Source organism: Nicotiana sylvestris, chromosome 8, assembly GCF_000393655.2.
Source record: "Nicotiana sylvestris chromosome 8, ASM39365v2, whole genome shotgun sequence".
Lineage (NCBI taxonomy): Eukaryota > Viridiplantae > Streptophyta > Magnoliopsida > Solanales > Solanaceae > Nicotiana > Nicotiana sylvestris.
In genome coordinates this window covers 69,588,037-69,659,835 of record NC_091064.1, presented here as the reverse complement: position 1 = coordinate 69,659,835, position 71,799 = coordinate 69,588,037, and the positions used below count along the sequence as shown (strand labels likewise).

Here is a 71,799-nt window from a genome sequence, read left to right as displayed (position 1 = left end):
CCAGAAGTGAATAATTGAGGGAATCCCGGCTCCTCCATAACTTGTTTTAAACAAGGCCACTCAACATAATCATAAGCCTTTTGAAGATCAATCTTAATCATGCATCTGGGAGAGGTATGTTTCCTGGAATATGCTTTGACCAATTCATGTGCAAGGAAGACATTGTCTGCAATCTTTCTTCCTGGGATAAATCCAGCTTGTGAGCCACTTATAACAGTGGAGATAAGAGCTTGGAGTCTTGAAGCTAGAATCTTGGAGATGAGCTTATAAAGGACTGTGCAACATGTAATTGGCCTGAACTCTTTTACTAACTTAGGCTTGGAGGTCTTGGGCACTAGAGTGATGGCTGTAGAGTTGATAGCTTTGTATATGCTCCCTGTGGCAAAAAAATCTGTAACAGCTTCAGTAACTTCATTTTTGATGATACTCCATGTTTTTTTTGAAAAAATATGCATTAAATCCATCAACACCAGGGGCTTTGTCATCACCAATAGAGCATAAGCCCTGATAGATTTCTTGCTCACTGACATCCCTACACAATAAGATTCTCTGTTGTTGTGACAGAGTGGGACCTTTTGCCATTTTCTTGTCAATTGTTGGTAGTCTATGAGCAGTTGTTCCCATTAATCCCTTGTAGAAGCTTACAATTTCCTCTTTGATGCCTACAGGATCAGTGAGTTTATCTCCTGTCAGAGAAGTCAGTTCAACTATTTGATTTTTATGTTGTCTTTCCTTGATCACTGCTGTGAAATACTTGGAATTAGAATCACCTAGTTTGATCCATTTTGCTCTGGCCTTCTGCTTTAAAGCACCTTCCTCCGGTAGATCCCATTTCTCCAGGTTTTGCATAAGGCTCCTCTCCTCTATTAGAAGATCATCTATGCACTGTGTACATATTCTTTCTTGTACATTAATAAGGTCTACTCTGTCTCTTTCAATCTTCTGCTTGATATACTTGAACTCTTGAACATTCACCTTTCTGAGTAGAGGTCCAAGAGCTTTCAATTTGAGCCAGATGTTGTTCATTTTCCTGTAGCTCAATGTTTGCTTCCCATGTTGTTGCACAATGTTCAGGAATTCTTCATGCTCTGCCCACACATTGAAAAACTTAAAAGGAGCTTTCCCACTTCTCTGTTGTAGAGCTAGCTTTAGAGTCATGGTAGAATGATCAGAGATGCAAGGCATGCCATACACAGTATTGATATGTCCCATGTCATCATCCATTCATAGTTTCCAAAAATTCTATCTATTCTACTCCATATCCTATCTGAACCAGGTTGCCTATTAGACCATGTGTAGTATTCCCATTCCCATGTTAACTCAGTTAGCCCCAGTGTTTGTATACAATTGGCATAGTCCCTAATCTCTGCTAACTATACATCCATGTAGTCTATCTTGTGTGTGCAGCATTGAGTTAAAATCACCATCAATCAGCCATGGTTTAGTGATTCCTTGTGCAAACTCTTTCAGGTTATCCTAGCAAAGTTAATAAATTTAATAACGTGATTATTTACTTTTCTAAAATAACTTTTATGTAATTCCACAGTTCAATTCTATTCAAATCTTTTAATTTGCAACACCTTAAACAACAAATAGATAGGATCGAAAGGACACAAAGAATATCCTTTGTATAAACCTTTGTACTTTCGCATCGGTTGTAATTCGTTGCGCGAAGAAATACCGTTGATAATTCGGCAAACTATAATTACGCGGCTCTAAACTGTAGTGCTTTACGAAAATTCTCTTTAAACCAAAAGAACATTTAAAAACTTTACGAGATATACTAAAGAATTGTTCTTTTTACATGTTAGTGGCTTCAATTTATTCTCCTGTAGATGTAAAAGCTTCAGTAAATTGAAAGAAATTTATTCATGATGTTAACAGTTTATAGATCAAAAGGTCTTACACACAACAAAAAACAGTCCAAAAAACATCATAAGCACCACTATAAAACAGAATTTCAAACCTTTCTGAAGTCCAAATAAAAACTCACAGAACCAAACTTAATTTGTCTATATATTTCCCCTATTTTAAGCAAGCTTGACATCAATGGTCTTAGGTTTCTTTCGCTCGGGCGGTGGCAATTTCTCAACAGTGACTTTAAGAACCCCATCTTGACAAACAGCAGTAATTGAATCAATATTTGCATTCTCAGGCAAAACAAATTTCCTCATAAATTTCCCAACCCTCCTCTCCATTCTCAAATACTTCACCGATTCTTTCTCGTCCTTCTTCTCCTTGTCCCTCTTCCTCTCTCCGCTCACCACCAAAACATTGTCATCTTCCACTTGAACCTTGATTTCATTTGCTTTGGTTCCCGGCATGTCAACGATGAATATGTAGCAATTGGGATACTCTTTCACGTCCGCAGGTGTGGCTGCCATGGCTTTTGCATCTCGAACGTACGCTCTTGTGGGGTTGTTCTGTGTTGGCTTCTCGTGATCGTCTGCAAAATATAGCATGTCTTGAAGAGTAGAGAGAAGCCTAGAGTCGATGCCGAAGTTGGTGAAATCCATGGTGATTGCTCAGGTTGTTTGAAGACTCTTGTATAGAATGTGTTTGATAAAATGCTTTAATTGAAAATTCTTGCTTGTGCTTCAATTTTAATTGGTTATGTATTTATAGCAGGTATTAACGAGGATGCCATGATTCGAGAATGTTGCTAGAGATTTCTAGCTAACTTTAGGGGAAAGTTTGAGTGTTATATAGCAGGAAGGTACGAGATCTGACATGATTTTTTCTGAATCCTCTCGAATAATTAAGAGTCAAGGTCAAACACAGATAATTTTGGGCTGGCCTATGTCTACGTTGTAAAAATTGCACGGGCCTTCTATTTGGTCGCCACCATTTAATCTATATCTATTTTACTTTTTAAGAGAAAATTACCCTCTATAGCCCCTTAAAATTTTAATAGCCCATGTTTTGTACCACTTACAAAAAATGGTCATTCGGCCCAAACATATTGGATATAGTAGCCGAAAGGAATAAGCATGACAACACAAGTGCCTATAGCTCAGTGAATAGGGCGTGTATTTCCTAAGATGAAGGTTGTAGGCGCAATAGAGCAACCTTTTTTGCCTTTTTAAATTGTATTTTGTACTTCTGGGTCTAATAATATTAGCTAAAAATTGAATTACAGTCTATTTTGTATATTTTTTGTATAATAACAGTCTATTTTGTATAGTGACAGTCTATTTTGTATATGTTTTTGTATAGTAATAGTCTATTTTGTATATTTTTTGTATAGTAATAGTCTATTTTATATATTTTTGTATAATGACTATCTATTTTGTATATCTTTTGTATAGTAACAGTCTATTTTGTATATTTTTGTATAGTGACTATCTATTTTGTATATTGATAGTTTATTTTGTATATTTTCTGTATAATGACAGTCTATTTTTGTATATCTATTGTATATAAATTGTATAATGATAGTCTATACTATTAATCGTTGTTGTTGTTGTCATCTCTTCTATTACAGATAAAACTACATATATTCATCTCCTGAACACTCGACCTGAAAACAAATCCTAACTCGTTATTTTTCTCAATTCAGGAATATAACACTTGAGGCATGTATGCACATAGCGCCAGCATATGCTTTTGAAAGTGACAGTCTAACACTTCTGTTTGAATCGTGTAACACTTCTGTTTTCTTCTCATTCAGATCCCCAAACTTGTTATATATTTGGATAACTTCATCATCTGATGGCAAAGAAAAATCAGCTGCGAATGTCACCACCAGAATCACGGGTGAAGATTCCGTACCAGCTTCCTCGTCTTCTGTTCCCTGGCTAGACTATTTTCTCTTCTTTCATGTTTTCACTTTGTGATATTGCTTGTAGTTTGATCCGTCTAGATAGACTGAGTTCCTAAAGGTGGAGATGAAACCTCTGGTCTTCTCAAGAGATCTATTCTTCAAGAAAAGAGGGTTGACAACAGTAGACTGAACCTCAGAGAGTACCTCATCGATCGATGAATCGATACCCATGGTGTCAAAAGTCATGTCAAACTGTTCAGCCTAGATGAAGTTTACATCGATACTTTTGAAATAACAACGAGAGAAACCAAAGAGGCTTTTTAAAGAGAGAGAGAGAAAGAGAAAAGTGTCCATGGAACCACAGCCATGGGTTGCTGGCGTGAGAGAGAAGAAGAAGAAGAAGAAGAAAGATAGTAAGGAAGAAAGATAGGGATGGGAGGCGACGGCTACCAGTTGTTATTGTTTTTAGGTTATGAATTGTATGGGTCAATTTGTGGCTATCAGATGATATATTTTTGGCCCGATGGGCTATAAATGATATTTGCTCATTTTTTAAAAGGAATTTTTATATTCCTATACCATATAGGAAACCTTATTACCCTCAATGTTTAAAGTTTGATATAATTATATTTTAGTATACCAAATTACCAATTTTATACCATAGTGTATTTTAAGGGTACAATTAATGCAGCGTATATCCCTCCTTAATTCAAGGTACCGTATATCCCACCCCTCCCACGTTTTAAGCTTCGAGGTTAATAATTAGTGGAGAACAAAAGTTCAAAAACATGCAAAACAGCTGCACTGCGACATCAATAGCCTACAATTTCGAGATTTCTTTCGCTATCAATGGCTTCCCTCTTTAGCTCAACAAATACGTGAAACGTCATCATCTATGGAACATCTTATGTCCTCTTCTTCTGTCTATCACAGTAACACTGAAGTAATATTGGAGAATTCTACTTTTCTTCAAACTGGGATTAATGGATCGACTAATATCACATGTCTAATAAACCAGACTCCAAACGTTGCCCAAGTTACGTCACTAATAGATGATAATGGAATTGAGGTTCGATTGTAGCTTGTAGCTTAATTGGTATTTTCGACATTGGTACAATTTCTCGTTCAATTGTAGCTTAATTGGTATTTTCGACATAATTGCGTTTTTTGCAGAAGATAAGTTTTAGTCGTTTTTGATTTGTGAAAACAGAAAACAAAGCATCTACAATCAGAATACAAATAATCTACAATTTATCTACAAAATATCTACAAACTGAGTACATTGAATTTTAATATCCCAATTCCCATTCAATTGTAGCTTAATTGGTATTTTCGACATAATTGCATTTTTTGTAGAAGATTTTGTAGAAGTTTTAGTTGTTTTGGATTTGTGAAAACAGAAAACAATGCATCTACAATCAGAATACAAATAATCTACAATTCATCTATAAAATATTTACAAATTGGGTTTATTGAATTTTAATATCCCAATTCTCATTCGATTGTAGCTTAATTGGGATTTTCGACATAATTGCGTTTTTTGCAGAAGAATTGTAGAAGTTTTAGTCGTTTTTTATTTGTGAAAACAGAAAACAAAGCATCTACAATCAGAATACAAATAATCTACAATTTATCTACAAAATATCTACAAACTAAGTACATTGAATTTTTATATCCCAATTCCCATTCAATTGTAGCATAATTGTGATTTTTGACATAATTGTGTTTTTTCAGAATATTTGTAGAAGTTTTAGCCGTTTTTTATTTGTGAAAACAGAAAATAAAGTATCTACAAATAGAATAAAAATAATCTACAATTTATCTACAATTTCTGCAATATGTCTTCTTCTTCGAGTTTCAATCTGAAATTCAGTCAAAACCAAGTCTAATCTTCACCAAAACCCCTCAAAATTGAGATATAAACTCCAAACCATATTCCCAATTATTTTCAACAACACCCAATCCAAACAAATAATGATTTTTGAAAACCCAAATTTGAATTCAAAGTTTTCAAGCTTTTTAATGGCTGTCAATGGTGGAAAATATCTGGAAGAATATTTACTTCCATAATTATAGCGCGCCTAAATAGGAATATCTAGAAGAATATTTAGTTCCAAATTTGTAGCGCGCCTAATTAGGAAGGAATCAGCTCCTAATAATTGGTATTTAATTAATGGTATATATTTTGCAGAATAACTGTGAACATGGCGGGTAAATATGAAACTATGCACATTTTTGGTAATAAAGTTTCATATATGGTATAAGAAGGAAAAAGTTTCTTTTTAAAAACTTTTAATTTGTACCCACTTTTTAAACAACTTCAGTCATCTTTCTCCTCCTCCTTCTCCTCCTCAAAGTTTTATCTTTTCTTTTTCCAGAAGTAAGGTTCATCCCTATCTGATTCTTCTTATTTCTCCGGTGAGTCCTATAAATTTTCACGCCAACCTATACATCTGAAACAACCAATTTGCTTTCTTCGTCACTTCCTATCACGTGACATGCATATATATATATATATATATATATATATATATATATATATATATATATATATATATATATATATTCTTCTTAGCCTAACCGTCTATTCGTGGAAGTAAATTATCCAAAAAGTCTCCTTACTAGACCTAACATCCGGTCATTGCTTTCAGATACAAGGAAGTTGAACTAGTTATTAGACCAACTATCTCACGCTCTCTCTCTCAAACCCAGCCAAAGGAGCACATCTAGTTGAAAGACTCTCATTCTTATTTAGAATAGGAAGATCTTTCAGTTCGTAAAAGCTTAAGCTTAAGAATATAATTTGCTTTCTTCGTCACTTCTTATCACGTGACATGCATATATACACAACTGACTTGGTGATTTGTTTGATTAATTACTACTCGTAATTACCTAATCTGGTAAGTAGCAGCAGTAAAAGTCATGAAACTACTCAGGCAAATAATCGTACAGTTCTGTATAAGGACCAAAAAGTGAATGAATGAATGAATTGAATCTGCCTCTCTAATTTCTCTGAGGATATTTATAGTGTTTCGTGTATCCTATGCAAAGTAAAGATAACACGGTTTGCAAGTTTGTGGTGCAGTGTTCTCCTGCTGTCTCTAATTAATTTTCTTTCAGTTTGGTCAAAATGGTGTGGCAAATGAAATTATAAACAAACAAAAACTTCAACTCTATAGCTGAAGTTCCCTAGTTACAAAGACAAAAACTTCAGCTCTAGAGCTGAAGCTTACAAACAAAAACTTCAGCTCTAAAGCTGAAGTTCGACAGTTACAAAACAAAAACTTCAGATCTAGAGCTGAAGCTTACAAACAAAAACTTGCCAGTTACAAACAAAAACTTCATCTCTAGAGCTAAAGTTCGATAGTTACAAAACAAAAATTTCAGCTCTAGAGCTGAAACTTACAAACAAAAACTTCAGCTCTAGAGCTGAATTTCGCCAGTTACAAACAAAAACTTCAGCTCTAGAGCTGAAGTCCGACAGTTACAAAACAAAAACTTCAACTCTAAAGCTGAACTTCAGGCACGGCTACTAGAATGCTGAAGTTTTGCGTGATTGTCTTTGCTACTTCAGGCCCGGCTACTAAAATGTTGAAGTTTTGCGTGATTGTCTTTGCTACTTCAGCCCTGTATGCTGAAGTTATGCAAAAAAGCGGGTACGCTTGCAAATATTTTTACAAAGCGGGCACAAATAAAAACATGACACAAAAAACGGGTATATATGCAAATGCCCCGTCTACATTATCAAGCTTTTGGGCCTTTTCTCTCTTTAAGAGATAACTATGACATGCTAGCTTCAATATTCCCCCACACAAAAATGGAGTACCAATTAATCAGGCAAGGTCCAACATTTGTAACTTAACACTACATCCTCAACCTAAAAGAAGGAAAAAAGAACGCTTTAAACAGTTGCAAGATCACCACTTGCAAAATTAGTTCAAACTTCAAAATAGGGATAATATTGTCACCCCCTAACAAAAAAATGATACAAAACTCTTGGTGAATATTACATAGGCTTAAGTTCTATACACTGAAAACTCAACATTTTTATACCATCAGACCTGTTACATAGACTTATTTATTGTTAAATTTAACATGATAGTGTAATTTTTTTGGGTATACAAACTATTGCAATAAAATTATACTCCACTCACACTACCACAGTCACCATTAACATTCACAAAAAGCATAACCATACAGATACATATATGTATTTAAACGTTTTTTTTAATACATATATAGACTTCTTAATTAATTAACACATTTACATATTTTCTTCAACGTCTAGGGAACTAGGAACTTCAAGAGACAGTTCTTAACAGCAAAAGAAACTAAGCAAAAAACCAACACTGCCTGATTATTTAGATAGAACAAACATCTTAGTCAGTTTTAACTTCACTGGGAACTCCATCTTGGACTTGTTGACCCCCTCCTTCAGTTGCTTGGACACCACCACCGCCGGTAGTACTACTCTCTCCTCCTCCCAACTTAACTTCAATCACTTTTGGCTTCTTGGGTTCCGGCGGTGGCCTTTTCTCCACCGTCACCACCAGCACGCCGTCCTGAAACGCCGCCGATATGGCGTCTGTGTTAGCATTTTCCGGCAGCACAAACTTTTTCAACAACTTCCCGAATCTCCTTTCCATTCTCAGATACTTTATCCCCTCTTTCTCTTCCTTCTCTTTCTCTCTCTTCCTTTCTCCGCTCACAACTAGCACATTTTCATCCTCCAAATGGACTTTGACTTGGTCAGGTTTCAACCCTGGCATGTCCACTAAAAACTGGTAGACGTTAGGGTATTCTATTACATCTGCTGGTGTTGCTTTCATGGCTTTCGTGTCTCGTATGTAAGTCCTAGATGGATGTTGAGGTTTTTGCTCTGTTGTTTCGTCCATAAAATCAAACATGTCGTGAAGTGCAACTATCATCGATGGATCAAAACCCAAATCTCTAAGAGCTAAATCCATGGTGGAATTTTTCTACACTAAACAGAGTTGAGGTTATTTGTAATTTATTATGGGAAGAGATGCGGAGTGAAAGGGAGAGTGACAACACATTTATATACAGGCTGACTTGAAGTGGATGCATTTTTTTGATCATAATCCTTAACAATTTATTGGATAAACACAACAGATGTCATGTAGTAGAACGAACACGAGGAAGTTCGCGTTTCCAAACACATGCAAACGTAAAAGACAAAAACTAACATCATTTGTTTAGTTATGTTTACGTGGAATATATTGCTTTCTCATTTAAATTTATGATTCAGAAAGTAAAATTTTTAAATTTTTATTTAGAAAATGTTCATACATTTGTAATTACCTAAAAGTCGTGAGACTTGTGCTCATAAAATATTATCATTTGGGTAGTCATAAAAACTTCTAATTAAAAATTAAATATGAAATTTAAGTTAACTCGTTTTAAATTTTGATAAAGTTTATTTTTTTGCAACGGTCGAAAAAATTAGGTCACATAAACTAGAATATAATATATTTAAAAGTTGGCTTTCGTGCTTCATAGAGTGCAAGGTTTTCTAATCCTATTAATACTATTTCTGTTCTCATGTAGTATCTGATTATTCAATTTCCTTAATCAGAGTTCTAAACAGGACGTTAACTTATTATTAGTGGAATCTTATGTCCAGATAATGTAAGTTTTCTCTCAGATTAATGGAAATTACCTACTTTAAATTGTAGATGGTAGCATATTATCCATTTAGAGATGAGACGTGGCAGAGTAGAGATGCCTTTGGTGGCCACGTAGGCAGGATAGTCGTATGTTCTTGCCAGATCAGTTTTGCACTTGCTGTCCGACGACGTGGGCTCACTCATTTTATCTTTACGTAATAAAGAAAGAGTAAATGGACTTCTCCATAACAATTTTTTTTATAAAAACACTCTATTACGACGATTAAGTTTTCTTAAACCCAATATTTTATGATATGTTGTATATATTTTTTTTATAATAATATTTTATTATAATAATTTGATGGTGTCTGCCAGACCCATCGCATCAAGATGAATTTCAGCATCAAGCACCCAAGACATGTAGCTTTTGCCCGATATATCCAGGGCTACAAATTCAAGTTTAGAAAGATTTGACATTATTTAGGAAAAGAAAGTTCTTACCTCTAATACTTTCAAAGTATTTGCTCGAGATGTCAGAGTCTCGTGCTGATAACGTGTTATAAAATAAAGACTGTAAAGTAAAGACAAGTATAGAGAGAAACTGTTATATTATTCGAATTCAAACTGATGTACATAATGAACTGAAATCTCTTCTATTTATAGAAGAAAGGAAGCTGTTGTGTAAGCTGCTACTATACCAGATATGGATAATCTTCTACTGAGAGCAATGTTTATCCATAACGGAGTACTGAAAGGATAAGCTTATTATACCCGATATGGATAATCTTCTACCGGGGGTAATGTTTATCCATAACTGGGTACTGAAAGGATAAGCTTATTATACCCGGTATGGATAATCTTCTACCGGGGGTAATGTTTATCCATAACTGGGTACTGAAAGGATAAGCTTATTATACCCGGTATGGATAATCTTCTACCGGGGATAATATTTATCCATAACTGGGTACTGAAAGGATAAGCTTATTATACCCGGTATGGATAATCTTCTACCGGGGGTAATGTTTATCCATAACTGGGTACTGAAAGGATAAGCTTATTATACCCGGTATGGATAATCTTCTACCGGGGATAATATTTATCCATAACTGGGTACTGAAAGGATAAGCTTATTATACCCGGTATGGATAATCTTCTACCGGGGGTAATGTTTATCCATAACTGGGTACTGAAAGGATAAGCTTATTATACCCGGTATGGATAATCTTCTACCGGGGATAATATTTATCCATAACTGGGTACTGAAAGGATAAGCTTATTATACCCGGTATGGATAATCTTCTACCGGGGGTAATGTTTATCCATAACTGGGTACTGAAAGGATAAGCTTATTATACCCGGTATGGATAATCTTCTACCGGGGATAATATTTATCCATAACTGGGTACTGAAAGGATAAGCTTATTATACCCGGTATGGATAATCTTCTACCGGGGGTAATGTTTATCCATAACTGGGTACTGAAAGGATAAGCTTATTATACCCGGTATGGATAATCTTCTACCGGGGATAATATTTATCCATAACTGGGTACTGAAAGGATAAGCTTATTATACCCGGTATGGATAATCTTCTACCGGGGGTAATGTTTATCCATAACTGGGTACTGAAAGGATAAGCTTATTATACCCGGTATGGATAATCTTCTACCGGGGATAATATTTATCCATAACTGGGTACTGAAAGGATAAGCTTATTATACCCGGTATGGATAATCTTCTACCGGGGGTAATGTTTATCCATAACTGGGTACTGAAAGGATAAGCTTATTATACCCGGTATGGATAATCTTCTACCGGGGATAATATTTATCCATAACTGGGTACTGAAAGGATAAGCTTATTATACCCGGTATGGATAATCTTCTACCGGGGGTAATGTTTATCCATAACTGGGTACTGAAAGGATAAGCTTATTATACCCGGTATGGATACAGAGTAAAATAAATATTTTAATGATATATGATGTTAACTGATGTTCTAAATGGACATACCGCGTAGATTATCCCTGTTCTTTTCTGGCCCAAACATTAAAGTTGGCTGTACCAATATATGCTTTTTGATGGGAGATTTTGATAATTAACAAATTTAAAATCGAACATTACAAAGTTTAGCACAACCAAACTTAAAATATCACACGTTGGGAAAAGAAATCTCACATTTTTATAGCAAAAATCATCTTACATTTTATTGAAATATCAGAAACAGACAAGGATTTTGATGTTTTACACTTTAATACCACACAAGAGGGGGTGATTTGTGTGGGACCCAATTTTCGTTTAACTTGATTATAGAAGGACATGGTTCTTCTATGTGTTCCAACTACTACTATTTGCGGAATAATAAATAAATAAAAAAGAAAGAACACAGATATTTTACGTGGAAAACGCCTGGCTCAAAAGGCGAAAAAATCACGACCTACTTTCCAGTAGAATTTTCTCAAACTCTCCACTAAAATCACTGAACCAAAAACTGCATTTACAAAAACTCTTTTGTAAACCTAGGATTAACTCTAATCCCGTTGTGGCACACAGCCTCAACTGTTGCGACAACTTCAAGTTAACTCTAACTTGAAAACTCTAAGTACCTAATACAATTGCTTCTATAAAAGCTGAAAGGTACAATGTAAAATCACCTACTACAATTGAACTAAAATAAAAGATAGACACTTGGAACTGGTTCTTCTATCTGGTTCAAGTAGCTTCAGGATTGCACACTTGAATCACACATAAATTGCTTGCAAAATTACCTTGCTATTTTGCTCTCAATTCACGTTTAACTTCTGCTTATGTGCATTACCTGTAAAAGAGAACAACACTGATATTTAAGGGGTTAGTAATTAGAGATTGACTGGGATACAGATGCTACTCTTCTATGGTAGAAGAGTTCTAGTTGATCTCATACTCTAATTCTATCCTTTTTCCTAAACTGTGTTCTCTTCGTGTAAGGAGTCTTTCTCTCCTTATCCAATATGCAACCTTTTCGATCAGATCGGGAGATATTACTTTTGATAAGTTAGATTTATCTTCTTCACGTGCATCTCACATGTTTGGGTTGATCACGACTGTGTTTCACAAGATGGACCTGGTCCATGTCTGAGTTCTTTTGTCAGTCTTCAAAACTTCACATTTACTTGGGCCAACAAATTTTCCCTTTTTGATAATGACAAACTCTGTGCTTTTTACTCATTTAGACCCTGTAAGAACTCAGCTTAATCATCAATACAAAGTTTAGAAAAATTTACTTATCATCAAGGACCAGGTTAATTAGGTTATAAACATCACTTACTCAGAATATGTAAAGCACAATATCTCTTCCCCCTTTTGGCATCATCGGAAATTTGCATAAACAAAGTGTGAATTCCAAATTTTAATAAGTACTCATGGCCACTGGGGCAATTGCAAGTGCAATCATGGATTAATCATCAGTAATCAAGCAAACATATTTAAACTATCAAGGAAATATTAACATTCAACAAGAGCAAAAACAGTAGATATCATTGATAGAAGATATGTTGCTACCACAATCCACAACCAAAAAGCAAAAATATTCAAAACATGAGCAAAAAAAAAAGAAAAATCCCTAATCCGGGTCACTGAAGGTACCAGACAGGTTCAGAAGATAAATGCTAGAATTCCTAAGGCTTGGGGGAGCTAGAGGGTTGGTTTTGGTCTTGGAGAAGATTCAATATATTGTGAAGAATGATAACTAGAGATTATGATGTATTTTACACTCTTTCTTACTTAAGTTTTGATTAGAAATGTGTACAAAATAGTCCCAAAGGCTCACATGTTGTACTTGATTGCACGGTTTGGTCAACAAAGTGACAATTCGTCGAAACCAGCTCAAAAAAAAGTGAAACATGCACAAGTACCAAGAACAAGTCCAAGCTCAGTATAACAGGGTCACTGCTGCACTCCATTCTGTGTGGTCCGCAAGGAGGAGGTTCAGAGAGTGCTCATTTCAGGCAGCCAAGCAATGTGGCCGCAAAGCATTTCATGCGGACCACATTGACTTCATTGCGGTCGCACTCAACTTTATGCGATCCGCAAAGCCCAAGTTCAGAGAGTTGCCAAGTTGGAGGAATATTTTCAATGCGGTCCGCAGTCCATTTTGTGCGGACCGCAATAGAAGCCATCGCGGCCGCATTACATTTTTGTGCGGCCTGCGGTGGCCAAGTTCAGAGAGCAGATATTTCAGCCAAGAGCCTTAGTGCGGCCCCGCTCGATTTGTGCGGTCCGCACTAGTCCCGCGGGGGTATTTTTGTCCAGAATTTTTGGCCTAGTATAAATAGTTTCTTTTCCCATTTTTAGGTCATGATTTGTATTCTAGACAGTAGTTGCACTCGTGAATAGTGCTCTTTTATCATTTTGAGTAATTTTACATTAGTTTCATCATTGATCTTCAAGTTTTATCTAGTAATTAAATATTATGGGTTTTTCTTCATCTATTTCTTTGTTTTCTTCTAAAATTATGAGTAGCTAGACCCATTAGCTAGGGTTGTGGCTCAACCCTAGTGTGGGTATTAGATGGGTCTTGTGTTTTAAGGCTTGAATGTCTATGGGTGTTTGATATTTGGACTAATTTATGGTTTAAATGTTGAATTAGTGGTTGCAAATACTAGTTTATGCCTAGTTGACTTTGGCTCTTCTTGATAAAGAGAGTCTAAGTCTATGAAATCGGTCCAACAAGGAATTGGGGTGTATTCAAGAGATTGATAGCCCCAATTAAAGGGTTAAACCTAGATATAGTAATACCCGACTTGAACCTCTATTGTTTGCACAAATTGTCATACCCAATTGGTCTTGAAAAAGTCAATAGGGCAAAATCACTCGAACTACCGAGAGGTGTAGAGTGAGTAGTATCGTGCAATGGTTATATCGTAATCCCCAAATATGACAAGCTAGCCTTAGACTCGAGAATCCGTCAATTACCCACCTAGGACAAAGTCACTTCCCTAGTGCCTTTTAACTATTTAGACAACCTTCAATAGTTTACTCTTAGCTTAACTTAGCCTAATTTAGCATCTTGGTAGTATAAAATTAGAAGTAATATAAAAACCAACTATGTTTAGAAGTGCATTTAGGAACAACCACGCAACTCCAATTTAGATAGAAACTCAACTCTAATCTTTAGCTCTCTGTGGAAATCGATCCCGACCTTCTCGGGTAAAAGCTGCTTCGACCACTTTTTAGCGCCGTTGCAGGGGAGCTAATGGTTTTGGCTATCTATCTAAATAGTTTTGTGTATTGTTCTTTTTTCCTTCTGCATTACTAATTTGTGTGTGTCACAACTTCAGGTACAAAATGGCAGCAAACAACAATGACCCTCTTGGAAATGTGATTGCGAGGTAGGAGGTAGATGATGTTGGAGATGATGAGGTGCCTCTTGTACCTCAAGAACAACGTAGAGGCCGCTAGGCCAATGCCAATGACAATATTCCAGACCCTCATCTGCCACCTCTAAGAGTGGCTCCTCGAGTGCTTCCAAACCAAGGCTATGCAAGTGCAATTGTCCCACTCCGGATCCAGGCAGGCAATTTTGAAATTACCAATGTGATGCTGACATTGCTGGAGCAGCGTGGGTATTTTACGGGCGCTGCCAATCAAAATGCTTACAAACATCTCAAGGGTTTCTTGGATACCTGTTGGGGGAGCAAGCAAACTAATGTGTCCGAAGATACACTTTGGTTGAGACTCTTCCCATTTTCTCTCAGAGGGAAGGCATTGGATTGGCTTGGGCGACTTCTCATCCATTCCGTCACTACTTGGGATCACTACAACATTTTAGGCTTTTAACCACTCACGAAAAGTGTGGCCTAAACTATCAAAAAGTGTGACATTTGATCAAAGGCCACACTTTTCAGCTTTAGGCAACGCCTTTTTGGAGTAGCCTAAACTAGCGTAACCTTTTCCCTAAGACCACGCTTTTCAAGTGTTACAACAACACTTCCAAAGTGTTGCCTTTGGTACATTATAAGCCACACTTTATGTGTGCGGCTTTTGCAGCAAATCGTGTAATATATTCTTTTCCTGTAATTTTTTTAATATATCCAATAATCTCATATTTTTTGAGATCATTGCTACAATATGAAGAGCTTAAGCACTACATCAACTAAAAAATAACCAAACAAAATTCAAATACGCACACTTGCTATGAACTTCCAGAAAAAATATATTATGTACTATATTAACTAATAAAGCAAATCTCTTAAAGGCGTGTCCTAAAAATGAACAAATATAAAAAATTGGATGTATGTATCATGACAAAACTTTACACACACTAAACAACTAAAGCTAGTATCTATTAGAAACCCCATTTGCTATCCCCTTAGCTACATGTTTCTTTTCTGATACGTGGCTGATTTAACATACTTCATCCCATAATTTGGTAGCTGATCCATTTGTTGTAAGCTTGGCCTCCCCATCAATCTAAGTGGCATGTAAGCTTTCCTTGTTCAAACCAAAAAAAAAAACTTCCAAAGGTTTCAAGGCCTTAAGTTCTCCATTTATATTCTCTTTGTTCTCTTTAGTAGCTTTGCCTTCCTGCAATTGAAACAAACAAAGATGCACCGTTTATTATAGCATGCTAATAATACGAAAAAATATATCTCTATATCATATGAGTACTACAAAGCTGGAGGAGTTCAAATATGTGAAGCATTAATTGTGGGGGCATATATTTAAGGGGGAAAATATGCTTAATAACAAATTGGCATTTTTGAAGGACTACTTACATAACCACATATCTCAAAGCATGATAATTCCTAACCACTATCAGTGTCCAAGCAAACTTACTCTTCCACATAGAAAGAAAAGAACAGACATTTGATAAATGTTAATTTATTGTAACACAAAACAAATTAATCTCGAAAGCAACACTATGAAGACATCTCAGAATACTATGTAATAAAATGCAGGGTGATGCAGAAACCAAGTCAGTCCCATGTGCATAATATACAGTAATAATACTTATCGTAAGATATAAAATAATTCATGCTTAGTCCCATATAGGCACTCGCCTACTGCTCATACAGGCTTCTATCATTATCAGTGTGGTTTTATTTGTGCTCCTCTATTTTTCTCTTTGTATAGTGGCCTGCTGAATGAAATGCTAAAAAACAGTACTCCTTAACCACAAGTCATTGTTCACCCTTTCTAATTCAAACATAAATCTAATTCTTTCCAAACGACATATAATTTATAATGGTACAGGTGATGTCAAATTATGACAAACACCAAAAGTTATGATTCTGACTCAAGTAATCTATTGGACTAGATTGCCACATGTTTAAATAAAGAAGAAACTTTCTTCTTTATTTCTCTGTCTTTTTCTTTACAAAGATAAGCAATTATCTCGTAGATACTTACCTTTGCTCTCAAGTTTCATCAAAGAAAACACTACTGTAATAGGATGAAATAGAGAAAGATGCAGATAGATAGTGAAATCTATATACTTAAGATTACATCCTTTACAACAAACAAAAACATGATACCCTCTAGACATTGCAACTTGAACAAAATGTGATAAGAAAAACACAACAAAGTCACTTCTGCTGCAGTTTATGAGAGTGTGCTCACTCAGATTCAAATCCAAAAATAAAAAATCTAAGTTAACTAAATCTTTTCACTCCAACAATGCAATAGTGACTGGGTCTGGTTAATTTTCTTAAGACTGTTACCCTTACTCCAGAACAACAACTTCACCTAAAACTCGTAAAGAAATTAGTACTCTTGGTGGATGAACTTGATTTCTCTCCTGGTAGTAAATTTTTCTGTTGCGACACTACATGGTTAGATGTGTCATAGCGAAATGCAATACAGAGCAAAAGGCAAAGAAGATGAAACGGTTTGGCAAATTCCAACACAGAATGCCCCAAGAGTTAATACAAAAAATGATACCAAAAGAAATCCGAACTTAATATCTGGCCAAAAGTATAAAGCTGGTTATGCCGAATCCTTTCTATATCATGTCACAATATCAAGATCACATTTTGGCTTCTATATGCTGGCTTCTTCAATTAAACACCACTAAAAATCTGCCTGTTAGACCCAATTAGGACTGAAGTCTGAATAGATTTTTCTATCGATCATTAAAGTAAGAACTTCAACAACAAACTTCTCCAAGATCATACTATATTCCTTCTATTAGTGTTTCACAGGTGTTAACGTGGAAGTAGCTTTAATGTACCAAGCAACAACCACCTAAAGATATGGAGTATGCACTAGGTCACTAGGGTAAGTGAAGTGATGAAAACGATGGGAAACTAAAATTCAAATACCTGTCTATTTCTCCGAAAATAGAGTTATTTGACACTTGTACTAGTGAAAGATAGCAAGTACTTGATAGACAGTATTTGCAAACTAGCTCGGACCAGCTATTATATAAGAAACAAAAGTCCCAAGGCATAATGCTTGAAAAGGCTTACCCTGCTTTAGTTTTATGGTGACTCCACCAATGAGCAGTATTAAATACCAGAATATCAGCCCCTCCATCTTAATGAACTTTTGTCAATCGTATCAATACGCATCGTTTGCACTCGTTTGCTGCCTATTTTTGCCTTGCCCTCATGAACCAAAAATGAGTTACATAGTACTCAACTGTACATTGGTAGTCTTGCAACAATAATAACACCAAAATAATTTGAAGCTAGCAAAACAAGATCTTTTGCATATTCAGTTATTCATAAGTGAAAAGATGGAAATTAAAAAAGAAGTTTGAATCGATTGCCACAAATTTGATACAATAATTCCCCTTCTCTTTGGTTATTCTCCGACCACGAGTCTCATATACCTTTCTTGGGTCCTTGATAGCTCCCATTAATAAGCACAACATTGACTCCCATTTAATTGTTGTATACTGATGGACAAATTAGATTAGTGGACTTCTTTTTTAAAAGGAAATTTAACTTTAGCACATAGCATATAGTCAATCAGCTCACTTTTAATTAAGCTAGGAATAACCAAATACAAACACCTTACCCAAGCCAACGATGTTGCTAGCTAGAATTTGGTATTTTCAGTCTGCTATCCGATTAATAGCAAAGATAATCATATAGATCTCTATTCACATAAAAGTTGAGCTAAACAAAGGACAGTGAGGGCATTTAAAATATTTTGTGTAATTGAAAGTGAGTAAAAAAGATATACTTATCGGAAAGTGAATTAGTCACTTGACGTCCTCTTTCACTTTATAATTTTTGGGGTTACCAGGAAAAAACTCATTTGAAAATATCTGAACAAATAGGAAGAAAAGTAACTCATTGATAGCTCACCAAGGTTTATTCTTATTCTTCCCTGTGCATTAGCTTCCGATTCAGTAAATAGAAACTTCTTTCTTGATGCTCTAAGAGACCTGGGCTTTGATCGGAAATGGATCAATTAGAAAAAAAGAATGCACCTCGATTCCTTCTTTCTCGGTTATTTCCAATGGCTCGCCCTTCGGCGTCCTTGCACAGCTCGTTCTTCGAGCCCTGCTTCCCCTCCCCCCTCTCCTTGTTCCTACGGACTGAAACTTGGATCATTTTTACTGATCATAAAAACCAGCAGATACTAATAATTCAAAGAATAAGAAAAGTGTTATCAGTAAAAGACTTAACAAAGAAACTAAGCATGCCATAGCAAGAAAAGAAAAACCGATTAATGTGATTACCTTGCAAAGTTCAAGAAAGCACCTCAATCTTGCTTCTTCATTTTATGTTAAAGCCTTGGATATGGAAAATTAAGAGAGATAAGAAGGCACAAGGAAGTCTAACCTTATTCATATCACATATAAACAAGCTTGTTGTCATTACAAAGATGCAATAAATAGTTAAATTATCTATGTATTCACGAAAGGAAGTTGCTAATAAAATTTAAAGACGGTAAGGAATACCATTTATTGAAGTTCGATTCTATATCAAGCAAAATAAAATAGGAGATAGCTCCAATCTAAACCAAACTAGTATGTGCTCACATACATTATCTTTGAAAAGAAAAATAATCTTCTCATTGCAAGATTACTAGGTAGCAATAAAAATCGCTTTCTTGACAATAAGCATGTCGCTCAAGAACAAACACCAAATGAGGAAAGAATATCAGAAAATATTAGGATATAAGAGAGATATCAATTGTAATTAGTGCACCCCATTAACTTTAGCTCAATGATCTTGTCATATTACCTAAAACAAAGCTTCTAAAGTCACTTTTACATGGATATTATGCATTTCTTCAAAGTAAATATGATCGACTAATAGATCAGTATCTTGTTCATTCGTTCTATTTGTACAAGTATACAAATGCATGACGTTAATAAAAGAAATGCAGCTCTGAGACTTTGTGAATGCAAGTAATATAGGAATTCAAAACTGGACATCACTACTTATATAGGTAGAGTTTTTGTTTTACCAGGATTTAAAAGCAGCCACAAAACAGAAAGTCTTGATAGCCCCTCTAGCATTCGAATATTTCCTTGAAGCCTAAATATGCAATGCAAAGATATTTACAATTTTTTAGAAAAACCCCCAGACCAGATGTTTAGAATCAAACAAGTATCAACAGTCTGCTTTCTCTGCTTCTGCTGGGGAATCATTCGGCGGGTTATATCAACAGAACAGAAGAAAAGAAGAGATTTCGAGTTTTTTGTTGATCAGGCGACACCCGGATTTGAACTGGGGAAAAAAGGATTTGCAGTCCTCTGCCTTACCACTCGGCCATGTCGCCAAAATGCTACAAATCCATCCTTGCCCCCTCACGTCAATCCCACGAGCCTCTTATCCATTCTCATTGAACGACGGCGGGGGAGCAAATCCAACTAGAAAAACTCACATTGGGCTTAGGGATAATCAGGCTCGAACTGATGACTTCCACCACGTCAAGGTGACACTCTACCGCTGAGTTATATCCCTTCCCCGCCCCATCGAGAAATAGAACTGACTAATCCTAAGTCAAAGGGTCGAGAAACTCAACGCCACTATTTTTGAACAACTTGGATATTATGCATTTCTTCAAAGTAAATATGATCGACTAATAGATCAGTATCTTGTTCATTCGTTCTATTTGTACAAGTATACAAATGCATGACGTTAATAAAAGAAATGCAGCTCTGAGACTTTGTGAATGCAAGTAATATAGGAATTCAAAACTGGACATCACTACTTATATAGGTAGAGTTTTTGTTTTACCAGGATTTAAAAGCAGCCACAAAACAGAAAGAAGTTGAAGTATCTTGTGCCTCTTGGAATCACCGAGCAACCACTGCCTTCTTATTCACCTTCGCAATCCTATGAACCAAATTTGAGACTTAGTGCAGACAAAATGTTAAATGAAAGACTAACATAAACAAATCCCGAAGCGTTTGGTCGAAGAATAACAACATTGTACGAAGCAGCAAACCCACAACAATAGTAACAAAAATTACCATAGATATGAGTAGCTATGACTAAACGATATATCAAAAAATAAGAAATACAATGTAGTATGAGATAACAAGCAACACCTTACCAGCAACAAATCATGACGGATGAGGAAGTCGCGGCGACTAGCACTGAACAAGTTAACCAAAATTACATTCTAGACACAAGCAGCAAACCAATGAACAAAATTAGTGATTAGAAAATGTCGGCGTGGTAAACTTTTATGCTCTTAATAGAAACAATAAGTGACGAGGAAACAAACCTACAAGTTTTAGCTCGATTTCACCAAACGAGTTCGACGGAGAAAGAGATGGAGCGGAGCAAGTTATCTAGTTGAGGGCATTATTTGAAATTAGGGCAAACCAACCCCTAAAAAGGATCTATATTTGGAGTTGATACAGTCCATTAGAGGAAATTGGGTCGCGGTAGTGGTGAAATAGCATTGAAGCAACAGAGGGAATTTTGGAAAGGGTAAAATATTTTAGTGGTGGGGAATTTGGAATTAGGCAAAGTATTTCAGCGGGTATCTCTTTTGCCTTTTCAGAATTGGGGGGAAGGGAATATTTTGGGGAAATTTTGATTGTAATTTTTGGAGTACACTTTATAAGTGTTGCTTTTTGGATAAAAAAAATAACACCCTCCAAAAGTGTTGTATTATAGGTCAAAAAGCGTTACCAAATATTTCACGTTTTGGCAACGCTTAAAAATCGTAGCCTTTATATTGAAAGAGGACGCTTTCCGTAGCCAAAAGGTCTCAGCAAAGACCACCCCTCAAAAAGCGTTGCCACAAATACTTTTGGTAACATTTCTCAAGCGTTGGCTAAAATTGGTGTGGCCTTAGGCCAAATTTGTCGTAGTGGATGAGTTGGCGGATAAGTTCATTGCAAAGTTTTTCTCACCGGGGCATATGGCAAGATTGAGAGATGAGATCTTGGCCTTCAAGCAGGAGCCCACCGAACCATTATATGAGATTTGGGAGCGCTATAGAACAATGGTAAAGGAATGCCTCAACAATGATATGACTGAGGCGATGATCTAACAGACTTTCTATCGGGGCATTAACATAACAAACCAGTGCATAGTGAACCAACTTACTAGGGAAAACTTCATGAAACTGACTTATGATGAGGCTTGTGACATTCTTGATGAGATGGCTGACACTTCCTCCGCTTGGCAAAGTAGAGCCAATATGCCCCAGGGTGATCCCACAGTCACTCAATTGCACAAAGAGTTACATGACCATGGACAGGCTATAGCTGAGCTGACAACTACAATGAACTAACTAGCAAAGGCACAATTGCAACAAGTCCAAAATCCTCGCCAAGTGAATGTCATGGAGGGTGTCAACATGCTAGTGAATAAAAGAAGACAGAGAGGTCAACAGAACCAAGGGAATTCGGAGCAATTTGACAATGATTGTGGTGGATTCCAAGATGATGGTTATGATGGGCAGAATGAAGAGGTGCAATACGTGAACAACTATCAAGGCCAAAGGGTCAATTCTTCCAACCAATAACAATGGAGATACAAAGGCAATTGGGGCAATCAACAACAACAAGGCAATGGTAATTGGGAGAACAACAACCAAAATTTCAATTGGGGCAATTAGAACAATCAGGCTAATTGGAATGGCAACAACAATTGGGGTGGTAACAACAATCAGGGAGGTTGGAACAATGGCAATCAAGGAAATCGGGGGCAAGGCTTCCAAAGGCCCCCAATGTACCAACAACCGAACAATTCACCCTCATTTCCATCCCAAGGTCCTAGTTCTTCCAACAATGATATGGGGAGAGTTGTAATGATGTTTGAACAGATGATGAAAAAGAATGCGGGCTCTGATGCTCAGTTGTCTTCCCACAATACTTCAATTAGAAATTTGGAGGTTCAATTAGGCCAAATCTCACAATCCTTGAATACTCGCCCTAAGGGAGCTCTACCAAGTGATACGGTAGTAAACCCGAAGGGTGGGAACAATCATGTTATGGCAGTAACTACAAGGAGTGGACGAGACGGTGATGTGAATGCCGCCAAACAAAAGCAAATTTTGAGTGATGAAGTTGAATTGCAAAAAGATGAAATTCCTTTGGTGGTTGAAAATGTGATTGATGAGAATGTGAATGAAGAAGTGAGGATTAATATTCAAGATGCCGAGGTGGAAACTCAAAATGACGTGAACCCATCTAGGGAACACGTAATAGACATGTCGGAGCCGGTTGTGCCTAAAGCCAAGGCTCCTTTTCCAAGGCCACCTCCACCTTATCCTTAAAGGCTCGTGAAGCAGAAAAATGAGAATTAGTTTAAAAAGTTTATTGATATGATGAAGATCTTATCCATTAATGTGCCTTTGGCGGAGGCTCTTAAACAAATATCGGGCTATGCTAAATTCATGAAGGACTTGGTGACAAAGAAACGATCCATGGATTGTGAAACTATAAAGATGACCCACCAAGTTAGTGCAATAGTGCATTCAATGGCCCCGAAGCTTGAAGATCCCGGTTCTTTCACCATCCGTGCACCATTGGGAGTGCGGACTTTGCTAAGGCTCTATGTGATTTGGGGGCAAGTATCAACTTGATGTCCTACTCAGTTTTCAAAACTTTGGGTATTGGGAAACTGATGCCGACTTCCATGAGATTGCAAATGGCGGATACAACGATGAAGAGACCAATGGGTATTGTTGATGATGTGTTTGTCCGGATGGACAAATTTATCTTACCAGCTGATTTTGTGATCTTGGATTGAGAGGTGGATTATGAAGTTCCAATCATATTGGGGAGACCTTTCCTTGCTACTGGGAAGGCCTTAGTTGATGTGGAAGCAGGGGATCTCACCTTCCGGGTGGGTGATGAAAAAGTGGTCTTTTACGTGTGCAAGTCAATGAAACAGCCCAACAATTCCGAGGTGTGCTCTTTTGTGGACCTTGTCACGGCAGTGATAGTTGATGATACAAGTGCAATGATCAATGTGGAGGACCCTTTAGAGGCCGTATTGTTGAATCTTGATGTCAATGATGATGAAGGCCGAGTGGAGTGTGTGAACTTTACATAGGATGGGCTCTTACTCTTATGAGCCTAGGAAACTATCTTTGGACCTTAAGAATAGGAAGACTCCACCAACAAAACCTTAATTGAGGAACCTCCGGTGTTGGAGTTGAAGTTGTTGCCTCCACACCTCAGATATGAGTTCTTAGGCCCTAGTTCTACTTTACCAGTTATTCTTTCCTCTTGTCTCACTAACATGCAGGTTGATGCCACATTGGCGGTGCTCCAAAAGCGGAAGAAGGCAATTGGATGGACTTTAGCTGATATTCGGGGGATAAACCCCGCATACTATATGCACAAAATTATTCTGGAAGATGATGCAAAGCCCTCTTTGGAACATCAAAGGAGGTTGAATGAGGCAATGCAAGAAGTTGTGAAAAAGGAGGCGATCAAGTGGTTGGATGTCAGGGTTGTGTACCCCATCTCTGATAGCTCTTGGACTTCACTGGTACAATGTGTACCGAAGAAGGGTGGGATGACAGTGGTTGGAAATTTGCAAAATGAGTTGATTCCTACCAGGATCATGACCGGTTGGAGGGTATGCATGGACTACCACAAGTTGAATAAAGTGACCTGCAAGGATCACTTTTCATTGCCTTTTCTTGATCAGATGTTAAACCGACTTGCTGGGCATGCCTTCTACTGTTTCTTGGATGAGTATTTTGGATACAACCAAATCTTGATTGCTCCGGAAGATCAGGAGAAGACCATATTCACTTGTCCATATGACACCTTTGCCTTTTCTAGGATGCCTTTTGGGTTGTGTAATGCACCGACTACATTTCAGCGGTGTATGATGGCCATTTTCACCAATATGGTGGAAGATATTTTGGAGGTGTTCATGGACGACTTTAGTGTTGTGGGTGATTCAGTTAATGAGTGTTTGAAAAATCTTGATAGAGTGTTGGCCCGTTGTGAAGAAACCACTCTTGTTCTTAATTGGGAGAAATGCCACTTCATGGTGGAAGAGGGCATAGTTCTTGGGCATAAAATTTCAAAGCATGGTATCGAGGTGGACAAAGCAAAATTTGATGTGATTTCAAGGCTCCCTCCCCCACCTTTGTCAAGGGAGTTAGAAGTTTTCTTGGGCATGTGGGGTTCTACCGGATATTCATCAAAGACTTTTCAAAGTTAGTGAACCTCTTATGCAAGCTAATGGAAAAATATGCCAAGTTTGTGTTCGATGAGAGATTTATGAAAGCCTTTGAACTTCTCAAGCACAAGTTGACCACCACTCCTACCATTACCGCACCTAATTGGAGCTTACCCTTTGAGCTCATATGTGATGTGAGCGATGTTGCGGTTAGGGCGGTTTTGGGTCAAAGAGTGAACAAAATGTTTCGCCCGGTGTACTATGCGAGCAAGACAACGAATGATGCTCAAGTGAACTACACGATGACCGAGAAAGAACTTTTGGCTATTGTGTTCGCAATGGAGAAATTTCGGCCATATCTTATGGGTGCCAAGGTCATAGTCCATACCGATCATACCGTACTCCGGTACTTGATGATGAAGAAGGATTCCAAAGCTAGACTGATGCAATGGGTCTTGTTACTTCAAGAGTTTGATTTGGAGATTGTGGACCGGAAGGGTAGTAAAAACCAAGTGGCGGACCACTTGTCCCACTTGGAGGAGGAGGGGAGGCCTCGTGATGGCCTAGAGATCAATGATTCATTTCCCGATGAACAACTCCTTTCGGTATCGGTGAATGGTATGTTATGGTTTGCGGATGTTGCTAATTCCTTGTGACTGGTATAATCCCGTGTGAGCTCTCTTCTAACCAAAGGAAGAAGCTCAAACATAATAGTTTGGATTTCTATTGGGATGAGCCATACTTGTTAAAGATTTGCATGGATGGTATGATCCGAAGGTGTGTCCCGGAGGAAGAGCAATTGAGTATCTTGGAGGCTTATCATTCCTCTCCCTATGGTGGCCATCATGGCGGGGCGAGGATGGCTTCCAAAGTTCTTAGTTGTGGGTTTTGTTGGCCAACTTTGTACAAAGATGCAAGTGAACTTGTGAAGAGGTGTGATGAATGTCAAAGAGCGGGGGAAATTTCAAAGAAAAATGAGATGTCTCTCAATATCGTTCTTGAAGTTGATATTTTTGATGTATGGGGCATTGATTTTATGGGCACGTTTGTTAGCTCGTGTGGGAACACATACATTCTTATGGCGGTTGACTATGTTTCAAAGTGGGTTGAAGCCATGGTTTTACCCAACAATGAGGCCCGAAGTGTTGTTGCGTTTCTCAAGAAGAGCATTTTTACAAGGTTTGGCACTCCTCGTGCAATCATAAGTGATAGGGGGACTCATTTTTGTAATAAAGCTTTTGACATTTTTCTTGCAAAGTATGGTGTCAACCACAAAGTTTCTACTCCTTATCATCCTCAAGCGAGTGGCCAAGTTGAAGTCTCAAACAAGGAAATCAAGAGTACATTGTCAAAGACGGTCAATGCAATTAGGACCAATTGGTCAAAGAAGTTGGATGCTGCTCTATGGGATTATAAGACTACTTACAAGACTCTAATTGGTATGTCTTCGTATCGGTTGGTATTTGGGAAAGCGTGCCATCTACTGATCGAGTTAGAGCACAAGGCCATATGGGCTTTGAGAAAACTGAATCTTGAATGGGATGTAGCAGCAAATCTTCGTGTGGAGCAGCTTAATGAACTTGATGAATTTCGATTACATGCCTACTCCAGTTCATCCTTGTACAAGGACAAGATGAAGTACCTTCATGATAAATATGCTCGAAGCAAGGAGTTCAAAGTGGGTGATTTGGTTCTCTTGTTCAACTCTCGGTTACGTCTGTTTCCGAGAAAGCTTAAGTCAAAATAGAGTGGACCTTTTGAAGTGGTGTTTGTGACTCCGTTTGGTGCACTTGATATGAAGAACAAAAATGGTGAGGTTTTCAGAGTGAATAGGCACAGGGTCAAACACTACCTGGGCAAGATTGATGACAACCACGTGGTGGCACTTCTTCATCTAAAGTGATTTGATGGTAACCTGAGTCGCGCCGCGATGTTAAATCAGACGCTTCTTGGGAGGCAACCCATGTGTATTTATTTTTGTTTTTTTCTTTGATTTTCTTTGTAGTGTAGGATTTATTTTTGGATTGACTGGTTGTGAGATGCTGTAGGATTATGTTGATGCAGTGCGGGAACAAGTTGAAAAAAGATCACTCTCTGAAGTTTGCAGTGCGGACCGCACTCATTTTGTGCGACCGCAAAGGCCTTTGTGTGGGGGCAAGAAATCAATGCGGACCGCAAAAGTGATTTGACAAAAGTAGGGAGTCTCTGAAGTTTTCTACCACGACCGCATTGCATTCTGTGCGGTCCGCGGTGGTCCATTGCGGCCGCACTAGATTTCTTGATGTCCGCAGTGGCCAATCTCTTATTGCTTCATGTTTCTGAGCATTGCGGACTGCAGTACCATTTTGTGTGGTCCACGGCGGGTAGGTGAGCTGGGGCCTAGGACCTTTTCTATAAATAGGACCTGCGGCCCTCCATTTGAACTTTTCGATCTTTTTACTCTCAGAAGCATAAAAATTACTGTTCATCTCTCTAAACTGCACGCAATTAACTGCTAAGGCTCATTAATCATCACTGCATCTCATTTCTGGTAACTTTAATTCCTTCTCATTTGTTTAATTTTGTTATTTTTCTTTAATTTTTTGTTTTTCTTAGTTCCTTCTTCCTTCCCTTCCTGTTTTTCTTTTAATCTTATAGCATAGGTTAGTTAAATACTGTTTTAATTAGGACTAATTAGTTAAAACACTGAGGCAACACCTAGGGTATCATCAATAGGTAAAAATTTGGACTAAAAAATGAATAAAACTTGAACCCTAGGTTGGTGCTGATGTTGGGCACTCTGTGTGGACCGCGGTGGAATTTGTGTAGTCTGCGGTACCCCTGTGGGGTCCGCAATGCCATTTTATGAGGACCGCAGTGGACTAGATTCTGAATACTGATATTTGAGGATCGCAACCGCAATGGATTTTGTGCAGACCGCGGTGCCTCAATGCGGACCACAATGCCTTTTTGTGCGGTCTGCGGTGCATAGATTCAGAGAGTGGGTAGTTTGAAACCCACCTCTGTGCGGATCACAATGGATTTTATGCGGTCCGCGGTAGCCTCTTTGCGATCGCATCTCATTTTATGCAGTCCGCAAACTGCAACTTTTAACTATCTGCATTATTTTTCCTGCAAATCTGAGTTTCATTGTTTCTACTTATACTAACAAAGCAAAACTAAATGTTGATTGCATACAATGGTGAAATCACGAGGTAAAGGTGGTAAACAATCAGGAAGAGGAGAGTCCTCCTGGGGTAGGGGACAAGGAATGATAAGATTGACCCCACAAGTCCGACAAAACATAAAAAACACAAGGAGGATCATAAGAGTTGCAGACAGAGCTATTGACCAGTCGGGGAGTGAGTATGAGCCTTCCTGATAGGTATCTTTAGGCTCCGTGCCAGAGTATGTTCCTGACTGGCCGGAGATGAACTTGTTGAGGGATACACCTCTAGGCTCTCCCACAGCCCAAGCATCAGTGCGTATATCTTCGGAGTTGTTCGAGGGCTCAGCTGCCGGCAGTGGAAATGAATACTCCACCTCTCCTATAGCTTCACTATCCAGAGAGGGTACAGTAGTATAAGATGGGGAAGAAGTAGAAGGGGGTGAGACCCAAGTAGGTGGGGTATAGAGGACTAGAAATCCGGAGGCATGGCAGGACCAGTTTGTAAGTAAGGTTGCCACCACAAGTTCATAGAGTGGTGGCCCGAGAGGAAATTGATACCTGAGCATAAATTTATCACCCAGGACCTTTTACCTCACAACCCCAATGTGTTGAGGCAGTTCTGAGAGAGAGAGCTGGATAGGACTACTTCATAGGCCACGTGGAGGACGCCAATGAGCATTTAGTGAAAGAGTTCTACACAAATGTGGCCCACATCAAAAAGGGTACCACAATCACCAAAGTGCGGAACTTGAAGGTGAAATTTGATGGCAAGACCATAAATGACTACCTGGGTTTCATGGAGGAGGATGAGTCCTTGTACTTGGAGAAGATGGCATTGGGTGAGGAAGCTCGTCCTTGGTTGGCAGAGTACCTGGAAATCCCAGGTACCACCCCCGATTAGTTGACTGCGGGAGTGAAAATCTTGAGGAGAACTTTGAATTTTGAGGCTAAGGGGTGGGAGACATTTGGGTGCAGTAGGCTAGACCCCACCACCCACGACAACTCACTCCCTATTCACCGGGCGATTTTGGTAGCATCTATCATGGTGGGGTACCTGATTAATATCGGGAATGTGATGTCCATGGTTATTACACGGGTAGTGAATGAAGGTGACAGATCTTATCCCTTCCCCAACTTCCTAACCATGTACCTGGAGGTCCTAGATGTGGAAAAACGGAAGTTTGATATGAAAGTGAAGGTGAAGGCACCTTTCTCATGGTATAGCCTACAGTTAAGGGAAAAGCCACTACTTCGACTGGCTAGTCTGAAGATCCAGTAGTGGTAGTGGCTCCTACTCAGCCTCCTTCCACCTCAGCAGACATGGCCCCAGGTCCTTCCACTTCTATAGTTCCAGAGATACCCTCCTCCACTGCATACCCATTGACTGCTCACCGCCTGAGCCAGGACCTCGCCAATATCAACAATTGGATGCAGACAACTACTTCTAAGCTGTCTGTACTATCTACCATGGTGGCAGCTCGGTCAGCACCTCCTCCTCCACAAGTCCCACAGTCCATTAAGGATATTCTCAAGGATCTTCTGGACAACCAGAAGAAGATCCTAGAGAACCAGAAATTGCTTACGGACGTTGTTGATTCACATGGAAAGGCACTCAAGGAACTTGCTAGGGAGGCAAAGAAAATGAGGAAGACTCGGGCTTCAAAAGAGACGGTAAAGGAGCTACGGGTCGAGGTTGAGAGGTTGAAGGTGGATCACCTACCTTTAGATTTGCTATTGCATGACCCAACACCAGCAGCCCAGCCCCATCCAGAGCAAGAGTCTGAGAGTCCACCCAAGAGGAAGAGGGTGATTCCCCGGTCTGATGATGCAGTTATACAGTTGGAGGACCCGCAGGGAGGTTCCTCCAGCCAGCACCAGGATTCAGCCCAAGACTCAGTCCAGGTCCAGGCCCAGGTCCCAGCAGAGCCATAGATCACACGGAGTCAGTCACAGGTTCCCGAGCAGATAAAGATCCCAGGGATCCAGACTCAGGATCCCATGCAGACGGAGGACCCATAGGGAGTTTGTTTTTCCCCTCTCTTCTTATTTTGTGCTTATTTTGGTTAGTTGGCATTGAGGACCATGCCAGATTTCATTCGAGGGGGTAGCCCTATTTGGATATTCGGATGACTGTATATATGACAGTATTTTATGTTTTCTTTCCTTTTTATCTTTGGTATGTATATAATTTTAGCATTTTATTGCACTTTTCGTACTTTTTACTTTGGGTCTGTATATCAAAGTTACGTTCTTATGTAAATATTCATTCCCCTTATTGTATATTCGATTAAATCCCCTCTTATACATATTCATTTTACTTTCCGCATTTTTCCTTTCTTAGCTTCTTATTTTATGTTCGTAAATTCTTGTTTTGAGTTTTTGCAATAAGCCTTTGGTTTTCCTTTCTTAAGGGTTTGAGTCTGTTTTCCTTTTTGCTTTTTAGTAGTTAGTTGGTAAGGGTGCCTCAAGCAAAGCTTCACTTGGGCCTAACACATTTGCCTTTGATCCTATGGTCAAAAACAAATCGTTGTGTATAGGATGGTGAAAGTTGTGACCTTGAGACTCTTGTGTTGGACAATAATCATCAAGTAATTTTTCGGGACCATTGTGTACTCAAATCTTATCTAAGGTTGTTGTGGACCCCCAACTCTATGTCTTTAGCAATCTCATAGTTGTGTGGCAAGAATTTGAATTGCAAGTCCAAGTCCCGAATCATTGGTCTAGAACTTGCCCTGAATGTTTGTCTAGGCAAAATCCTAAGTGTAGTTTGACTTGAGACGTGATTATAGTCTCTCCTTGATCCAAATGATATCTTGAACACTTCCATAGCCTACCAATGATAAAATCCCTAGTCAGTCCTTTTGAGCCTTAGACCTTTTTCTTTCAAGAACCACGGTACAAGCCTTTACCCGTTCTAAAGATACCCTCTCTTGGCACCCAATCTTTCCTTAGCACATGGCAAAAGTATAAGTTTGGGGGGAGAGACGAGGATTGGAACAAAGTGGTAAAAGATACAAAATAAAGAAAAGGAAATGCAATGAAAAAGAAAGAAAATCAAAAAGACAAAAGGAATGTTCAATGTAGAAAAGAATGAAGGGATTCAATAAAAGCAAAGAACGAAATGTGTGGAAAGTTGAGAAAAGAGAAAAGATTTGAAATGAACAAGAAAGAGTGATAGTGTGTCTCTCTAACCACCTTAGAAAGAAGTGAAATGACTTAAAAAAGTCAAGTGAATGTGTGCCAAAATAAAGAAAAAGAAGTGCTAAAGGGAAGATGGAACCTACTTAAACCAAACAGTCCTACCCTAAACCAAAAGCCTTCACTGTGTCTCCACAAAAGCCCTATATGATCTTGAGTTGAATGAAGATTACATTAGTGGTGACTCACATAAGGGGAAAGCATATGGTACTTAGAGTTGGACTTGTGACTTTTCCTTGAGAGAGATGAGTGTATTTCCATTAACCTCGTTCTAAGTGCTACTATTATAAAGGTGAGGTTTGCTTAGGGAGAGTCGAGGATGTGTGAGTTTGGGTTCCATAATGACCAAAGTAATAGAAAGAGCTTCTTTGATGTGTTGAGTCAACTCTTGATGCTCTTGTGTCGCTCTAAATCCATGGTGTTTAAAAGAGTGAATATTGTTAATGATTTATTTGAACTGAGGGCAATTGTTAGTCCCAATTGATGCTAGATGAGGTCACTTTAGGTCAGCTGAATTTTCTTGGATTTACTCTTAAGGGGTGGGTCTTATTTTGTTCGCTTGAGGACAAGCAAAAGCTTAAGTTTGGGGGAGTTGATAACTAGGGATTATGATGCATTTTACAACCCTTCTTACTTAAATATTGATTAGAAATGTGTACAAAATAGTCCCAAAGGCTCACATGTTGTACTTGATTGCAGGGTTTGATCAACAAAGTGATAATTCGTTAAAACCAGCTAAAAAGGAGTGAAACATGCACAAGTACCAAGAACAAGTCCAAGCTCAGTATAATAGGGCCACTGCGGCCGCACTCCATTCTGTGTGGTCCGCAAAGAGGAGGTTTAGAGAGTGCTCATTTCAGGCAGCCAAGCAATGCGGCTGCAAAACATTTCATGCGGACCGCATTGACTTCATTGCGGCCGCACTCTACTTTGTGTAGTCCGCAAAGCCCAAGTTCAGAGAGTTTCCAAGTTGGAGGAATATTTCTAATACGGTCCGAGGTCCATTTTGTGAGGACCGCAACAGAAGCCACTACGGCCGTCGTGTATTTTTGTGCGGCCCACGGTGGCCAAGTTTAGAGAGCAGATGTTTCAGCCAAGAGCCTTAGTGTGGCCGCGCTCGAGTTTGTGCGGTTCGCACTAGTCCCGTAGGGGTATTTTTGTCCAGAATTTTTGGCCTAGTATAAATAGTTTCTTTTCCCATTTTTAGGTCATAAGTTGTATTCTAGACAGCAATTGCGCTCGTAAATAATGTTCTTTTGCCATTTTGAGTAAATTTATATTAGTTTCATCATTGAATCTTCAAGTTTTATCTAGTAATTAAATATTATGGGTTTTTCTTCATATATTTCTTTGTTTTCTTCTAAAATCATGAGTAGCTAGACCCATTAGCTAGGGTTGTGGCTCAACCCTAGTGTGGGTAATAGATGGGTCTTGTGTTTTAAGGCTTGAATGTCTATGGGTGTTTGATATTTGGACTAATTTATGGTTTAAATGTTGAATTAGTGGTTGCAAACACTAGTTTATGCCTAGTTGACTTTGGCTCTTCTTGAGAAAGAGAGTTTAAGTCTACAAAATCGGTCCAACAAGGAATTGGGGTGTATTCAAGAGATTGAATGCCCCAATTAAAGGGTTAAACCTAGAGATAGTAATACCTGACTTGAACCTCTATTGCTTGCACAAATTATCATGCCCAATTGGTCTTGAGAAAGTCAATTAGGGCAAAATCACTCGAACTACCGAGAGGTGTAGAGTGAGTAGTATCGTGCAATGGTTATATCGTAATCCCCAAATATGACAATCTAGCCTTAGATTCGAGAATCCATCAATTACCCACCTAGGACAAAGTCACTTCCCTAGTGCCTTTTAACTATTTATACAACCTTGAATAGTTTACTCTTAGCTTAACTTAGACTAATTTAGCATCTTGGTAGTATAAAATTAGAAGTAATATAAAAAACAACTATGTTTAGAAGTGCATTTAGGAACAACCACGCAACTCCAATTTAGATAGAAACTCAACTCCAATCTCTAGCTTTCTGTGGAAATCGATCCCGACCTTCTCGGGTAAAAGATGCTTCGACCACTCTTGCTACTTTGTAGTAGTACAGGGTTGGACTCGATCAAAGAATCCCATCATTCTTCTCCTTTTCCTTGGTAAGCTCAGTTCTGAGAGCATCCCTCTCAGATTCAACCTCTGCTAAGCGAGCCTTCAGCCTAGCTATCTCAGCATCTTTAGCCTCACTTTTCTGAACAAGTGCCCTGACTTTACTGTTGATAGGTGTCTTCTTGGATGAACCAGGTTCATTTGGAATGGCATTGACTAAATAGTCACAAGAAAGCAGAGTATTACTGCCAAAGTAATCCTTGCTTGTGTCCATTTCCCATTTCTTCAGAGGCACATTGCACCTATCCAGAACCGTAGTCAGAATAAAGCCATAGAGGGTGGCATGAGCCTTGGAGCCATTTATTACCCTGTCCAGTAGCTTGATGATGAATGCAACCAGTTAATTTGCCTTCCACTTTCAAGGCACTCCATCAGAATTAAGTCCATATAATTTGCAATATGCCTTCTCTCCTGCCTGGGCAGTAGGCACTTGTTGACAAACTCAAAAATGACTTTGTGTTGTGGCTTCATCTCACTCTTGTGCACAAACTTGGCCTCATTCATTTCTTTAACATCACATAATCTCCTAGTGATTTGAAGGGCAGGAGGAAGGGAATCTAGACTTGGCCATCTCTGTCTGGTGTAGTCATCATATCCCTCAGCAAGGATGTCTAGAATCTCTCCCAGCTTCTCTGCATCAAATGTCACTTGAACTCCTTTGACTTTGCTTGTAACTATGTCATCTTTGACCTCAGCATTCGCCATGAATTCAATGATTTAATTTCTGGCCAATCTCCCATCCATCTGAAAGACCACGTCCTTCCATCCCTGAGCAGCTAGGGTGTCAACCAAACGAACCATTCCTGGTTCCATCAAATCTTTCAGCAATCTTCCCTTCAAAATTTTTCTTTTGCCAAACATGGTCAGCTTGTCTTGTTCACCATCAGACTCACTTTTTTCTTCACCACTCCATTCCTCATCTTCAAAAACTCTAACTTGTTTGCTTTTCAGTGCAGACCTTGTCTTCTTGGCCAATGAAGGTTCAGCAGCCTTAGACACAGATGAAGACTTCTTGGAAGAAGTCTTGGACTTTTTGGGCTTGGGGGTCTAAACCTCCATTGTTGTATAGTCCTCCTGATAGACATGTTCCATCTCCTCAACATCAACAGCTTTAGAGGACTCTGTAACCTTACCTTTTCCTTTATCCATCCTTTTTTTCTTACTTTTAGCCAAAGCCTTTTGTAGGTCACTCTCACTTTGTTTTGCCTTGCTTCTTGTGGCTCTTTCCTTTGGCAAGGGAGTTTCAGTAGTTGTTGGAGAGGAAGCCTTTCGTTTCTTCGAAGGTTTAGTAGCACTGGGGGCTTTTGGTGTTAGAGTTATCCTTTTCTTTGGATCATAACTGGCACCTACTTTCTTTATAAGATCTACTAGGGTCTCCTCAATAGATGAACCGGGTTCATCTTCCTATGAACTTAGATTAACCAACCCTTCAGCAGCCTCCTCAGAACCACTTTCCCCTGACTTCTTGCCACTTTCTTCCACAGTTGCATGTACCACCCCACAGATAGCTGGTAACGGTAATTCAGAAGTGGGTGAAGAACCAACCACTCCCTTTCCTTTTACCCTAACATCACCATATACACACTCTCTCTCTTTTTTTTTCTTTTTCAATTTTCTTTTTACCTCCACTCTTTCCCAATTCAGCCATTTCTATATCTCTAATAGGTCCAACAAAAACAAACCTATTTTCTAAATATTTAGCCAAAGTAGAACTTATCTTAGAAAGGGGGTTTTGAGTCTTCTCAGAGTCAGACGACCCAGGTCCTTCCTCCTCACTCGAAGATTTGAATGAATCATCTGAGTTCTCGAAATCTTAGGCTTGGGCTTGGGCAGCCTTCAATTGTGCATTTAATTTCTTTGACAATGCACCCGAGGCTACAATTTTTCATGCTAGCATTTTAACACGTCTTTTCTTAGGCTGGGGGTTTGTACTAGGTGGAGGAGGTGTGGAGGAACCAGAAGGGGATGGTGATGGAGGAGTCCCTGGGTTATCTTGAGGGTTCAACATTGTAGCTGATGGCTTGAGAGAGTTTGTGAATTAAGCATTTGGAGAAGAAAACAATTTGGAGTGAAAAAGGATTTTTGACGGTTTAGAATAATGAGGGTGGCAGAAGGTAATAATGAGTATTTAAAGAGAAAGGGTTATTTAATGGATAACGGTAGCTTTAGCAGTCAATTAGAGGTCTAATCAACCTGAAATTGCAGGTTGAACGAACGGTTAGGCTTCCTTAGATTTTAGGCAATTTTTTTGTGGTGTGAATTCTAATGAGGACGAAACTGGTTCAAAAACAAACGGATAGGATTTTCTAATGTGTTGAACAATGGTAGGACTCTGCTCATGATTTAAATATTTATATTTCAAATTGTGCAGACTATAGAAAATGCTTGGCATTCAGATGAACCAATACTGATGAACCAGGTTCTTCATTTAAAATTCTCTTGATCATGCTGCAATTTACCACAATAGAGAAAATTTTGTTAGAGATCAGTGAGTCATATTAACACATGTCATAGGAGTATACTATTTACAGTATGAAGCTGAGTAGAAATTAATCTAGATATTTACACAAGTTCCAGATTTCCTAGCCAAATTTGTTTTTCATTTTTTTTGAATTTTTTTCATTGTGCATGCTGAGCTGGTCCCATTAGGTGATCTTAATCATCCCTAATTCTAACTTGTTCCTTTCAAATCTTTCTCTACTCAGTACTTTAGTAAAGATGTCAGCAATTTATTTATCAGTAACACAGAATTCTATGGTAATCAATCCTTTCTCATAGTTGTCCCTTAAGAAGTGATGTCTAACATCTATGTGCTTAGTCCTCTTATGATGAACTGGATTCTTTGTCATACTTATAGCACTAGTGTTATCACAAAAAATAAGAATGCAACCACTTCAATGCCAAAATCTATTAGCTGCTGTTTGATCCACAGCAATTGAGCAAAACAAGAGGCAACATCAACATATTCATCCTCAGCAGTGGATAAGGCCACTGAATTATGCTTTTTAGTGGCTCATGATACAAGACATGAACCAAGAAAATGAGCCATACCTAAGGTGCTCTTCCTATCCATAAGGAAACTTGCATAGTCAGCATCAACATATCCCACTAGATTAAAATTACTACCTTTGCGGTACCAAAGACAAAGATCAGTAGTGCCTTTCAAATATCTCAGTATCCTCTTGACAACAGTCAAGTGAGATTCCTTAGGATTTGCCTGAAAACGAGCACAAAGTCCTACACTGAAAACTATGTCAGGTCTGCTAGCAGTAAGATACAAAAGTGAACCAATTATACCCCTATACAACTTTTGATCAACAGATGAACTAGGTTCATCTATGTCTAATTATTAGTTGTTGCAATGAGTGTGTCTATTTCCTTTGATTTATCCATTTTAAACTTCTTAATCAACTCTTTTGCATATTTCTGTTGATGGATCATGGTTCTATTTGGGTTTTGTTTGATCTGTAAGCCTAAGAAAAAGTTAAGCTCACCCATCATACTCATTTCAAACTCACTCCCCATTAATTTGGCAAAATCCTTACTTAGTTTGTCAGTGGTTGCCCCAAAAATTATGTCATCAACATATATTTGTACTACAAGAAGATTTTTACCTTTTTCCCTCAGGAATAGAGTACTGTCAATTTCACCTCTCTTGTAGCCATGTTCAAGCAGAAATTTGGACAGTCGTTCATACCATGCTCTAGGAGCCTGCTTGAGTCCATAGAGAGCCTTGTCTAATTTGTACATATGTTTCAGACACTCCTTGCTCTCAAACCCTGGAGGTTGTTTGACAAACACTTCTTCTTTTAGATAGCCATTCAGGAAGGCACTTTTGATATCCATCTAATGAATAGTGAATTCGATGTGTGCTGCAAAGGCTATGAGGAGTCTTATTGCCTCCAGTCTTACAACTGGAGCAAAGGACTCATCATAATCTATGCCCTCCTCTTGGCTATAACCTTGGACCACCAGTCTTGCCTTGTTCCTTGTAACTGTTCCATCTTCATAAAGTTTGTTTTTGAAGACCCATTTAGTGCCAATTACTGATCTGTCTTTGGGTCTTGGAACTAGATGCCAAACTTGACTTCTCTCAAACTGATTGAGTTCATCTTACATTGCATTTACCTAATCTGCATCCTGCAAAGCCTTAGCAACATTTTTAGGTTCAATAAGAGATAAGAAAGCATAAAAAACACACAAATTCTTTAATTGTGATCTAGTTTTAACTCCAGATGTTGGATCAGTGATTATGTTCTCAATGGGATAAGAACTTTGATACTTGTAAGGTTTCACAACCAACTTGTTTCTGTTTGATGTTTCTCCCATATTCTGTTGTTGAGGAATAGGGTCATGGATAAGTTCCATTAGGGGATTGGTTTCAGTTCTTCTTTGTTCAGTTCCCCTTGTCAGGTTGCCCTGAATGGAAAAGCCTGTTCCATCACCTGTTCCTTCTTTTGGTGCATCTTTAGCTTAAGTTATGACTTCACTCAATTCTTTACCAGCCCAATAGCTTCATCTTCATGTTCCTGTCTCTCAGAAAGAATGTTAGTTTCATAAAAAACTATATGTACACTTTCTTCTACACACAAAGTTCTTTTGTTGTACACTTTATAAGCTTTTCTATGTGAAGAATATCCCAAGAATACTCCCTCATCACTTCTGGGATCAAACTTACCTAGGGAGTCCTTTTCATTACTGTGCACAAAGCACTTGCATCCAAATGCCCTAAGATGAGATATATTTGGTTTTATCCCTTTAAGTAACTCATAGGGAGCCTTCTCTGTAAGAGGTCTAGTCATGCATCTATTAATGATATAACATGCAGTATTTACAGTTTCTGCCCAGAAGCTATGTGGCAGTTTACTAGAAAGAAGCATAGTCCTAGCTATATCTTCAAGAGTCCTATTCTTTCTTTCAACTACTCCATTTTGTTGAGGAGTCCTAGGGGCAGAGAAATTATGATATATACCATGCTCATCATAAAATTCAGTAAACTTAGCATTTTCAAATCCAGTTCCATGATCAGACCTAATTGATGCAAGTTGATTACCTAGTTGTTTCTGAGTTTTTCTAACAATGGCAGTAAACATGTCAAATGCTTCATCCTTAGAAGTTTAAAACAATACCCAGGTAAACCTAGAATAATCATCAATAAGTACCATCACATATTTCTTACCACCTCTACTCAATGTTCTCATTGGACCACAGAGATCCATATGAACCAGTTCCATTGTCCTGGTTGTGCTTACCATTTTCTTGCTTTTAAAGGATGATCTTACCTGCTTCCCCCTTGCACAGGCCCCACAAACTTTGTCTTCCTTGAACTTGATGTTAGGTAATCCTATCACCAGGTCCTTAGAGACTAATTTATTGAGTTGATTTAGACTTGCATGACCAAGTCTTTTGTGCCACAGGAGAGGATCATTGTCTAACACACTCAAGCAAACGAGTTCATTTTCTGAAAGAGTGGACAAATCTACAATGTAAATGTTGTTAACTCTTTTTCCCTGCAAAACAATCTTGTCAGTGGTAAGATTTATCACAAAATATTTGGTAGAGGTGAATGCTCCCAGGTTACCTCTGTCACACAGTTGTGCTACACTGATTAGGCTATATTTCAAGCCATATATCAAGTAGACATTCTCAATGGAATGTGAGTTTGTCTTACTTATCTTTCCAACCTCAATGATCTCACCTTTCTTCCCATTTCCAAAGGAGACATTACCTCCTTTTAGATCCTCAAGTGAAAGGAACAGGTTCTTGCTTCCAGTCATATGCTTTGAGTAGCGACTATCCATGTACCGTACTTGGCTACTTCCCTTCACTTGGACATGCAAAACGAAATCAGGGGTTAGTCTTAGGAACCTAAACTAGTTTAGATCCCTTTCTATAGGCAAAAGGGTAAATTAAATTCCTTTTGGCCCATCCAGGCAGCCTATTTTTCTCTTGAACAAATGTTTTATTCTTTTGACTGACCTTTTCTTTTGCATTACATTCACTTTTGTAATGACCAATCTTGCCACAATGTGTGCAGATTTGTTTTCAGGAAGTGTGATGTACTTGATTTTGGGATCCCACTTAGGTGTTGGGATCCCATAGCCAAGTCCTCTCTTGTTGCTAATGTGGTGGTCTTGTAGCCAGGATAGTGCATCAGAAGACTTATTCCATTTGCAAGTTCTGTCTAGTTCATGTTTTACCTTCCCTAGGTCTTCTTTTAAGACTCTTATTTGTTCATCTTTCTTGTACAACTCATCCTTCATTTTCCCAATATTTTCTTCTAAGGTGATATGTGTGTGATCAAACTTCTTCTTGCCTGTTCCTAATTTCAGTTTTAAATTTTCAGATCTAAGTTCTAATATGCTAGTGTCAAGTTCAAGAACCTGGTTCTTCAACTCAGTATTTTTACTATCGCTCTCACTAGCCCTAGATTCTAAATTTTTGGACTTGGCTTTTAAGATCACACACTCCCTAGACAGCTGTTCTTTCTCATTGTTTATTACCTCAGACTCATCAATGAAGTCTAGCAATAATTCAGATAACCTTTCTTTAGAAAAAATTTAATCTTGTCTTTGAGATGAATCACATTTACCTCTTGTTCATCATCTGATTCTCCAATGGCAATAAGTGCTTGTTCATATCCAGTTTCATCTTCTGAATCCTCATCTGAGGTTTCTCCCCAAGCAGCAACCATATCCTTTGTTGATCCTTTGTTCTTTTTGGGTTGAACCTGTTCCTTCTTCCTATTCATTCGTTCAGCCCTTTCCTTCTTCCATTTGATTTCACACTGAGGACAATTCTTGATCATGTGGTCAGTCTTACCATATTTGTAACAGCCCTCGTTGGTTTGTTTCTCAGGAGCCCTTGGTTTGTTGAATGTTGTACCTCTTGAAGAACCTTTTTCCTCTCATTAGGTACTTCTTGAAATCCCTTGTGATCATGGTCATTTCATCATCCTCTAGATCTGCACCTTCAGGTATTCTGAGAGCCAGACTCCTTTCCTTCTTAGGTGCATCAATTTTCATGGTTTGCCTTCTCAGTTCATAGGCAGTGAGATTTCCAATCAGCTCATCCAACTTGAGAGTAGCAATGTTCTTTGATTCCTGAATAGTAGTGATTTTGCTTTCCCAAGTTACTAGTAAGATCCTTGTCAGGATTTTCTCAACCTTGTCTTCTTCAAGGATAAGTCTTCCAAGAGATTTAAATTCATTTATTAGTGTTATGAACCTTGTGTACATCTCCCAGATAGTTTCTCTTTCCTTCATGGTGAAATTCTCATATTAAGAGTACAACAGTGTTCCTCTTGATCTCTTTACTTGAGGAGTTCCTTCATGGGCCACTTGTAGAGTGTCTCATATGTCCTTAGTAGTGGTACAACTTTGAATCCTGATGTACTCCTCTAGACCTAGTCCACACACAAGCCATTTCTTGGCCTTAGCATTCTTTTCCCATTTTTTCAAATCTTCAGCAGTGCAGTTAGCTCTTGCCTTTGGCACGTCCACTCCTTTGATATTCTTCTTTGTAGTAGCCAGGGGACCATCAGTGACTATGTCCCAGAGTTCATAGTCTTCTCTATGATATGGTCTCTCATCCTGTTCTTCCACCAAGAATAGTATTGACCATTAAAGAGTGAGGGCTTAGAAATGGATTGCCCTTCCTAGTTTCCAGGTGGTGCACTCATCTTGATCTGGTCCTAAGGTGTTAACCTCTTCAAGGATAACCCGCTCTGATACCAATTAATGTTTTATACTTCAATACCACACAAGAGGGGGGGATGATTTGTGTGGTACCCAATTTTCGCTTAACTTGATAATAGAAGGACCTGGTTCTTCTATGTGTTCCAACTACTACTGTTTGCGGAATAATAAGTAAAGAAAATAAAGAATACAGAGATTTTACGTGGAAAACACCTGGCTCAAAAGGTGAAAAAACCACGACCTACTTTCCAATAGGATCTTCCCAAACTCTCCATTAAAATCACTGAGCCACAAACTGCATTTACAAAAACTCTTTTGTAAACCCAGGATTAACTCTAATCCCGTTGTGGCATACAACCTCAACTGTTGTGACAACTTCAAGTTAACTCTAACTTGAAAACTCTAAGTACCTATACAATTGCTTTTATAAAAGCTGAAAGGTACACTGTAAAATTACCTACTACAATTGAACTAGAATAAAAGATAGACACTTGGAACTGGTTCTTCTATCTGTTTCAAGTAGCTTCAGGATTGCACGCTTGAATCACACATAAATTGCTTGCAAAATTGCCTTGCTATTTTGCTCTCAATTCACGTTTAACTTCTGCTTATGTGCATTACCTATAAAAGAGAACAACACTGATATTTAAGGGGTTAGTAATTAGAGATTGACTGGGATACAGATGCTACTCTTCAATGGTAGAAGAGTTCTAGTTGATATCATACTCTAACTCTACCCTCTTCCTAAACTGTGTTCTCTTCGTATAAGGAGTCTTTCTCTCCTTATCCAATATGCAATCTTTTCGATCAGATCAGAAGATATTACTTCTGATAAGTTAGATTTATCTCCTTCACGTGCATCTCACATGTTTGGGTTGATCACGAGCGTGCTTCACAAGATGAACCTGGTCCATGTCTGAGTTCTTTTGTCAGTCTTCAAAACTTCACATTTACTTGGTTGAACAGATTTGAACCTAAATCGCCAGTATAATTTCAGCTCAAAAGTGATTACATGTTAATCAATCATATATATGTCACACCGAAAAAAAAACAAGAAGATAACATTTGAGTTTAATCTCTCATTGACATATAATTAAACATGTGGAGCTTAGCTCTCATATAATTGAAGCATTCTTATGAATTGTTTCTGGTTGATTGAGAAAGATGAACTCGAGCCAAACATTCTTTTAACTGGTAATTTTAAAAGCTGGAAGTTTAGATGTGGTTGACTGGAAAACACTAAGCTAGAAGCAGAGAAATTTCTCTGTTAAATTACTATGTGTACTATTGAATTGTCAATATTGTTTAATTTAATAAATAAATGTTGACTAGAAACAAAGAGAGCAGTTTGAATAATCAAAGTGAGTTTATAAACCATATGCACAGTGATGCAAGCCATTTTAGAAGCTAGCAAGAAGTTTCTGTTTGATTAACTTTTTACTTTTCCCAATTTAAAAGCTATTATGGTGAAAACTTAGAAAGAATACCAATTTATTCTGTTTGGACTTGTCTATGCATTTAGATTCATAACATTTGACGATAATATGAGAGAATAAGAACAAACATGAATATTTCTCTTAATGGTTGAGCCCTATTTATCAATACAGCATATCAAACATTGACATTTGAATTTGCAGATTTTCGTGCTGCTGCTAATCTTATTTTATGCCTCTTTTTCTGCCATATACGCAACAAACGTAAAGTGTTTCCAAGTAGAAGTAGTGCCATTAAACCACACCATACTATAACTCCAATTTCAATAACCTGACCAAGTGGTTCACTGTCCTTTTTAGGTGTGACGATGTAAATTGATATGCCATAAGTGAGTGCTGTAGTGGTAACTGTTAACCACATGATAACCATCAAACCCCACATGAACAGCCTGCGCTTGAACGACAATCCACTTATCAACAGCAATATTGTGCTGAGAGAGGAGACAAAGGCAATGGTGTTAGCACGAAGGAAATATCGATACGATTTGGGATGATTATAAGCCATTACTGCTTCCCCTGCTCTATGTGAAGGTATTCCCTTATTATCCAATTTTCCTTGTTCTTGCCAAACACCTCCTGGAGGGTTCATTCCAGCTTGGAGTGCCATGGTTGCAATAAGTGAGGCCACCACCATTATTGTTTCGCGTTTCTTGGATAGCCAATCGCCTTTTGATGGGTGGTTTTGGGCCTGATTTCCGCCTAAATATACTGGCATTGTTGAAGCTGGTAGTGAATGCGGAGTTGCAGCTGATTTATTCGGAATTTTGATATCATTTTGGATATCCTTTGCTCTTAAGCCTCCAGCTTCTCTAAGACTGTCTCCAATTTGTAGATCAATCATGTCCCTCCTACTTTGTGCTAAAATATCTAATGTTGTATTACCATATGCATCCATTGCATTCACATCTATTTGATTGGTCTTTAGCAAGTATTTGATAGTCTGCAAGAATGGTAGGTGGTTTAATAAATATAAGAAAATGAACTTAGTTTCGCACCCAAGGGTTTAAATTCAAATCCTAACGGAGAGAAAAAAACATTAGGTGCATGATTTCTTGTCATCTGTTCAAGCCTTGGTGGACAGAGTTACCTGATACCTGTTGCTGGTGGGAGATAGCAGGTATCACGTGAAATTAGTCGCGGTGTGCGTAAGCTGGCCCGAAATCACGATTATAAGAAAAAATGAAGTAAATTTCTTTTCTAAGGAACAACAACATACCTCAATTTGCTTATCAGCAACAGCCAAATGCAGAATGGTGAAGCCATCACTATCCTTTGCATTCAAGAATTCATAGTCCCATGATCCAATCTCCATCAGCACCTTGAGAACCTCCAGCTGATTATGCTTCACACACAAATGCAAAACGTTTTCTCCATTGATCGTCGTTCCTAGAGCTGCTCGAGGCCTGATTTGTATTAGTTCTTTGATGACTTCAACTCGACCTTTGATAGCTGCTAGATGGAGAGGATTTCTACCATCGCGATCACGAGCTAAGCATATATCAGGATTCACTACTAACAACACCTTGATAATTTGTAGGTGTCCTTTAGCTGAAGCTATGTGAAGAGCTGATGATTTTCGCGAATCCAATTCAGCTGCAAGCTGAGGATTTTGAGCCAGAATTAACTTCACAAACTCAACATGCCCGCGCATTGTTGCTATGTGCAGAGGAGTTTCATTGAAGCAAGTTAAGATAAGTCTATCAAGAATTAAAGCATCTCGCTGAAGTAATTCTTGTAAAGTTCTTACATCTCCTTCAACTGCAGCTTCATAGAGTTTCTTCTCAATTTCCATCTTGATCTTATCTGTTTTTCTCTTTTTCAATGAGATTCTTTTATTAAAAGAACTGTGGTTGATTTATGTGTTGATCTTTTGTACTTATTGGATTTAGTCATACTAGGAAAATTCTTGACTAAATTTTGGTCTTGCTTTAAAAGGATATTATAAATGCTTTGAACTAGTCTTATATTGTTATGAAAATGACATTTAAAGCTATCTTTCTTCCTGGAAGCTACCTGGACAAAATGACTATTCTTCCTCAACCAAGTGAATTGGTTAATTGAGAAGACCCGCACCAAACTTTTCTTTTATTTAAATTATAAACTATGTTGCTCGAGTCCTTCAAAAATACTACTGAGTTGTGTTGTCGGAATCTTCAAAAGTTACTCATTATGGAGTTGATAAGGTGCAGCGACATATTTGAGGATCCAAGAGCAAACATAGATGATAAATTATTTGCAAGTCAATTGTCAAATTGAATTTGAAGTGTGAACACACGGATAACTCTTGACTATGCTTCAAACACAATTACGCCACAAAATTAAGAGCCCGTTTGGACACATAAGATTTTTTTCGAAGATTTTTCGCTTCAAACACTAGGAGTCTGTACACATCCCTAGTGAGCGCCGTCGACGATAAATAAAATGGATGGCTTGGGCTGCACGCCGCAGTGGGTACTAGAGAGTACCATCATATGCATTGCATTGCACTCATGCATATAGTGCATTATATGCATTGCATTGCACTCATGTATTTGTTTTTATCTCTTATACATGTCTGAGTAATTGGTACTCTGATTTAATTGACTTGTTGCTTCACTAATTATTGTTCTAAACTGCCAGTCATAGTTTACTTTGTATTTTTCCATGATTTCTTATTCTCAGCCTTTATTTATGTTTATTACTCACTGGGTCGGAGTACTCACATTACTCCCTGCACCTTGTGTGCAGATCCAGGTACACTACAGGCTGAGTGAGGATTTGTTTAGCTGAGCAGCAGTATCCGGGAGTATCGAGGTAGCTGCATGGCGTTCGCAGCCTTGATCTCTCCCATCTATCTCTATCTTTTATTCCGTATTTTTCCTAGACAAACTTGTAATAAGTGGATATTCTGTATTAGAGGCTCATATTCGTGACACCGTATTCTGTTGGGCTATGGTGTGGTATTTTAATTGAACTTCCATAGATTTTATTTTTAATTATACACTTGAATGAAATGACTTTGTAAATTCTCTGTGATATTTATCTATAATGAATAAGAATTTGGGATAATGTTGTTGAATGGTCGGGCTTGCCTAGCAGTGTGTTGGGCGCCATCATGACTGGGGTTGGGGTTGTGACAAGTTAGTATCAGAGCCTAGGTTACTTGGTCTAGCGTGTCATGAGCCGGTTTAGTAGAGTCTCGCGGATCGGTACGTAGACGTCTGTATTTATCCTCGAGAGGCTGCAGAACCTTTAGGAAAACTTCACATTCTTGAATTCTTATCGTGCATCCTTGATTCATCTTGAAAAGAAACTTTTGAAATTTCTTCCATACGTTCGTATGTGCGCATGGGCGCTCAGTATCAGATGTGCCTCGATGGCTTGTGATTCCCCGATCGAGGGGCGAGGTGTTATCTCTGTGAGTTTATGGTGGGCCAATCTGGAGGACTTGAGGTTGGATCTTTGCCTATGGCGGGAGTGCCGAGGTGCTGATTGTGTAAACAAGTGTTTTTGAACTTATATGTTCGGTAGTGTCCCCATTAGTGAAAATGAAGGCTGTGGCTATGTGAGGAGTATGTTAGTACTACGAGGCATATCCATACGAATTGGAAGCGACGAGAAGGGGTCTGTTGAATGATGGAAGAATTAGTAGATGCTTGAAGTCTATCTTGATTCAAGTTATATCCCGAGCTATAGGCATTTGAAGAATCTTTTCATGACTCCTAGTTGGGAGTGAAGTAAATTTCATGTTGCGGTATGAGTACAGACTCAGGAAGATCAAGTGACTGCATAATGCTTATGGCGGTGGAAGGTATACGAAAATGTTATATTGAGGCGAAGCAGGTGGGTTATCTCCCGTGAAGTGTGCTGAGGCGGTGTGATCCTCATGTGAATGATAGAAGATCTCATGTGCAAATGAATTGTAAGTGTTGAAGTTTGAAATTTTTGGTTCACTTAAGAGAGTGAGTTTCACTGTTGCAAGATTGCCAAAGAGTTGAAGTACTAGATGAAATGTGTTTACACAAGCTTACAGAGGATTTGAGTTTAACCTCACTAAGGTATTGAAGCAACAATAAAGTATATGCTTATGAGTATAGTGTGTTGTGATCTATGGCTTCGAGCTAAGTTGGGGAGCTTGCTATTAGTTAGGGGATTGTGCGGTTATGTACTATGTTGGTTCCGATTTGATGCATGCTGGTGAATCAGTTCTGGTTGTGGAAATTGGGCCGAGAATGGCACGAGTGAAGGAAAATTTTGACAAGATGTCATGAGCTCGGATGAGCAGGAGATAAGTTTTGATGTTTACGGTAAGTTGGTATTGTCTTCAGCGTCACTTAAGATCGGTGTTTTGTAAAAAGGGTTTTGCGTCCTGGTTAATGATTCTTGATCGCTCTTCAATGTTAGTGCGACCGGTGGTTTGGAGGTACGCTCCAGATATTGTTGTAGTAGGTTGTGGGAGTGTGTCCCACGGGAAGATTATATAAGTGTGGCATGTGATCACTTGATTGATTAAAGATGTAAACCAAGTATGAAGTTTGTGATGGTGTCGTTAAATTGAAGATTCATGTCTGGAGGGCACTTGGCTTATTGAGTTGTGAACTGGGGAGGATTACTCCTATTGTGATGGTTGTTCTTGTGTGTTATGAGAAAAATGGGAGTTATTATGGACCTTTAAAAGGTTATCAGACTAGTTCAGTGTGATCAAAATCAGCTTGCAGTTGGTGGATAGATTTAATGTGAATAATGGCTTTATATCAGGCCAGATGTGTGCATTTTAGTAACGCGGTCCTCATGGAGGAGTAGTTAGATTGATGTTTCGTTGTCAGATATTTCGCGTAGTAATGCATTGGGCCGTGTGAGTTGTGAGACGGCTTGAGAAATTGCTATGTGTTAAGAATCCGCGTAGGAATGACGTTATATGAGCATCTTGGCTCTTGAAATTCAGACTGTACATTGCACCTCAGTTGTGCTTGAGTTTTGTAGCTTATAACGCTATATGTCCCTCAGAGTTATTATTATGCACTTAGCATGCTTACGACCGATACTCGGTATTTTGTTGTAATGAGCAAATTTGGCTCGATGTGCATCTCCTTATGTGAGATCTATGTGTGGATCGGGTGGCACGCCGCCATGGGTATGTTATCTGGATCGGGTTGCACGCCGCAACAGTGTGATGTTGAGTATAGTTTTCTATATGCTATTTTGTATGCCTTGTTTCCTATTTTCTAAGGAAAGTCCGTATTAATGCGTGGGATTGGTAATTCCTTCCAGATTTCGTTTTCTTTTTTTGTATCGCGTTCGAATTGGTAGCCTATTGGCATATTAGGGCATCATATGCGGCTTTTGATTATGTCTAGGGTGGCTTATTGCCTGAGCATTTCGTAATGGGTGAGACGAGATCATTGAATTCGAGATCAGTGCAATCTGAGTATATGAAGTAAATTAAGGGGCTAAGACCATTATTTGGTTCATAATGAGGTGATAGTTCTTGCCAGAAGTATAGACCCAATGAATTGTTGATTCGGCGATGTTATGAATTTATACAGATCTCATCCGTCGTATCGGTATTGTAAGAATTTGAACAAGACCTATGTATGTCATGCAGAGCATGGGATGTGTAATGATTTTTCTTCTAGATGGGATCAATGGAAGTTCTTGACTAGTTGAGTACGTAAACGTTCATGGTTCGGAAAGGAGGTGAAGTCCTCATGTTACCTTAGGATGGTATGGTATATGCGATATGTTGTGAAGGATTGAGATTTGCGTGTGTAAGGTTACAGTTCAGTTCTGAATGGAAATTCATAACATTCTTAGGCGGTACAGGCAGCTTTAGGTGATTAGAGAAATGAGCTTCAGATGATTAGGGTGAATGATCTTCAGATGATTAAGGAAATGATATTGCTAATTGGAAGTGATTTGACGAGAGTATATGTCTCAGAAAAGGTAATGTGATTAAAGTGATGATATTTCGGTAGTATTGCAGCATGTTCTTAGTGGGTCCACTGGTGGTATTCGGGTTTGCTTGGTAGCAAAGGAAATTTTTGAGTATCTGTCATGGAATGATTGGGTATCAAAGGTGTGCATGTATTTGCACGGTGGAAACTGGAATCAAGTATGATGATTTATGTGCCATATGGAGTTGGAGACTAGGAGTTCTCATGTACAGGCTAGGTTGTGGTGGTGGATCGTTTGTATTCGGCACCGTTTAGCGGCAATCGGGATTTGGAGGCTCGAGTGGATCTTTGATTGCTGGTATGTTAGATTTATGATGTGATGTCGGAATTCAGACTGGTTGTCTTAGTGTTGAGTGATTCTGAACTATTGCGCTACAGGCAATACCAAAAATGCCAGGGGTTGAGTGATGAAGTGCGTTGGATTATGTTATAGCAGAGTGGTTTATATTTCAAAGGACCAGCGGACGGTTGGGAAGGATTACTTTCTTAATTGGGTATTCGTGATGGATGTCAGTGCAAAGGTTGCTATCATTAATTCAATTCCGGTGTTGGGGGACTTTTCAGATGAATTTCATATGGCTAGGCATGTCGCCGGGCGAGGTTGTTGATTTCGGTATTAATTTGGTGCCGGGCACCGGATCGTCTGGCTCCGATAGGAGTTGTAGTAGTGAAAGTTGAGCGGGATGAGTAATTGGGTGTTGCTCGGTGGATAACGTACCGGTTATGTTCTATCAGGTTTGCGTGGTGTGTTTTATTTGTTTCACCATGGGTGTAATGATTTGCTTTGGCTCCAGACATCAATTGAGCATGGTTGTCGATTTCAAGCATAGTGACTTGAGGTGTTTCATGTGGAGTAGTATTTGGATAAGATCGCGCGTTGCAGCAAAGCTGTGTGGAAACATGACCTTGCGGGTCAAATTTGTGTGTCCTATTTCTATGATGTGAGATAGGGTCTCAGCCTTGTGTTGTGGCAATACTGGTGAGTTTGATGTACAACTCTCTCAGTTGAGTCATTTTCATGATTTGAGTATGTTCGGACCGTTTCTTATTGGTGCACGTATTATGCAAGTTGTGGCTTAGGCATGTATTGATGTGTCATGTCACCTGAGTAGTGTGTTTGGTCAGAAGAGATCGTTGAAATCATTAATGAATGCGAACGGATTCGATTTCAGTATGTGTGATGGGTAAATATTGAGGTTCGGTTCAAAATTTGCTATGGTAATTACCAGGAGAAAAATGACTTCATGAATGGTTGACATAGGAAATATTTATGATTTATTGCGTGTTTCCTTTATCATTGACAGTATGTGAAAGTGTTGGAATGAGGCTTTAGTTGTTAAGAGGTTTCCTATCGATATTCGATTATTATGTGCAACTACTGTGGATAGAAATTATCGTTTTAAGTGTTTGAGTTATGTGGTATATTAGATAATTGCACCTAATGTTTGCAGGTATGAGTTATTACAGCTGGTTCGGGCTTATTCTGAGTATGGATGTGAAGTTCTAATCTTGTGTATGATTTCGGAAAGTGCAGTGTGGTTCTATGGTTTATGGACTAGATGGATTGTGAAATTTCAGCTATGTTGTGTTATCGGACCTGTGCGAGATAAGGTAGTGTGGGATCACCCACGGGTATATTCTTGGTAAAGTCGTTCAACTATTGGTTGGCTTCTAGGACAACTCTGGATACGCTCGAGGACGAACGTTTGTTTAAGTTGGGGATGATGTGACGACCCGACCCGTCGTCTCGTGAGTTACCGTCCCGTTTCCCCCATTTCCTATTTCTTTATGCTTCATTATCAGTGTTAGGTGTGAACGAGTTGATTTGGATTGGTTTTAGTAGGAAATGAGACACTTAGTCTCTTTAAGGAAGGGTTGTTTTGGAAAAGTCAACCGGACGTTGACTTATGTGTTATAGGGCTCGGATTTGAATTCAGATGATTCAGTTAGCTTCAGGGGATGATTTATGACTTAGGAGCGCGATCGGAATGCATTTTGGAAGTCCGTGGAAGGATTTTGCTTGAATTGGCGAAGTTAGTATTTTGGCGAATTCCGGTTGATAGGTGAGATTTTGATCCGAGAGTTGGAATGGAATTTCGAGAGTTGCTATAGCTTCTTTAGGTGATTTGGGATATGTGTGCAAAATTTCAGGTCATTTGGACGTGGTTTGGTCGGGTTTTTGATCGAAAGTGTATTTCGGAAGTTTTTAGAAAATTAGGCTTGAATTCGATGAGTTTTGGGTAATTTGATATTGTTTGAGGTGTTTTGATGGTTGGAAGAGGTTTGAATAATGTTATGAATTATGTTGGCATGTTTGGTCGGGGTCCCATGAGGCTCGGATAAGTTTTGAAAGAGTTTTTGGAAGATTTTTGCCGTTTGAGCATAAGCATGTAATGATCCAAAGGTCTATTTTTAGTTCTAGAATCAAAATTTTATTTCGAGATTTTCAGAATTTAATAATGAATTATAGGAGTGATCTGGAAAGTTTGGTCTAATTTCATCAAGTCGCGATTGAGTTTTTGAAATGAAACATGAGTTAATTGTTTAACGAGCGAAATGAATATCGCACTGAGCAAACGAGCTCCGAATTGAGTTTCTATTGAAGTACTATATTCGTATCATTATTTGTGACTCATAGGAACAAGAATCATCGAATTCCGAGTTCGTATGATGGAGTTAGAGTCATTTTTAGCGAAAAGCAAAGTGCTGCAATTTTTTTTGGCTGCTGTAATTTTTTTAGCAGCGTGAACAGTAACCGCGCGTGAACAGTAACCACACGGGTGAACAGTAACCGCGCGGGTGAACAGTACTTCCGAAACAAATCTGGGCAGTGAATTTATAAGACATTTCATCCGCGAGCTAAGTCATTTCTTTCACCATTTTTGGGCATTTTGAGAGCTACTTGGGAACAATTGAAGAGGGATTCGAAGAGGATTGATTGGAGGTAAGTTTTATGAGTTAAAAACATGATTATATTGTGAAATCATCCTTGAAATTCATGAAAATATAGCCAAATTGTAAGAAATTAGGGCTTGAAATTGAAATTCTAAATTTGGGATTTGAGGGGCTATTTGTGGTTCGATTTGAGAGATTTTTGTATGTATAGACTCGTGGCGAGATAAGGAACCCGATGACGTAAAAATTTCTGAGTTTCGAGATGTGGGCCCGGGGCTCGGGTTTTGTCAAATTCGTAAATTTTGATATTTTTCGATTGCTTTCGATTGAGTATTGTCTCTTTAGCATAATGCGACATATTCGTTGTGATTTTGGGCAGATTTGTCGCACGAGGAGGATAATTTGAGAGGCAAGGGCATAACGAGCTAGACTTTGACCGTCTTGAGGGTAGTAATTGATGTAAATGATGTCCTGAGGGTTTGAAACCCCGGAATTTCACATCGTAACGCTATATTGAGGTGACTTGCACGTCGGATAACGGGCGTGGGGTAGAGTACCATTGGAGATTGTGACTTGGTCCGTCCCGAGAGATGTTTTTACCGTGTTTTCTACTTGAACTAAATTGAGAATCATCCTTACTTGGATTTAATTGTTACATTTGGGCTTCTTGCCAATTATTTGAATCCTTCAGGGATTGACATCACTGTTTTCGCATACATGCATATCATTTGATCTCAGTCCAAGGTTTTAAATACTGTTTTGCAAACTCAGCCATCTTTCTAAGATTTGAAAACTTAAATGATATTTCGGGCTGAGAACTACTGTTTTACAAATGCCCAAGGGGCTTATGATGATTTCTGGACTGAGCATGGATCGGGCTGCGCGCCGCAGCAGTGTTATATTGATATTGAGGCCGAGAGCCTAGTTGATTACATTGATATTGAGGCCGAGGGCCTGGTTGATTACATTGATATTGAGGCCGAGAGCCTGGGTGATTATACTGATATTGATATGAGGCCGAGGGCCTAGATTTGATGCCACGAGATGGCTTGATATTGCGCTTGGGTTGTAGGAGCCCCTTCGGAGTCTGTACACACCCCCAGTGAGCGCCGTCGACGATAAATAAAATGGATGGCTCGGGCTGCACGCCGCAGTGGGTACTAGAGAGTACCATCATATGCATTGCATTCTACTCATGTATAGAGTGTACCATCATATGCATTGCATTGCACTCATGCATTTGTTTTTATCTGTTATACCTGTCTGAGTAATTGGTACTCTGATTTAATTAACTTGTTGATTCACTAATTGTTGTTCTAAACTGTCAGTCATAGTTTACTTTGTATTTTTCCATGATTTCTTATTCTCAGCCTTTATTTATGTTTATTACTCACTGGGTCGGAGTGCTCACATTACTCTATGCGCCTTGTGTGCAGATCCAGGTACACTACAGGCTGAGTGAGGATTTGTTTAGCTGAGCAGCAGTATCCGGGAGTATCGAGGTAGCTGCATGGCATTCGCAGCCTTGATCTCTCCCATCTATCTCTATCTTTTATTCCGTATTTTTCCTAGACAGACTTGTAATAGGTGGATATTCTGTATTAGAGGATTATATTCGTGACACCGTATTCTGTTGAGCTATGATGTGATATTTTAATTGAACTTCCGCAGATTTTATTATTAATTATACACTTGAATGAAATGACTTAGTAAATTCTCTGTGATATTTATCTATAATCTGAATAAAAATTTGGGATAATGTTGTTGAATGGTCGGGCCTGCCTAGCAGTGTGTTGGGCGCCATCATGATCGGGGTTGGGGTCGTGACAATTCTCTTGCTAAATAATTAATAAAAGATTTAATTATTTGGTTAACATAAATAATAATTTATTTTATGTTGATTCAGATCTTAATATTAGTTCATCTCTTGTTTTGACTATTTAATCTTAATTACAATTTTATCCACCATAAATTTTATTTTCAAAGAGTAAAAGATTGATATGACATTTCACTTTTAGATCGTTACATTTGTAGAATCATTAGTGGTACTGACTCTTACCAACCATTTTTTTTTCATTCTCACACATTTATATTCTTAAATATTTTCTTAGGTGTTGTTTAATAATTGGGTATTTTTTTTAATATTACACGAAAAATTGATAAAAAAATATTATTTGAGTAGAAAAATAGTTTAAATATAAAATAAAAATATTTTAAAGTGGGGTTATATTTTTCTCAATCTCAACTCATTTATGCAGCCCATTTAATATTACTTTTGTTTTTTCTTGATATTGGACATTATAGAGTGGTAATGTATTGCCAATACGGAGGATTCTTATGAAATTAATTTTATTAAACCTTCCTACATATTTTTAGTAATAATTTAATAAACAAAATTATATTAATTTAAAATTTTAAATATTAAAAATTAGCATAGAAGATATTGTAGTCCAAAAAATAAGTTATTACAGTTATGTCCTTTCCCTATGTGTTCTTCCGCTTAATATTTTCGGACTATTTTGGTATATTAATATTGTGCTTATGCTTTTATAATAATAATATATGCTCTCCTTTTTTAAATGAATTTGGAGTTTTGGACAATATAATACATTCTCAAATTAAATTAGTAATAGGACACTATAATACGTTTTCAAATTAAATTAGTAATATGAATTTTTAAGAAGTATATCCTTAAAGTATTAGGATTACATGGCTAAAGATATTTACTTGTTCAATTTTATATGAATTAGACATCCCGAAAGTAATTATACTAATAGGATTCCTAAAGGTAATTATGTAGGAATCCTAACGTGTAGTACTATGTTCTAAAACTAATAGGATTATATATAAGGCTAATATCTAGAATTTCGGTTATGTCCTTTTATTATGAGTTATTATGCTTAATATTTTAAGGTTATTTTTATAAACCGACATTATATTCATGCTTTTATAATAATATAGATAGATTTTTTATCATTGGATGCAAGTAATTCTTTTCATGCTACTCAACTTCTTTGAATTGAATCCTATCCTTTACATAAATAAGTAAATAAATAGACAATGATAGAGAAAACAAAATTGAAAAAAAAGAAGATAAAAACTGAAATATTATTAATACTTTAGGTACATGAAATATTTTTCTGCACTTGTTAAAGAAAGATGGTAATACGATCAAATTCTCAAGTTATAGTTCCAGAAGGCTAATACCAAAAGATAACTCAATAATCAAACCTCATAATTTTGACTTCAGAAGTCAACTTTAAGGTCAAAAGACAAATTGAAATACACAAAACAACAACCCAGTATAATCCTACTTAGTGGAGCCTGGGGAGGGTAGTGGTGTACGCAGATCTTACCCCTACCTTGGAATAGAGAGACTGTTTTCAAATAGACCCCCGGCATCCTTCCCTCCAAAAATTTTCCACCTTATTCTTGGGGAGACTCGAACTCACAAGTTGAAAATATAGGGATTATTTTTACTTTCATTAGCATTTTTTGGGGGTTCCGTGGTTGTAGGAGTCGTTTGATACCTAAATTTTTATTATACTCTGACCAATTATGTTGGTATGAGCGCTTATGATTTGTCAACGTAGCCACCAGAACCAAAGTATTATCTTTGGACTCAAAAGCACAAAAATAAGTGAAAAAAATCAACTGATGACTAATTTATATATAACGACATGGATTGCTATTACGATCCGAAATTTTTACCCTCGGGAATCGTGATGGCGCCTACTCGTAAAAATTAGGCAAGCCACGAACTTAGAAATCTTCAACTCTTCTGTTTTTAATCCTTTTTACAACTTATATTAACAAGTGATAAACATATGAATAACAGCGAATATGAGATATAAGCGGAAGTCTTAAATAAATAAAAAAAAAAACAAAATGTTTCGGAAGTCAACACATTCCTCTACCTAGAAACTGGTGTCACAATATCCACGGACTACTAAGAGTACTACATACAATAGTTTGAAGGAAAAATAACACTGTTTGTCTCGGATACATGAGATAACAGAACTTAATAAAAGATGGAGGAGACGTCGGGCCTGCGGACGCCTGCAAGGCTACCTCAGTGTCTCGGTGGACTGAAGGCTGGCTCCCCTACTGCTGCTGATCAAGTGTCGCTCCGGTATCTGCACAGAGTGCAGAGTGTAGTATCAGCACAACCGACCCCATGTCTGGCCTAACCCCGGCGAGGTAGTGACGAGGCTAGGACCAGACTCCAGATAAACCTGTGCAGTTATATAATATACAATGGAAATATAAACAAGGAATAACAGTTTAATAGGGAGAGGGAAACATGCTTCGGGGAAACATATCAGTTCTAACAGAAACTTAATAGAGTATGAAAGGACACTCGATGTCTACAACCATACAATAACCATACGGTTACGGCGCGCAACCCGATCCCTTATCAATTAACATTGTGGAGGCGTACAACCCGATCCACATACATAACTGTTGCGGCATGCAACCCGATCCAATATAATATCTGTTGCGGCGTGCAACCTCATCCCATATAATATCTGTTGCGGCGAGCAACCCGATCCAATATAATATCTGTTGCGACGTGCAACCCGATCCCATATAATATCTGTTGCAGCGTGCAACCCGATCCAATATTTATATAAAAATATTGCGGCGCGCAACCCGTTCCAAATATACAGTCAATAATAATCATAGTTAATCGTCCCGGCAAGGGATCAACAATAGACTACACTATCCCGGCAAAGAAACTCAGCAGTACAAGTATATACATCCCGACAAGGGAGAATCAGCTATAACAAATCTTAATTCAACTCCTACTCTTCTCGGATACTACCATTTCTCAATCATAAGTAGATTCCACGATAAACAACTAAGTCTTTGCTCAATATCAAGGATTTACTCACTATTTCAACCATAGTAACACTCAAGAATACAATAAGTATCAATTTAAGACTCACGGTCATGCTCGACACCAACGTATAGATACTCGTCACCATGCCTATACATCATACTCAACAAGAAGCAAATAGCAAATAGGACTCAACTCCTAATCCCTCAAGCTAAGGTTAGACCGAACACTTACCTCGATGCCTCGAACACAACTCAAGTTTCAATTATAGCTTTACCCCTTGATTCCTCCGCCAATTCGCTCGTATCTAGCCACAAATTACTTAATTACATCAATAAACGCTAAATGAATCAATTTGACTTCATGAAAATGAGTTTTTCCAAAGTTTTACCCAAAAGTCAAAATCGCCCCTGGCTCACATAGTCAAAACCCAAGGTTCGAACCAAAACCCAATTACCCATTCCCCCACGAACTCAAATATGTAATTTGTTTTGAAATCGGACCTCAAATCGAGGTCTAAATTCCTAATTTTTGAAAAACCTAGGTTCTACCCAAAACACCAAATTTCTCCCATGAAAATCATTGATTTGAAGTTGAAATCATGTTAAAATATGTTAATGATTGAAGAAAACTAGTTAAAAATGACTTACAATTGATTTGGAGAAGAAATGTTGTTTGAAAACTCGCCTCTTATGTTTTTGGGCTTTTGTAAAATGCAAAATAACTGAAAATCTCATCAATTTATACCCCTCTCAGACCCCGTGTGCGGACTGCACAAAATGGACTGCGGCCGCATAGGCCTTCCTGAGGTACTGCGGTCCAGTGCCCTGTGTGGACTACACGAAACCGACCGCGGCTGCACAGGCCTTCACCTTGGACCGCAAGAAATCGAGTTCGGCCGCGAAGGATTGGCCTTGCTCACCGCGGACCGCACAAATCCTACCACGGTCACAGAGTCCCCATCGCGGTCGCGAAGCTTCCACCGCGGATCGCGAGACCTGGCTTCAGAGACCTGTAACTTCTCTGAATCTGCAACTTTTTCCTAAGTGTAAAAACAATCCGAAACTCACCCGAGTCCTCGGAGCTCCAAATCAAATGTCATACAAACATCATACGAACTTAACCGTGCGATCAAATCACCAAAATAACCTCAATGACAATGAATTAAACCTCAAAACCAAAGAATTTTTTCCTCAAACTTCCTCAAGTATCAATTTTAGCAATTTAGGTTCGAACCACGTCAAATGACATCCGTTTTTCATCAAATTCCACAAAAACGTCTTAAATCATATATAAGACCTGTACCGGGCTCCGAAACCAAAATACAGGCCCGAAACCATCATGTTCTAATCAGATTTAATTTCAAATTTCCTTAAACAATTTCAGGAAATAATTTTCTTTAAAAAATTCATTTCTCGGGCTTGGGACCTTGGAATTCGATTCCGGGCATACGCCCAAGTCCCATATTTTCCTATGGACCCTTCGGGACCGTTGAATCATGGGTCCGGGTCCGTTTACTCAAAACGTTGACTGAAGTCAAATTAACTCATTTTAAAATTATTTTTCACAGATTTTCATATTTTAAGCTTTCCGGCTACGCGCCCGGACTGCGCACGCAAATCGAAGTGATGCTAAGTGAGGTTTTCAACGCCTCGGAAATACGAGATTCGATTTAAAAGCAAGTGATGACCTTTTGGGTCATCACAATTGCGTGCGCTATAACGACACATTTATCCGTTATTTATCCGATATATATATATATATATATATATATCGCTCTAAATTAATGCGCTATTCCCTCAATTATTATATCCCCCCTCCCCCTCCGGCACATGTTCTTTGCTTATTTAAGGAGCCTAATTCTTTCTTCAAAAATCCATTAAAAAAAAGTCAGTCTTCTACATCCTTTTTATTTTCCTTGACTCATTCCGAAATATTTGTTTATTTAACTCTTCTGCATTTTACCATAATGTCTGAAGAGCGAAAAATTAGGGTGGCATTATATTTGGGGGGTGGGGAGGGGAGGGAGGGGAGGTTGTCGTGGAGAATAACTCAGTACACTATAGTTATTCTCCACAGTGTATTATTAAGTTGCCACTTACAATGGAGTACGATAGGTTTGTATCGTTGATATGTAAAAAAATGAGTGTGAGCAAACGTTCGGTTACTATTGAAGTAACCGGAAGATATCCATATTTTCTTACTCCGCAAGGAGTTGCTTGCTTTGCTGAGCTTAACATCGAAGACGATGAAACTCTGAATGATTTTTTGAGAACTCCGGATGAATATGGGGAACTTCTTGTGATATAAATGTTGGATATGCACGTCAAGTTTGAAGACGTTTGCAATGAAGTTTCGCAAAATAGGGATAATCCTCAATCATCGTGTGGTATTTTTGAAGTAGATTTATCCGAACAGGTCCCATTTGCAAGAGTTTGACCAGATTTAAACTTATCTCCACGGGTGAATGAGGAGCGAAGACATAATCTATTCCCAAGTTCACATAATCCATACGCCGAGTGGTAAATTTAAATTTTCCTTTGTCTTAGAATAATTTGTTTTATGTATTATATTTGTACTAACACTCATATATTCCAAAGGGGCTACCAGCCAGATATGAATTTTAAAAGTATGAACCAACGGGCAGTTGGAATATGCCCAACTTTGATATTTTGGATCATGTGAGTCCATCCGGGAGTCATCAGCAACTCGACAATGTGCATCGTCGGATAACAAAAGATTATGAATTGTTGATTTTTATTTGTCATTATCGTCATTGTGTGTCACTATTTCATTGTCATTGTCTTTATCTTCTTCGGCAACATCTTGTATGCATCCGTCCGAACCCAGGGCATCATAATCTAGGCCCCAGTTGACACACATTTCTCGTATTTCATCGCTATCATCAATAAAGTCACTTGCTTGATTTCTAATTTCAACAAGATTATGCTACATAGCCTAGATGTTGGACTTTTCAATATTGAAACAAACCATATTTGCAGATCGTTCTGAATTCTGCCTTATTCTTCTTTTCTTTTCTTTCTTTTCATCCATCAAACAGAACATTTTTCTCTTTTGAAGTTTCTGTTTGATTAACTTTTTTCTTTTTCCCAATTCAAAAGATATTATGGTGAAAACTGAGAAAGGAGACCAATTTATTCTGTTTTGACTTGTCTATGCTTTTAGACTCTTAATTAACATATCACAATGAAATGAGATTGTAAGAACAAACATTAATATTTTTCTTAATGGTTGAGCCCTATTTATCAACATAGCAGATTAAACGTTGACATAAATTGAATTTGCAGATTTTTGTGCTGCTGCTGATCTTATTTTATGCCTTTTTTTCTGCCATTTACGCAACAAACGTATCGTATTTCCAAGCAGAAGTAGTGCCATTAAACCACACCATACTGTAACTCCAATTTCAATAACCTGACCAAGTGGTTCACTGTCCTTTTTAGGCGTGACAATGTAAATTGATATGCCATAAGTGAGTGCTGTAGTGGTAACTGTTAACCACATGATAACCATCAAACCCCACATGAACAGCCTGCGCTTGAACGGCAATCCACTGATCAGCAGCAAGATTGTGCTGAGAGAAGAGACAAAGGCAATGGTGTTAGCACGAAGGAAATATCGATACGATTTGGGATGATTATAAGCCATTACTGCTTCCCCTGCTCTATGTGAAGGTATTCCCTTATTATCCAATTTTCCTTGTTCTTGCCAAACACCTCCTGGAGGGTTCATTCCAGCTTGGAATGCCATGGTCGCAATAAGTGAGGCCACCACCATTATTGTTTCGCGTTTCTTGGATAGCCAATCGCCTTTTGATGGGTGGTTTTGGGCCTGATTTCCGCCTAAATATACTGGCATTGTTGAAGCTGGTAGTGAATGCGGAGTTGCAGCTGATTTATTCGGAATTTTGATATCATTTTGGATATCCTTTGCTCTTAAGCCTCCAGCTTCTCTAAGACTGTCTCCAATTTGTAGATCAATCATGTCCCTCCTACTTTGTGCTAAAATATCTAATGTTGTATTACCATATGCATCCATTGCATTCACATCTATTTGATTGGTCTTTAGCAAGTATTTGATAGTCTGCAAGAATGGTAGGTGGTTTAATAAATATAAGAAAATGAACTTAGTTTCGCACCCAAGGGTTTAAATTCAAATCCTAACGGAGAGAAAAAAACATTAGGTGCATGATTTCTTGTCATCTGTTCAAGCCTTGGTGGACAGAGTTACCTGATACCTGTTGCTGGTGGGAGATAGCAGGTATCACGTGAAATTAGTCGCGGTGTGCGTAAGCTGGCCCGAAATCACGATTACAAGAAAAAATGAAGTAAATTTCTTTTCTAAGGAACAACAACATACCTCAATTTGCTTATCAGCAACAGCCAAATGCAGAATGGTGAAGCCATCACTATCCTTTGCATTCAAGAATTCATAGTCCCATGATCCAATCTCCATCAGCACCTTGAGAACCTCCAGCTGATTATGCTTCACACACAAATGCAAAACGTTTTCTCCATTGATCGTCGTTCCTAGAGCTGCTCGAGGCCTGATTTGTATTAGTTCTTTGATGACTTCAACTCGACCTTTGATAGCTGCTAGATGGAGAGGATTTCTACCATCGCGATCACGAGCTAAGCATATATCAGGATTCACTACTAACAACGCCTTGATAATTTGTAGGTGTCCTTTAGCTGAAGCTATGTGAAGAGCTGATGATTTTCGCGAATCCAATTCAGCTGCAAGCTGAGGATTTTGAGCCAGAATTAACTTCACAAACTCAACATGCCCGCGCATTGTTGCTATGTGCAGAGGAGTTTCATTGAAGCAAGTTAAGATAAGTCTATCAAGAATTAAAGCATCTCGCTGAAGTAATTCTTGTAAAGTTCTTACATCTCCTTCAACTGCAGCTTCATAGAGTTTCTTCTCAATTTCCATCTTGATCTTATCTGTTTTTCTCTTTTTCAATGAGATTCTTTTATTAAAAGAACTGTGGTTGATTTATGTGTTGATCTTTTGTACTTATTGGATTTAGTCATACTAGGAAAATTCTTGACTAAATTTTGGTCTTGCTTTAAAAGGATATTATAAATGCTTTGAACTAGTCTTATATTGTTATGAAAATGACATTTAAAGCTATCTTTCTTCCTGGAAGCTACCTGGACAAAATGACTATTCTTCCTCAACCAAGTGAATTGGTTAATTGAGAAGACCCGCACCAAACTTTTCTTTTATTTAAATTATAAACTATGTTGCTCGAGTTCTTCAAAAATACTACTGAGTTGTGTTGTCGGAATCTTCAAAAGTTACTCATTATGGAGTTGATAAGGTGCAGCGACATATTTGAGGATCCAAGAGCAAACATAGATGATAAATTATTTGCAAGTCAATTGTCAAATTGAATTTGAAGTGTGAACACACGGATAACTCTTGACTATGCTTCAAACACCATTACGCCACAAAATTAAGAGCCCGTTTGGACATAAGATTTTTTTCGAAAATTTTTTGCTTTTTTTTTAATTAGTGTTTGACCATAATATTTCCAATTTTCACTTGAACATGAATTTTGGAATTTTTCGAAAATTTTAAAAACTCTAAAATCTGTCTTTTGGCGGGATTAAAGGAAAAAAAAAGATGAGAAGTTTGGAATAGTAAAGCAACTCAGTTTTCTGAAAGCGGTTCATTAATAAATGAGGCGTCAGCTAGAGTGCTATTGAACAAAGATTATCGTATGCAACCATTCATTGGTGGTCTCAAGTCTGAAAGTAGCTCTGTTTAGCTTGATCCTATGATACGTCTATTTTCTCAATTGGGTTTCCTTTCGTTTTTTAGGTTTCACGAAGTTGCTTGGACAAATGAACATGTGTTAATTTGATTTTTTCAATTGTGTTTCCTCTGTTTTATTCATTTTTTGCTTTATTGATCTTGGGTTAGTAATTACCTTTAAATTGATCCTATGTTACTTCTATTTTCTCAGCCAATTTTGTCGGGTTTTACTTTATTATTTGGATAATTGAAAATTTAGCTGTGAAATGTCCTATTTTAACCCGGGGCGGCCCGACCAATTTTGTGGCCTAAAGCCAAACTTTATGAGAGGCTTTAATTTTTTTATTAATAAAAAATATTTTATTTTTATTTGAAATCTATTTTTCTAACTTTTTTAGATGCAAAGTTATTATTAATTTTTTATAATCAATTTCTCCTAATAAGTCTTTCTCAATTTACAATATACCTAATTCATTAATATCTTTGAGACATTGTTGATCTTAGATAAGATTTTATCAATTTTAATTTTGAAGCACTTTTTTTGCACTGAAACAACAATACTAGGATTTATTAACATTATTCTATAAGTAATATAGACATTTGGAAAATAATCAAATCTTTTTATTTGATTGAGTATATCAATTAAACTGTTATCTTCTAATTGTAGTAATTTTTTTTAATATTTTTAATTCAGAAAATAAATCTAAACTATCAATATCTGGTTGATTATTATGATTTACGGAGCATTCAAGATGAAGGCAGTATTTTTTCAAATTTCCATCATCTGGTAATCTCAGTTTTTACTGCTAAATAGAAAACCAAAATTTTTTCATATGCCTATAATTATTCAAATCTATTTTAAAGTGAAAAAATAACCTTGTCTACTACTCTCTCATGTCCATAATAAATGACTTTTTGGCTTTTATTTTGATCCAAAATAAGTGTCCTTTTATATAATCGAGAAGGAATTAACTTTATTTTCCAAAACTTACCCTAATTTACATATCTCTACATGTCAAGGTAACAACATATAAATTTTAATTAAGGATAATTTAGTCAAAATATATTTTTGTTCTAGGAGTCAATATTTTCTTAAGGGGCACAACAAAGGTTAAAAAGTCATTCATTATGGACAAGAGGGAGTATGTAAAAAAAGTAATTAACTCTAAAGGACTTTTCGAGAGAATTTGACATTTCACTATTAACATTCTCCTCAAATTATTTCATCTTATATATTTTGTTTCTTATGAAATTTGTGTTCAATATTAATTTCAAATGCAATTTCCTTGGTAGAAATCAAAACAGCTGCAAATCCTTCGTCTCTATATTTGTTAAATAAAGAAATCAATTTTTTTCAATTCATATAACTTTTTTTAAAAATTTATATATAGCCTATTAGGTTTAAAAAAAATGAGACCTCCACAAATGTGAGACCTAAAGCAGTTACTTTACCTGCTTTATGGACGGACCGCCCCTGGTTTTAGCATGGGGTGATGGGGTGATGGGGTTATGTGTTAGTTTTTATCTATTAAGTTATGTACACCTTATCAAACCGAGAAGTATCATGTTCATCCCAGTTTCAACTTTTTCTTCTCTCGGTCCTTTTAAGTCATGATTTGATTTTTTGTTAGGTGGTTCTATACAAGTCTATACCTTCATAAAAGATTGTTAATCTATACCTCCACAGAAGGTTGTAAAGTCTTCTTTGTAGGTATTTGCATTTTTTTCCCTTTTTAATCATAGATAAATGTATCTCATTTTCTTTATCTTGAAAAGCTTTGCTGGCTTTTGTAGTGTGAAAATATAGTTCCAATTTTCTTTCTTGATGTTGTACTGGTGTTTTACATTCGTGATGTTTTGTCCTTTTTTTGTGCCGTCGAATCACTCTACTTGCACATATATATCATTTTGATAGCTCTATTAATTTATTGTTTAATAGCTATTGCTAGCACAAGTTGCTCACTTTTTTTATTAACAAAATATGAGATTCACTGTTTTAATTAAGTGAATCAACCATATTAGACAAGCATAGAGCCTCCAACTGACTATGCTTCATACACAAATGCAAAGCGTTTTCCACATCATTTGTGGTTGCTAGAGTCTGATTTGTATCAGTTCTTTAATCATTTTTACTCGACCTTTGATTGCTGCAAGATGAAGAGGATTTCTATCATCGCGATCGCGAGCTAGGCACATTTCAGGATTCACTATCACCAACTCCTTTACAATTTCTATATACCCTTTAACAGAAGCTATGTGAAGGGCTGATGATTTTCGGAAATCAAGTTCAGTAAGATGGGGTTTTTGAGTAAGAATTAATTTCACAAACTCAACTGTGATGACCCGATAGGTCATTTATAGTTTTATACCCTCAATTCTGTGTGTTCGAAACTCCGAATAGCTCCGTTTGGCCTTCCTCGATTTGCGTGCACAGTCCGTGTCTTTTTCCGGAAGGTTTTTATGTGAAAAATGATTAAAATGTGAAATCGTGCTTTAAAACTCATTTGAATTGACTTCGGTCAACGTTTTGATCAAACGAACCCGCATCAGTATTTTGACGGTCCTGGTGGGTATGCATCGTGATTTGGGACTTGGCGTATGCCCGAAATCGAATTCGGAAGTCCCTAGCTTGTTTTACCGTAATTTGTTGAAAATTAGAAGTTTAAAGGTTTAAAGTAATTCCAAATTTAATCGAAGTTTGACTTTATTGCTACCGGGTCCGAATTCTGATTCCGGAATTTGGTATAAGTTCATTATAGTATTTATGACTTGTCTGCAAAATTTGGTATAAAATGGAGTTGATTTGACGTGATTCGGATGCCCGGTTGAAAGATTGAAAGTTCTTAAGTTTCTTTGAAAATTTCATTCGCTTTGGTGTCCGATTCATAGTTCTAGGTGTTATTTTGGTATTTTGATCGTGCGAGTAAGTTCATATGATGTTATTACACTTGTGTGCATGTTTGATTTGGAGCCTGAGGAGCTCGGATGAGTTTCGGATAGGCTACAGAGTGATTTCGGACTTGGTAGAGTAGTTGATGCCTCTTATGTTACTGGTGTTCTATTACAGGTCTCGCATTTGCGAGCCTCGCTTTTGCGAACAAAGCTTCGTATTTGCGCGAGCATGGGCTGATTGGGGGAATCTCACATTTGCGAGGTAGAAGTTCGCATTTACGAACTTGCTTTTTCCGCTTTTGCAAAAGGCAGATTCGCATTTGCGACTCAGAGTGTTTCTGGGAAATCTTTGCATTTGCAAAAAAATGGTTTGCATTTGCGAGGGCTTAGGTTCGCATTTGCGACCAGAACATCGCATTTGCGATGACTGACTTTCTGAGAGGAGTTCGCATTAGCGACCTCTTCTCGCAATTGCGAATAAAATATCGCAATTGCGACATCCGCAGTTGGGTAAAAAAGGAGAAAACGGGAATTAGCTCATTTCTTTCAAACTCTCAATCCTAAAAATCCTATAGGCGATTTTCCCAAGAGCTTGTCTTCCTAAATTCATTGGTAGGTGACTTCAATCTATTTTTTTTCAATTACCCATTACTTTCATAAGCTTTCAACATTAAACCTAGGATTTTCATGGTAGAAATTAGAGATTTGCTTAGAATTGGGAATTTTTATAAATTTGGAATTTAGACCTCGAATTGAGGCTGAATTTCGAAATAAATTATATAATCGGACTCAGGAGTGAATGAAAAATTGAGTTTTGGTCCGAATCTTGAGTTTTGACCAAGCAGGCCCGGGGTTGACTTTTGTTGACCTTTTCAATTATGATCTAAATTGAACCTCTTTCATTCGTGAGTAGTTTCTAAAGCTTATTTTGAATCGTTTGGTCAATAATTTATTAGATTTGGTTGGTTTGGAGACTTGTTCGAAAGGCAAGACCGTGGTTGAACTTTGAATTGATTGTGGAGTGAGGTAAGTGTTGGGTCTAACCTTGACTTGAAAGAATAGGGACCCTTGAATTATATGCTATATGAATTTCATGTGTAGCGACATATATGCATATGACAAGTGTACATACGCCGTCAATTACTTGTTTCCATATCTACCCGTATTTCATTAATTATATTATTCCATGTCTTGATTGTTACATGCCTTAATTGCTTCCTATGTCTTAACTTGCTACTTGTCATTTATTATTCTCACATTATAAATGTAAATTTCTCCCATGTTTCTATGCTTAATTGATAATTGCCTTACTTGTTCCCTTTAGCTGCCATATATTTGACTTGTCTGTTTGCTCAGTGTTAATTGTAGCCTTTCATGATTTGGTATGAGGTTCCTTCTTGATTTGTAGCTTTCATATTCGTTAATCGTAGAAATTCTTGTGATTCAGGTTGCTAAATTGATTGCACTTGTTGATTTATTTATGGATCAGGTTGCACGCCGCAATAGGTGGAATAAGGGTGAATTTATATTGATATGGTGGGATCAGGTTGCGCATCACAACAGGTGAAATAATGGTGAATTGATATGGTTAAATAAGGGAGAATTATGATATTTACTCTGATTATATGGTGGGATCGGGTTACACGCTGCAACATATATTTACTTATTATTATTGATATTTACATGGTGGAATAAGGGAGAATTGTGTTGTACAGTAGGATTGAGTTGCGCTCCGCAACAGTTTATGTGATTTACATTCCTTGTTGTATTGTGTTGGCTTCGGTGCTTTCGTACGAGACTCTGAGGATTGGTATTTCTGTATTTACTGGTTTTCGAGGCTTGAGTTATTTTCATTAGTTAGCTGCCTTATTATCCATATTTTCTTTTTTCTGTCATTATTTTTATACTACATACAGATTATTGTAAGTGACCCACCTTAGCCTCGTCACTATTTCGTTGAGGTTAGGCTCGACACTTACAGAGTACATGGGGTCGATTGTACTCATACTACACTCTGCACTTCTTGTGCAGATATTGAAGTTGGTCCCAGCGGTGGTCCATAGATTGATCGGGTTCGCTATTAGTACAGAGACTTGAGGTACAACTACTTGGCATTCGCAGCTCTGAAGTCCCCTTCTGATTTATCTTAGTTGTGTATTTTCTTTTAGACAACTTTACTTTCATTCAGACCTTTATCTATATTATTCTAGTAGCTCGTGAATTGATGACACCAGATTCGGGGTTGTAGTTATATATTTCAGATGCTATGGCTTTCCGTACATTATTGCAGTTCATCTCAGTTATTTTCGCAATTGGCATTGGTTAAATTTGATTTGTTTAAAAATGGTTTAAAAATTAATCTAATGTTGGCTTCCCTGGAAAGTGAAATATTAGGCGCCATCATAGTTTCGATGGTGGAAATTTCGGATCGTGATAAGTCGGTATCAGAGCACTAGGTTACTAGGTCTCACAAGTCACGAGCAAGCTTAGTAGAGTCTGGAGGATCGGTACAGAGACGTCTGTACTTATCTTCCAAAGGCTATGAAGTTTAGGAACAATTTCACTTCTATTCTTCTGTGTTGTGCGATTTTATTCTATCATTGATGATTGAACTCTTCTATTCTTATTCTCTCGCATATGGCAAGAACACGTATTGCATCTACAACTGGACAACAGCCGGAGCCCCCTATGGCAGCTGCTACTAGGGGCAGAGGTCAAGGCCGAGGTCGCGCTAGAGGCCGAGGCAGAGCTCCGCCTAGAGCTTGAGCAACAACACCATTAGTGGAGTCTCAGGTAGATTTTGATGAGGAGGTTCCAGCTCAGACTGTACATGTTAGACTAGCTCAGGTCCCGAAGGGGTTCATAGCCACTCCAGTGCTTCAGGATGCTCTAGTCCGTTTGGTGGGCCTTATGGAGAGTGTGGCCCAGACCGGTACATTCCCGGTGGCACCAATCGTCTCTCGGGCTGGGTGAGGAGTACAAATTGCCGCTACTCACACCCATGGCTCCCCAGTATCAGACTCTAGCAGCCCCGCTAGTTGGGGTGGTTCAGCAGGTTGTTGCAGCACATGCCGCTGATAGGCCCGCCATGTCTTCTAAGGCTTTGTTGAGATTGGACAAGTTTATCAAGCTCTTTCCAGTTCACTTCAGTGGTGCTCCTTCTAAGGACCGACAAGATTATCTAGACCGTTGCCATGAGGTACTGCAGAACATGTGTATAGTTGAGACCAATGGGGTTGATTTTGCTGTATTTCAGATGACTGGTTCCGCCAAGAGGTGGTAGAGAGATTATGTGTGGACCAGACCAGCTGGGTCGCTTGCACTTACTTGGGATTAGTTCTCACAGCTATTTCTAGAGAAGTTCATCCCTGTCACCATAAGAGAGGAGTACCGCAGGCAGTTTGAGTATCTTCAACAAGGTAGTATGACTGTTACTTAGTATGAGACTCGTTTTGTGGACCTGGCTCATCATGCCATTATCTTGCTTCTTACTGAGAGGGAGAGAGTGGGGAGATTTATTGATGGACTCACTTACACTATCAGGCTATAGATGGCCAGGGAGATCGGGAGTGGAATATCCTTACAAATATTGCTAGATGGATCGGGATGGTTCGTGCTCAGGAGAGGGGGCAGGTGTCCGATAAGAGGCCTTGTCATTTTGGTGGTTTCAGTTGTGCCTCATCTAGAGGCTGAGGCACTTTTGGAAGATGCTATCCACCTAGGCCATTTTTAGTTAGTGCTTCAGGCATCTCACAGTGCTTCAGGGAGTCGTGATCCTTATGTGCTGTATACTGGCAGGCAGCCTACGGTGCACCATCAACTCCTATCAGTGAACCTCCGATTCATAGCTATCACCGTGGTTATCCGGCCCGTTTGGGTCAGCTTAAGTTTCAGCAGCAGGATGGGTGTTTTGAGTGGGGTGGTATTGGGCACATCAGGAGATCATATCCGAGATTATTGGGCGGCATTGATAACTAGATATTTTGACGCATTTTATAATCATTCTTGCTTATGCTTTAATTAGAAATTTACACAAAATAGTCCCGAAAGGATCACAAGTTGTGCTTGATTGCAGGTTTGATCAACAAAGTGATAAAATGTCAAAGATCATCTCAAAAGGAGTGAAACTTGCACAAGTGCCAAAGACAATACAAGCTCAGGCAAAACAAGCCCAGTGCGGCAGCACACCACTTTGTGCGGTCCGCACTAGGAGATTCAGAGAGCATGATTTCCAGGCTAAGAGGCAGTGCGACCGCATTAGGTTTTGTGCGGTCCGCACTGAAGGCAATGCGGCCTGTACTACCATTTTGTGCGGACCGCAGAACTGAGAATCTGAGAAGTGTCAAGTTAGAGATTTCAAGCCAATGCGGTCCGCAATCCATTTTGTGCGGTCCGCACTAACCCCTCAGGGGTATTTTTGTACAGATTTTTTAGCTCAGTATAAATAGATTCTTTTTCCATTTTTAGGGTATCAAATATTTTAGGACAACAACTGCACTTGTGGGTTCGACTGTTGTAGCCATTTTAGGTATTTTAACTACTTTTCATCATTGAATCTTGTTATTTACTTTAGCTATTAATTAATACGAGTTGTTATTCATCTATTTCTTGTTTTTCTTCTTCAAATATGAGTAGCTAGACCCATTAGCTAGGGTTGTGGCTCAACCCTAGTGTGGGTAATTGATGAGTCTTGTATTTTAGGGCTAAATTGACTATGAGTGTTTGATATTTGGGTCAATTTCATGGTTAATTGTTGAATTAGTGGTTGCAAACACTAGTTTGTATTTAGTTGACTAGGGCTCTTCTTGAGAAAGAGAGCCCAAGTCTCTGAAATTGATCCAACAGGGAATTGGGGCGTACTCAAGAGATTGATAGCCCCAATTAAAGGGTTAACCTCGAGAGAGTAATACCCGATTTGAACCCTAAGTTGCTTGTATAAATTTGCATACCCAGTTTGTCTTGAGAAAGTCAATTGGGTAAAATCACTTGAACCACTGAGAGGTGTAGAGTGGGTAAAGTAGTGCAACGGTTATATCATACTCCCCAATCATGTCAATTGTGCCTTAGACTCAAGTACCTGTCAATTGACCACCTAGGAGGATGTCACTACCCTAGTTCCCTTTAAACCATTTGAATTACCCTTTTAGCTTATCTCTTAGCTTAATCTAGTTGCAATTGTAATTTGTAGTTTGATAAAATTAGAATTATAAAGAAAATCCCGAAAAATGACTAGAAGTGTAATTTGGAACACTTACGCAATCCTAAACTAAATAGTCACTCAATTCCAATTCTAGCTCTCTGTGGATATCGATCCCGACCCAAAATCGGGTAAAATCTGCTCCGACCCTCTCTCGCTACATAATTAGTAGTGTGGAGTAGGCCGTGATCAGGCATGCCACAACAGAGGTCTCGTGCCATGATTTTGGCACTGGTTGCTCTACCGCCTGCTTAGTCAGCTAGGGGCAGGGGTCAGGTCGCCAAAGGTTAGGGTTAGACTGTTAGAGGTAGAGGTCAGGCCGTTAAAGGTGGAGGCCATCCATCTAGAGCCCGTCCTAAAAACGTAGTTAAGAGTGGTGGGGCCCAGCCACGATTTTATGCTTTTCCATCTAGGCCTGAGGCTTAGTAATCAAACACCATTATTACATTTATTATTCCAGTTTGTCATAGATATCAGTTCTATTTGATCTGGGCTCTACTTATTCCTACGCATCATCCTATTTTGCTTCATATCTGGTTGTGCCTCGTGCTTTTTTGAGTGCTCCCGTGTATGTGTCCATGCTTGTAGGAGATTCTATTATTGTAGATCGTGTCTTTCACTCGTGTGTGGTTACTATTGGTAGTCTCGAGACTAGCGTAGATCTCCAACTTCATGATATGGTAGTTTTCGATGTCATCTTGGGTATGGATTGGCTGTCACCTTATCATGCTATATTGGATTGTCATGCCAAGATGGTGACCTTAGCCATGTCGGGGTTGCCTCGATTGGAGTGGAGGGGGACTCTTGGCCATTCTACCAGCATGGTTATTTCTTATATGAAGGCTCGACATATGGTCGAGAAGGAGTGTCTAGCTTATTTGGCTTCTATTCGCGATTCTAGTGCAGAGGTTCCTTCCATTGATTCAGTAGCAGTTGTTCATGAGTTTCCAAAGGTGTTTCCTAGAGATCTACTGGGGATGCCACCCGATAGAGCTATTGACTTTTGTATTAATTTAGCTTCGGGCACTCAGCCCATTTCTATTCTGCCATACCATATGGCCCCGCTAGAGTTGAAGGAATTGAAGGGGCAACTACAATATTTTCCTGATAAGGGCTTCATTAGACCTAGTGTCTCGCCCTGGGGTGCGCCCGGGTTGTTCGTGAAGAAGAAAGATGGATCGATGAGGATATGTATAGACTATCAATAGTTGAACAAGGTCATTATGAAGAACAAGTCTCCGTTGCCGAGGATTGATGACTTATTTGATCAGTTTCAGGGTGCCAAGGAGTTTTCGAAGATTGATTTGAGGTCTAGCTACCATCAGTTGAAGATTAGGGCATCCGATGTCCCTAAGACGACTTTTCGGACTCGGTATGGGCATTATGAGTTCCTAGTGAACTCATTTAGGTTGACAAATGCCTCAGCAAACATTTATGGATTTGATGAATCGGATGTTCAAGCCCTACTTGGATTCTTTTGTGATTGTATTTATTGATGATATCTTGATCTACTCCCCCAGTCGAGAAGAGCACGAGCAGCATCTTCGAATTGTACTTTAGGCTTTGAAGCATCTTCGAGCAACATTTATGGATTAGACTCAGTCGCCTTTTTGGGGCACGTT

General features: G+C 38.3%; 5 protein-coding genes, 1 long non-coding RNA gene and 1 other non-coding gene across 23 annotated transcripts; all 7 read right to left on the bottom strand.

The window, feature by feature from the left end:
• Positions 1 to 1,845: 1,845 nt before the first annotated feature.
• Positions 1,846 to 2,747, bottom strand: LOC104217017 (18.8 kDa class II heat shock protein-like). The gene has a single exon (XM_009767173.2). The coding sequence runs from the start codon at positions 2,514 to 2,516 to the stop codon at positions 2,031 to 2,033; it is 486 nt and encodes a 161-aa protein (XP_009765475.1). The 5' UTR covers positions 2,517 to 2,747; the 3' UTR covers positions 1,846 to 2,030.
• Positions 2,748 to 7,970: 5,223 nt separating this feature from the next.
• Positions 7,971 to 8,781, bottom strand: LOC104217016 (17.1 kDa class II heat shock protein-like). Its single transcript, XM_009767172.2, has one exon. It carries the CDS (start codon positions 8,728 to 8,730, stop codon positions 8,143 to 8,145), a length of 588 nt encoding a protein of 195 aa, XP_009765474.1. The 5' UTR covers positions 8,731 to 8,781; the 3' UTR covers positions 7,971 to 8,142.
• A 6,787-nt stretch (positions 8,782 to 15,568) lies between these two features.
• Positions 15,569 to 21,395, bottom strand: LOC104217015 (uncharacterized). Of its 17 annotated transcripts, none has more exons than XR_011401480.1 (6): positions 21,062 to 21,388; positions 20,888 to 20,956; positions 19,793 to 20,667; positions 19,059 to 19,112; positions 17,836 to 18,958; positions 15,569 to 15,952 (listed from the first exon to the last, which is right to left on the bottom strand). It is a non-coding gene; the product is annotated as an uncharacterized lncRNA (long non-coding RNA). The 17 variants fall into 17 exon arrangements; XR_011401484.1 differs by having other exon boundaries at positions 17,836 to 18,914; XR_011401488.1 differs by having other exon boundaries at positions 17,836 to 18,907.
• Positions 20,036 to 20,107, bottom strand: TRNAC-GCA (transfer RNA cysteine (anticodon GCA)). Its single transcript has one exon. It is a non-coding gene; the product is annotated as a tRNA-Cys (tRNA).
• A 12,768-nt stretch (positions 21,396 to 34,163) lies between the features above and the next one.
• On the bottom strand, positions 34,164 to 35,094 carry LOC138875179 (uncharacterized). Its single transcript, XM_070154003.1, has 4 exons — positions 35,070 to 35,094; positions 34,873 to 34,954; positions 34,500 to 34,767; positions 34,164 to 34,436 (listed from the first exon to the last, which is right to left on the bottom strand). The coding sequence occupies exons 1-4, from the start codon at positions 35,092 to 35,094 to the stop codon at positions 34,164 to 34,166; spliced, it is 648 nt and encodes a 215-aa protein (XP_070010104.1).
• A 7,510-nt stretch (positions 35,095 to 42,604) lies between these two features.
• On the bottom strand, positions 42,605 to 44,539 carry LOC104217014 (ankyrin repeat-containing protein ITN1-like). The gene is made up of 2 exons (XM_009767171.2): positions 43,853 to 44,539; positions 42,605 to 43,576 (listed from the first exon to the last, which is right to left on the bottom strand). Exons 1-2 carry the CDS (start codon positions 44,426 to 44,428, stop codon positions 42,755 to 42,757), a joined length of 1,398 nt encoding a protein of 465 aa, XP_009765473.1. The 5' UTR covers positions 44,429 to 44,539; the 3' UTR covers positions 42,605 to 42,754.
• Positions 44,540 to 59,435: 14,896 nt separating this feature from the next.
• On the bottom strand, positions 59,436 to 61,343 carry LOC104216060 (ankyrin repeat-containing protein BDA1-like). Its single transcript, XM_009766022.2, has 2 exons — positions 60,685 to 61,343; positions 59,436 to 60,408 (listed from the first exon to the last, which is right to left on the bottom strand). The coding sequence occupies exons 1-2, from the start codon at positions 61,258 to 61,260 to the stop codon at positions 59,584 to 59,586; spliced, it is 1,401 nt and encodes a 466-aa protein (XP_009764324.2). The 5' UTR covers positions 61,261 to 61,343; the 3' UTR covers positions 59,436 to 59,583.
• Between the last annotated feature and the right edge of the window lie 10,456 nt (positions 61,344 to 71,799).

Bases quoted from the DNA above. Each gene is read 5' to 3' on its own strand.
- LOC104217016 (XM_009767172.2), bottom strand. From the start codon at position 8,730: ATGGATTTAGCTCTTAGAGATTTGGGTTTTGATCCATCGATGATAGTT.
- LOC104217014 (XM_009767171.2), bottom strand. From the start codon at position 44,428: ATGGAAATTGAGAAGAAACTCTATGAAGCTGCAGTTGAAGGAGATGTA. The intron at 43,577-43,852 runs GTATGTTGTTGT...CCATTCTTGCAG, and splicing joins TTGCTGATAAGCAAATTGAG to ACTATCAAATACTTGCTAAA.
- LOC104217017 (XM_009767173.2), bottom strand. From the start codon at position 2,516: ATGGATTTCACCAACTTCGGCATCGACTCTAGGCTTCTCTCTACTCTT.
- LOC104216060 (XM_009766022.2), bottom strand. From the start codon at position 61,260: ATGGAAATTGAGAAGAAACTCTATGAAGCTGCAGTTGAAGGAGATGTA. The intron at 60,409-60,684 runs GTATGTTGTTGT...CCATTCTTGCAG, and splicing joins TTGCTGATAAGCAAATTGAG to ACTATCAAATACTTGCTAAA.
- LOC138875179 (XM_070154003.1), bottom strand. From the start codon at position 35,094: ATGGCTGAATTGGGAAAGAGTGGAG. The intron at 34,955-35,069 runs GTAAAAAGAAAA...TACCGTTACCAG, and splicing joins TGAATTGGGAAAGAGTGGAG to CTATCTGTGGGGTGGTACAT. The intron at 34,437-34,499 runs GTTTAGACCCCC...TCTGTGTCTAAG, and splicing joins AGGACTATACAACAATGGAG to GCTGCTGAACCTTCATTGGC.